At 36.2% G+C, this 72089-nt stretch overlaps 4 protein-coding genes and 1 long non-coding RNA gene across 6 annotated transcripts in view; 2 read left to right on the top strand and 3 right to left on the bottom strand.

Annotated features, from left to right (window-relative positions):
• Positions 1 to 33718: 33718 nt before the first annotated feature.
• LOC141605795 (methylthioribose-1-phosphate isomerase) lies at positions 33719 to 46394 on the top strand. 2 transcript variants are annotated; one of them, XM_074424691.1, is made up of 10 exons: positions 33719 to 33804; positions 42308 to 42467; positions 42555 to 42610; positions 43974 to 44132; positions 44240 to 44339; positions 44528 to 44670; positions 44842 to 44947; positions 45190 to 45328; positions 45688 to 45956; positions 46067 to 46394. In XM_074424691.1, the coding sequence occupies exons 2-10, from the start codon at positions 42384 to 42386 to the stop codon at positions 46136 to 46138; spliced, it is 1128 nt and encodes a 375-aa protein (XP_074280792.1). In that variant the 5' UTR covers positions 33719 to 33804; positions 42308 to 42383; the 3' UTR covers positions 46139 to 46394. The 2 variants fall into 2 exon arrangements, with proteins under 2 accessions (XP_074280792.1, XP_074280790.1); XM_074424689.1 differs by lacking the exon at positions 33719 to 33804 and having other exon boundaries at positions 42270 to 42467.
• A 1891-nt stretch (positions 46395 to 48285) lies between these two features.
• Positions 48286 to 52391, top strand: LOC141609112 (uncharacterized). The gene is made up of 3 exons (XR_012527217.1): positions 48286 to 48623; positions 48796 to 48882; positions 52312 to 52391. It is a non-coding gene; the product is annotated as an uncharacterized LOC141609112 (long non-coding RNA).
• A 197-nt stretch (positions 52392 to 52588) lies between these two features.
• Positions 52589 to 54891, bottom strand: LOC141608023 (uncharacterized). The gene is made up of 5 exons (XM_074427373.1): positions 54744 to 54891; positions 54452 to 54561; positions 54161 to 54305; positions 53695 to 54018; positions 52589 to 53586 (listed from the first exon to the last, which is right to left on the bottom strand). The coding sequence occupies exons 1-5, from the start codon at positions 54889 to 54891 to the stop codon at positions 52589 to 52591; spliced, it is 1725 nt and encodes a 574-aa protein (XP_074283474.1).
• A 14381-nt stretch (positions 54892 to 69272) lies between these two features.
• On the bottom strand, positions 69273 to 70354 carry LOC141608022 (replication protein A 70 kDa DNA-binding subunit A-like). The gene is made up of 5 exons (XM_074427372.1): positions 70344 to 70354; positions 70055 to 70247; positions 69692 to 69968; positions 69537 to 69606; positions 69273 to 69447 (listed from the first exon to the last, which is right to left on the bottom strand). The coding sequence occupies exons 1-5, from the start codon at positions 70352 to 70354 to the stop codon at positions 69273 to 69275; spliced, it is 726 nt and encodes a 241-aa protein (XP_074283473.1).
• An 887-nt stretch (positions 70355 to 71241) lies between these two features.
• LOC141605794 (small ribosomal subunit protein uS14z/uS14y/uS14x-like) overlaps positions 71242 to 72089 on the bottom strand; it is a 2724-nt gene continuing 1876 nt past the window's right edge. Inside the window, exons 2-3 of the mRNA XM_074424688.1 lie at positions 72045 to 72089; positions 71242 to 71481 (exon numbers count right to left, since the gene is read on the bottom strand). The exon at positions 72045 to 72089 is cut by the window's right edge and continues 55 nt beyond it. Coding sequence (XP_074280789.1) covers positions 71473 to 71481; positions 72045 to 72089 — 54 coding nt within the window. The 3' untranslated portion in view covers positions 71242 to 71472. The remainder of the gene's footprint in view (positions 71482 to 72044) is intronic.

The raw sequence follows: 72089 nt of genomic DNA, 5'->3' as shown, positions 1-72089 counted from the left end.
CACCTTTTCCTTTTAGAATCATATTCCTTTAGGATCATCACTTCCTTAGAGTTCCTACACTCAAACCTTGATTACCCCTTAAGTCGAACTTATATTTGGCCTCCTTCCCGTCGATGCTTTCCTTTAGGGTCCTACATCCTAGCACAATCCTTATATAACTTTTAGGTCTTACCCTTATCTCCTACGCTTACCCTTAGCTCTTACGCTTAACCTTAGCTCCTATGCACCTCCGAAAACGTCGCGAGGAAGGAATTTCAGGTATGGTCTCTTCTTATGGCTGGCGAGCTTCCTTACGTAGTCTAATGGACTTTAAACGACCCTCCCCGATAGTCGAAAGACTCTAAAATGTTCCCGACGACAGGTCCTTGGTTCAGACCCCTTGAACCGCCTCGCGTCGCCATAGTCGTCAGGTTGTAATCTTCGATTGACCCGAGGGCTATACTTTGACTTTCGCTTTGTCCAAGCCTCAGTCAAAGTGGGGGCTCTGTAGACACCTCGTTTCTGCACCTCCCGCCAAACACCCAGTGATGATTGGGCCGCATGTTTAGCATATGTCGCGATTTTATGACATTTCGTAAATCGGTTAATAAAAGGTAACTCAAACACTTGTGTCTACCTCATGGTCGTCATCTGGGTGTCATTACGGTCGTTTTGGCAGTAATTAGAGTTCATTTGGAGTCTGGGTCAAAAACCGTCTTCATTTCCTAAAACCGTCAAATCCCGAGTCAAAGCAATGTGCTTGTCTACCTAAGTTTAGGATGTCATAAATGTTGAGATTATATCTCATTTTGAGTCTCATGTCACTTCATTAGGCTAAACTAAAAGTTTACATTACAAAATGAGCATTTCATTTAGCTAAAATGATAACCCGACCTTTAGGCCCGTTTTACGAGGTGATAACGACTTTTTTGGGTCAGGCCTATTTCACAGTAAGTTCTATATCTTTGTCTTAGCTTTCCAACGCCACCAAAATCACCTTATTCCGAGTCTTGTAGAAAAAGTTATGCCTAAAATACGACAGGCTGTCAAACGCGCTTTCTTGCGCAGGAGGAACCCGCTGAGGAAAGGACGCAGCAAGTGCTGCGCCTCTTCCAAGGGACGCAGCACCTGCTGCGCCTCTTCCTCAAGGTTTTCTTTTTGTCCAAGTTTCCGTGTTTAACCTAAGTCGGTTGTTTCCGGATCTTTCTCTCCTTTCCTAATTCCCTCCGTGTGATTAGTATAAATAGAGACCTTCGGTCTCACATATTTCTCACGCGAGTGTCCGCCCTTCTCTTCTCCCTTTGCATTCTAAAACCACGCTCTTGCTTTTTGGCGTCTACGTGCTTGAACTTTCGACCACGTAAGCGCGGATCCTTCTGAGTACCAGCCTCGTTTTGCATGACCGACCAATTTGACCAACTCCACTACACCATAATCAATTAATCAATTCAATTTGCTTTTAAATCCTTTTTCAAGAGCACTTTCATATTTGCATTATAGATCGAGTCGAGTTACCACTAAAAACCGATTTAGTTAAATCTCGCGACGCTAACATGTAAGTCTGAGGGTTTAAAATCCCAATTTTATTTAATGTATTTTATTTGATGTATTTATTTTCTGTATTATAATTAATGTAAGAATTTATGTCATAAGCATGCTCGAAACCATCTTTTAAAATCACCTTTTTTAAAACCCTTTTAACAGAAGTAACACAGATCAGGGGTGGGGAAGAATCGCATCAACTGATGCGCCTTCTGGAAAGGGCGCAGCATCTGTTGCGCCTCTTCCAGGGGCTGCTTTCAGTTGATGCACTTCTTCTTCCTCGGGTTTTTTGTTCCTTTCGTCTTTTATTTTTCTTTCTTCGTTTTTTCCCTTATTTCACCTAATAATTTTCAAATTAGTTTTTATGAATCCTTTTCAATAATTTTCGACTTAAATCCCTTATAATTAATATTTGTGGGTTTTCGTCACAAATTCAAACTCGGATTTTAGAGACTCGATTCGTTCATATCAAGTCCCTTGATTTCGTCTTTGATACATGTTTTAAATCTGTTTTCTTCATCAATTCGTAATCTTTTGTTTCCACCATTAACTTCAAGTTTGTAAATAAATCAATTCCAACATCGTAAATGATATCTAACTTATACTAATTCGTTTTAAATTCTTTTCTTTCACTTATGACGATCCCAGATGCATGTAAATCAATTAATCACTTCTACTCGAGTTACCAATCAATAAATCAATGTAAATTAACCAACGAACATTAAAAAACCGCGAGTCTGACTTTCACAGTCAGAACCCAACTCAAGAACAGACGCAAGAAGTGCTGCGCCTCTTCCAGAGGACGCAACAGATGCTGCGCCTGTTCTGAGGTGGTTTCTGCCTCTGAACTCTTCTCGTTTTGACGTAGGGTTTCTAATTAGGATTTTAATTAACCATTATTCTCATTATCACCATAATTTCCATATTTTCCATATTTTCCAAAATTCCATATTTTCCATATTTTCCTTTTCTTCATATTTTCCTTATTTTCCAAATTTTCCTTTTCTTCAAATTTCCATATTTCCTAATTTAAATCAATTTCCAATTTCCTTATTTTTTTCCAATTTTCTAATTTTCATTTATTCTTTTATTTTATTTCTAAAACTCTTTTGGGCATGTTTATGACGTAAATTCAAGTTTATCAATTGTAATTTATTTCTTTATTTCGTATTCGTATTTATTATGTATGTTTTATTTACTTGGCATTCGCATGTAATTAATCTAACATTCACTTCGACCCCAATTTATGTGCTAATTACTTGTTTACCGACTTAGTCAAATTCTTCACATGCTAGGATTAATTTATTGGATGTTGCATTGCATGCATATAAATCGACAACATATCGAGTATAGACAATTTCCCTAATCATTAGTAGAGGCCGCTATCGAGGCGGGCGGGATTAGGTGTTCGATCAAAAGAGCTTCCTAATACGTACTCTCACCCCTTACTCCAGATCTCTGTGAACATCCGTGTTCATTGGCATCCACGAGAGTCATTCTAGACATAGAATGCTAAGGGTAACGAGTTCTTGGTGTTCATGTCACTACTTTGTGTCTTGACATGACACGAGGTATTCGAACGGTTTCCAATTTTCCACAATAAATTGGTGGCGACTCCACAAATGCAAACGCTTGTTCCCAAGCGCCCCCGTGGCCCATGTCCACACAGGGAAGGCGTAGGGTGGCGGTGGCAGAAGGGTTTTCGAGGGGTGGTTGTGTTGCGGGTTTTGTGTCGTTTTGAACCCATTCTTAAGCGTGACTGACCTGGGTTGTTTATGGGAGATGCCTAGCACATTAGGACCATCTCACATTGTAAAACTGTCTCACACAATAAGAACTATTTCTTTAATTACTGACGTCTATATAGAACACAATCTAAAATACCGCTTATTAGCACGAGATCTGCAATACTATTAATATTATATACTATATATAAAAGATCATCGATTGCAATGCTCCACAATAAATAATTAATTTTGTAAGAAATACTCCCTCCATTCAACTCAACACTACCATTATCCTTTATGTACCAAGTTTTAAGAAGGAATTAAAATAGTATTAAAAGGACAAATGCTTTATACAAAAGTTCTTTATTAATGGTGAATGTGAGTTTTGATGGGGAATTATAGTTGGTCATGAGTGACATTTAGTGTAAATATGGTGTTTCAATTAGGATAAAATAAGGTATTATTTTGCCAATTATAGAAGTGGTAGTGTGGAGTTGAATGGACCAAAATAGAATAGTGGTAGTGTGAAGTTGAATGAAGGGAGTACTTTGTTAGTCACATTAATACTAATTCAAGTGTTTTAACATTGATCTGTAACCCGATACAAATGATCCATACCTGAACTAACCCAAATACAAAATAACCCGACAACTTCACATTCAAAATTAACCCAAAATTCGAAATAACCCGACCCAAATAGACCGACCTTATTAATCCACTGGCCACATATAGACATAAGTACCATTAACCTAATTTAAAATGAGGAAACAATAAAATGTCTATAATTGATGGAGGTTTAGTGAAGGCACCAACCTAAGGTGTTATTTGGCCCGGCTTTTAGAAGCATTATTTCACTGAATAAGTACAAGCTAGGTCAAACAATCAATTTTGAAGAAGTTAAAACAACTTCTTTTAAGCCCAAAAGTCAATTTTGAGAGCCAAAAGTTACAAAAAAATTCATTTTTCATCCGCTAACGTAAAAAGTCTTGTTAAGAAATCATTTTTTTGTAAAATGTTAGGCCAAACACAACAGTTTTACCAAGAAGTAGTTTATTAAAAAAACTCATTTCTAAAAGCAAAAACAGTTTTTCTAAAGCGAGGCCAAACATGCCCTAAATTAGATGGGTGTAAAACTACTTTTGAAAAGTTAAAACTTAAAAAAAAGTCACTAAAAGCTGAAGTAGCAAATACCTACTACTACTTCTACTTCTCGCAATCTCTATTAGATGGGCAATTGTTTTGGTGTTTTATTGTTTGTACTCTATAATTATACTATTTTTTCACTCTATTATTGCCTATTTTTTTGTTAATAGGCTGCTTCTAGTTGTAAGTTCTTTAAGTCATGTGGCCATTGATTGTTGTTGTTGGAATATTTGTCCTCCGACAATAATGCGATCACAACTGTTGATCATAATGATCACATGTTTAAATCTCATTTTAAGAATATGTGTGGGATGTAATGTTTTACAGTCAACTAGTCCACACATATCGGTAATGATTGGCTGACTAGAGTTTGACATTACTGTCGTGCGACGGTGGTGATCAGTTGATCCCCTTAGGTCATACCTAAAGGGTGATACTCTTAATTGATTATTTAATTGATCGTATGTCGACACGGGTTAATTAAATTGTTTAAAATTGACGGACGATTTTGTGAGTATAATTGACGTGTCTTATTGTAATTCGATTAAATAAGATACGGTCTAAGTAATCAAATTGTTTTATTACTGAGATTAAATTATTGTTTACGAAACAATTGAAATTGAATGAATAATTTATTATAAATACAAGACGTTGTGATTTATAATTTAATAAACCATTCTGGTACAAGTAATTAAGAATTACTAGTCGATTTTGTATATGACATATTTTTATTAATATGTTGATTTTTAATGTGTTAAAAATACATAAATGTGAGACATAAACATGTAACATGTTACATGTGACATTGTGACAAAATTGACAAATTGACAAAGATAAAATGGAACCCATTTTATCTTACATTGTACCGAAATTATAGAGGTGTTTAGGGTTTTTGTTGTGTTTTAAATTTAAATAAGAAATGCACATATGATTACACTACTTCTAGCTATGCATGCCTAATTGCTTTTGAGAAGAGCATCTTGGCCATGCATTGGCTCCTTTTCTTTCCCCCACTCGGTTTCCCCCTGGAGGAAACAAGAGTTTTTTCTTCTATAATTATTCTACTTTTACACTACATAATTTATACTAGTGTAATTTTATTCTACTCTCTATTATTACTAGAACTTAGAGATAGAAAATACTCCATTTTTCCCCTTCTCTTGGCCGAAAAACAAGAGAGCAAAAATAATATTTTGGGTCAATTTTTAAGCAAGATTAATAATATTACTAGTTCGTAGTATTGTTAATTATTAAGAGTTACACCTTGGGTATTCACTTTTGGGAGGGATTCTTCCTTGGATCCTTTGTTCATCCATATAAGGAAGCTCAAGAACAAGTGAGAAGGAGAACTTATTTGTGCCTAAAATCCGAAATCATATAGTAAAAAGTGACGATTTCTTCTCTATTCTTATTCAAGTTTGCATGCATAAGATTTTTAATTTTATGACTAAATTAAAATGTCACATATATGAATATGTTAATTAATGAGATTAAGTGAATCTTAACAAGCGGTATCATGAGCCTTAGGTTGTTTGCATGCAAATCGGTTTATAATTTTCCAAGTTATATGATTAACATACAAAACTAATTAATTTGGATTTAAGAAGATAAACCTAAAAATAACCTTGCATGTTAATAGTTTCTGGTCCTAAGTGATTTTTAGGACATTTTGGTTTATTTATGGATTTTATTGTTCATTTTATATAATATTGGCATTAAAATGTGCTTTTTATGATAAAAATGTCATTTTTGGACGAAAAATAGCTAAATTTCAATTTTTTTAGTGGTTTTTGGATATGTTTTCACATATATTATCTACTGATGGCCTGTAAATTTTCATAATAAAATGAGTTGTTTTGCTCGAAATATGGATTTTTCAAGTTAAAATCGTATTTAAATGGGTAAATAGGTTAATATGAGTTATATTTCGAATCTGGTCATGGAAATTTAGAATGTTGTCACATGCAATTTTACAAGATGTGTGTAAATTATTTGGCTATAATGAAGTCTTTGTGCATGATTTATGAATTTTTGATGAAAAATCACATAAATAGTGACTAAAATTAGTAATAATGTTAAAACATACTTCATGACTAAAGGAAAAACATCACATGTTACATTTTATCATATATTTCAGATCTAAAAGTGAAAAGTTGGTGAATATAATTTTTCTCATATTTTAGGGTCAAAATTGTTAAAACCGATAAAACGCAACATTGTTTTTCTCGATAAATTTTCAAAATTTTTAACCTAAGTTTTGAACATTATGAGTGTCATGGTAATTTTTTCCAGAATATTCATGAGTTTAAATTTTAAATTTTTAAATTATTTGAAATTTTTATGATTTAATTTGAAGTTTATAGCAATTTTGTAATTTTTTTAGGTCCATTTATGAACAATATTAAGAAATCTAGGTTAATTATTGTCAAAATATTAGTGGAGACTAATTTTGAGTCCTAAGATGTTTAGGGTAATTAATTTGTACATAAATTTGAATTTATGTAATTATTGTGATTTTAAAAAGTTAAATCACGCAAATCCGTAAAAACCGATTAATATACGATATTGGCTCTTAAAGGCGATTTAGCATAAAATTTGGCATGCTCATGCATATTATAATGCTGCATTTTATTTATGATTGTCGTATTTTAATTTTATGTAATTTTTGAATTATGTAATTTTACTTAGTATGGCCTTAGATTTAATTGATATTACCCGAAAAGTATGGAAATATCGATTCGGTTGTAATTATTGTGATCTCGTATCACCGTTTTGTAATTTAATAGATTTATTTTTATTTTTAATTACAAATGTATAATAGGAAATTATGTAATTTATTATGTAATTTAATTATTCCGGAGTTCCTTGAAGACAGTGCCACTCAAGAGGGTGATCCATTAAAGAAAATGTTGCCTTGAAATGCGTGCCAAGACCGAAGTTCAAGGGACCAAAGGAGTTGGTTTCCGAAGTTGTAATAGTTTATTAGATTTACTATTTTAGGAAGGCCATACTAGGATTTTATTTATGCTTTGCATTTTATTTATATGTTGCATGCATCGCTAAATCGCCAAAACTAAAACATGCATTATCATTAAATCGATTAAATCGACCGTGTCAATTACAATTATCGTAGTTCACCGCTTTAGTTCAGTTAAAACGTGATAGATAATAAATTGACATGACCTCTCGCTAAAAAAATAAACAATTGAGACTTAGCCTTGCCAAAAAGTAGAAACCATGAAAACCTATTTCGTGAGGGAGTGCACTCGGCCTTAACGGGGTACAAACCTTGCTACGTAGGGGAAGTGGGTGATAAATGTCTACCCACCGAATTTATAAAGATAATGGTTGTATTCGGCTTTACCGATGCCCAAGTTGATGTAAATTTGGATCATGGACACATTTATTCGAAATTTGGGTTGAACTCAACGAAAGTATTCTCGACGGTTGCCGGATATGTTTCGGGCTAAAGATAAATATTAATGTAATTTTATCGACCAAGAATTCTAAAACTAGAATCGATTAAAGAGTTAATCCACCGAGTTATATTGATAAAGGTTGTATTCGGCTTTACCGATGCCTAAGTTAATATGAATTTGGGTCTTGGAATCATTTATAATAGTTGGGTAGAGGTCACTATATAAATGCTCATATCTTATTAAAATTATTTACAAGTATGATTAAAAAGACAAATGTTAATATTTCCTTTTCCTCCATACTTGTAGTTCATTACAATGAATCCATCAAACGCTATTACACCGATAACTATTGAGTCTTGCCACAACGTTTTTGACGACGTTTGCTTCAACAATGATTTCGACACTACTAGAGAACTTCATTTTGGGATAGGTTCGGATGGAAACATAAACTTCATCACTTCTTCTAAACCTCCTACTACTACTACAAGATCTCTTGTGAGCCGGTCTCAGGAAGACCGCCTCATAAAATCTATAGGATCTTTATCTTTGGAAAAGAAAGATGCCAAAACTAGTGGGAGCTCAAGCAATCAAGCTCTTGCTTCTAAGGGCAAAAAGTTCAAGAAGAAGGGAAAGAAAGGGAAAAACTTCAAGCAAGTTGAAGATGAGTGCCATTATTGCTATGGCATGGGACATTGGCTTAGGAATTGTCCCGTATATTTGCGAAATATAAGGGAAAGAATCATCGTTCCAAAAGGTAAAATTCCTAAGGAAATTTATGTTATTGATGTAAATTATACTTCCACTACGACATGGGTACTAGATACCGGTTGTGGTTCTCACCTTTGTAATCATTTACAGGGGTTAAGAGACGTGAAGAGGCTTAGCAAAGGAGATGTGGATCTACGCCTTGGAAATGGAGCTCGAGTAGCGGCCGAATCCAAGGGAACTTATGTATTAGCTTTGCCTAATGGATTTGAGTTATATTTACATAATTGTTTTTATGTGCCTACACTTTCTAAAAACATTATTTCAATCGCTATGTTGGACATGGACGGTTTTTGTTTTGTCATTAAAAACAATCGTTGTACTATTTCAAGGAACGACTTGGTTATAAGCCAAGCTCCTTCCATTAATGGCATTTACATTTTAGAAACCTCGAATCCGACTAATGACATCTACAACATTCAATCAAAGAAACTCAAATCAAGTGATCCAAATGAATCGTTCATTTGGCATTGTCGATTAGGTCACATAAACGAGAACCGCATCAAAAGATTAATTTCGACTAATGTGATTACACCATTTGATTATCAATAATATGGAACATGCGAATATTGCCTTCTTGGCAAAATGACTCGTAATCCTTTTAGCGGTAAAGGAACTCGAGCAAGTGAACTATTGGGACTCATACATACCGATGTGTGTGGACCAATGAGTATCACCGCTCGAGGAAATTATGACTACTTCATAACCTTCACCGATGACTTGAGTAGATATGGGTATATCTATTTAATGAAGCATAAGAGTGAAGATTTTGAGAAATTCAAAGAATTTCAAAATGTAGAGAACCAATTGAACAAAAAGATAAAAGCACTACGATCCGATCGTGGTGGAGAATATCTTAGCCTTGAATTCGATTCACACTTGAAAGGTTGTGGTATTATATCACAACTTTCTCCACCCGGAACACCACAACTCAATGGTGTTGCCGAAAGGAGAAATCGAACCCTACTTGATATGGTTCGATCCATGATGAGTCAAACCGAGTTACCGAACTCGTTTTGGGGATTTGCGATTCAAACCGCAATAAGATCTTTGAACAATTGTCCCACAAAAGCCACCAAGAAAACTCCATTTGAGATATGGAAAAGAAGAGTTCCTAATCTATCCTACATGAAAATTTGGGGATGTAATGCTTATGTCAAAACCAAAAATGACAATAAGCTAGCCCCACGATCTGAAAAATGCACCTTTGTAGGCTATTCTAACACCCGAGGTTATTACTTCTATAAACCTCAAGAAAACAAAGTGTTTGTATCTTGTGAGGCTGTCTTCTTAGAAAGAGAATTTATTTCTAAGAGACAGAGTGGAAGAAATTTTGAACTTGATGAAGTTCAAGAGCCACAAACCCAGTTAGAGACGCCTGAAGATGTTCCTTCGTCGTCTAGCGTGGTTGTCCCTCCTCCACTTAGAAGAACGGGCCGAGTTATTCGCCATCCCGATCGATATGTGGGACTTATCGAAGAAGATGGAACACTCGATGTGTTGCTTTTAGAAAGTGACGAGCCCGCCACCTACAAAGCCGCAATCTCTAGTCCAAATTCCTCCTTATGGCTTGAAGCCATGAAGTTCGAGATGGATTCTATGCATGAAAACCAAGTTTGGAACTTGGTGGATTTGCCTAAAGGGGCAAGACCTCTTCAATGCAAATGGATTTTCAAGGTCAAGAATGGCATAGAAGGACATGATGATGTCTACAAAGCTAGGCTACTGGCAAAAGGATTTACCCAAGTCCAACGTCTTCATTATGATGAAACCTTCGCCCCCGTAGCCATGCTAAGATCCATACGGATTTTGTTAGTGATTGCCGCATTTCATGATTATGAAATATGGGAAATGGATGTCAAAACCGCCTTTCTAAATGGGCATTTAGAAGAGGAGGTGTACATGATACAACCCGAAGGTTTTGTCGATTCTAAAAATCCTAACAAAGTGTGTAAACTTAAGAGATCCATTTATGGTCTTAAGCAAGCATCTAGAAGTTTGAATCATCGATTCGATCATGTGATAAAAGAGAATGGTTTCACTCGAAGTGTTGAGGAACCATGTTTATACATGAAATTCAGTGGGAGCAATGTTGTGTTCCTAATCTTGTATGTCGATGACATACTACTCATTGGAAATGACATTCCAATGTTGTCTTCTGTTAAGAAGTGGTTAGGTAACCATTTCCAAATGAAGGATTTAGGAGAGGCACAACGCATATTAGGTATCCGGATCCATGGAGATAGATCCAAGAGGATATTGGCACTAAGTCAAGAGTCTTATGTTAACAAGATTCTTCGACGTTTCAGCATGGACGAATCAAAAAGGGGATTGGTACCTATGGTAACTGGGACAATATTGAGCAAGTCTCAATCGCCCTCCGAACCCCATGATGTTGAACGCATGAAATTGATCCCTTATGCTTCCGCTGTTGGATCAATCATGTACGCCATGATATGCACACGTCCTGATGTCTCGTATGCCTTGAGCATGACGAGTAGATATCAAGGAAATCCAGGTGAGACTCACTGGATAGCCGTCAAGAATATCCTTAAGTACTTTAGAAGAACTAAGGATTCTATCTTAGTGTTTGGAGGAGACACTGAACTCCGTGTTAATGGTTACACGGACTCAATTTTCCAAACGGATAGAGATGACATGAAATCACAAGCTGGTTTCGTTTTCATGCTTAATGGTGGTGCTGTTAGCTGGAGAAGCTTCAAGGAAGTGTGATCATGCGGATTCAACAACGGAGGTGAGTACATTGCGGCATCGAAGTCGCCAAGGAAGCTGTATGGATCAGGCAATTCACGGAAGGTCTAAGAGTAGTACCTACCACCAATGATCCCATCACTCTCTATTGTGATAATAGTGGGACGATCTTCCAAGCTAAAGAGCCAAAGTCTAGTAATAGATCTAGACATGTACTTAGAAAATATCATGTAATTAGATATTTCATTGAAAGAAAGGAAATTGCGATATGTAAGGTTGAGACGGATGACAACATAGCTGATCCGCTCACCAAGCCTTTATCGCAGGCTAAACACAATGGACATATGGTGTCCATGGGTCTTAAACGTGTACCAAGTTTGTGTTTGATTTTGAAATGAAATAAAAGTGTTATTTTTGTTCATGTTCGTAATCGCATTTGTCTTTAATCTTTTCTTTATACATTGTTACATCCAAACGGGTTGTAAAGACAATTGAACCCCGTTAAAGTGAACACGGATTAGCATTGTATTCGCCTATAGTCACCTATATGAGGTGACGTCTCGAAGTGACTAGAGTGTGATGCGATTGATGGCAAGTTAAAATGCCATGGAGTCATGTGAGATTACTAGTCGATCCCATAGGCAGACTGTTAAGAACACTTTGTCGGGCTAATGACCGCTTATAGAGTTCTGGCAAATTTATATAGCCTGGTCGTGGCGAGAGCTACTATAGTATTCTAATGAGTCGATTCTTTTGACTAAAGACTGTTCGCCTAAGGTGGCACGGTTTCAGATTAACTTTGATTTATGTTACTACGACCTTCGTAAATGGGGTCAAATGGGCATATTTTGGGTTATGATGACTATGGCTAGTCGAAGGGAATAAGTGCGATAGGAATTGTCCACCCCTTGTCAGGGTTATAACAGTATCTCAGGGCCACTCGAGGAGTAATAAACTGGAAATGTGTGGCCACGCTCGGAAGGTATCTATGGTAGATAATTCCGGTCAATCAGTTATTCTCCAGATCGAGGAAACCACTCTCGATATGATCACTTGCAAGTACGACCCGAAAGACACCTTGCATTGAGTGGGAGATAGTAATAGGACAAGAGAATTGGTGACGCACACTTGTCGAGGACAAGTGGGAGATTGTTGGAATATGTGTCCTCCGACAATAATGCGATCACAACTGTTGATCATGATGATCACATGTTTAAATCTCATTTTAAGAATACATGTGGGATGTAATGTTTTACAGTCAACTGGTCCACACATATCGGTAATGATTGGCTGAGTAGAGTTTGACATTACTGTCGTGCAACGGTGTTGATCAGTTGATCCTCTTAGGTCATACCTAAAGGGTGACACTCTTAATTGATTATTTAATTGATCGTATGTCGATACGGGTTAATTAAATTGCTTAAAATTGACGGACGATTTTGTGAGTATATTTGACGTGTCTTATTGTAATTCGATTAAATAAGATACGGTCTAAGTAATCAAATTGTTTTATTACTGAGATTAAATTATTGTTTACGAAACAATTGAAATTGAATGAATAATTTATTATAAATACAAGACTTTGTGATTTATAATTCAATAAACCATTCTGGTACAAGTAATTATGAATTACTAGTCGATTTTGTATATGACATATTTTTATTAATATGTTGATTTTTAATGTGTTAAAAATACATAAATGTGAGACATAAACATGTAGCATGTTACATGTGACATTGTGACAAAATTGACAAATTGACAAAGATAAAATGGAACCCATTTTATCTTACATTGTACCGAAATTATAGGGGTGTTTAGGGTTTTTGTTGTGTTTTAAATTTAAATAAGAAAAGCACATATGATTACACTACTTCTAGCTATGCATGCCTAATTGCTTTTGAGAAGAGCATTTTGGCCATGCATTGGCTCCTTTTCTTTCCCCCACTCGGTTTCCACCTAGAAGAAACAAGAGTTTTTTCTTCTATAATTATTCTACTTTTACACTACATAATTTATACTAGTGTAATTTTATTCTACTCTCTATTATTACTAGAACTTAGAGATAGAAAATACTCCATTTTTTCCCCTTCTCTTGGCCGAAAAACAAGAGAGCAAAAATAATATTTTGAGTCAATTTTTAAGCAAGATTAATAATATTACTAGTTCATAGTATTGTTAATTATTAAGAGTTACACCTTGGGTATTCACTTTTGGGAGGGATTCTTCCTTGGATCCTTTGTTCATCCATATAAGGAAGCTCAAGAACAAGTGAGAAGGAGAACTCATTTGTGCCCAAAATCCGAAATCATATAGTAAAAAGTGACGATTTCTTCTCTATTCTTATTCAAGTTTGCATGCATAAGATTTAGTTTAATTTTATGACTAAATTAAAATGTCACATATATGAATATGTTAATTAATGAGATTAAGTGAATCCTAACAGTTGCTATGTTCTCCGTATATTGCTTATGATTTGTCTTATGGTATTTTTTAAATATAAGCTCAATATTAATTATATAAAAAGGAAAAATAATTTACGGTTTGAGATGAAAAGAGTATGAGATGATCCTTTCAATAATGTATAAGACCATGTTTCAGTGTGAGACGATCCTTTATATATAAAAATTGAATGTTTGACTTATAAAAGTAATATCTCATAGTATAAGACTATAAGAGAGTCTTATTTTATAATTAATTTTTCTTTGGCTAAGTACGTAGTAATTGTTTTGTAGTTCAAGTATCCACCAATATAAATACTTAATGCTTTTGTTTATAGTTTGACTAATTGATTATATTTGTAGGTGAGTTTCATCATCTTGCAACATAATAAGTTTTTTTTGGTGAAAGGTTAGCTTCTCATTAAAACCAAATAGACAAACTATTACAAACTACCAACAATTCGGTACATTTTGAAGCAATGTTTCACGACAATTAGGAGCTAATTGAAGTGAGCCACGCTTTCTCTTTACTCGTTTGAATATACTGATTTCAGAAAGTTGAACGAGTTTTCATAATACATTTAATTTCATGGACTACTCTATCAGGATGAGTGAGCAATCCATCAATTCTAACTTGATTCCGCTGTCTTCACACATAGTAATACAAGGCCTGAATCCAGGCATTAGTAACTTTTTTCTTCAACCTTGCCCAGGGCTTAGCTTGAATCCACATCAGAGTATCTTGTATAGGTAATCTGTGGTGAAGAATGGCACTAAGTTGACCCAGGATCTTCAATGTGTAGCTGCAATACTGAAAGAGATGGCCATGGGTTTCAGCAGCTCTAGTACACAATAAACACTAATCATCTTGACTGATACCCAATAGGAAGAGTTTAAATTTCAGTTGGAGGGCTTCCCTGGCAATTAACCAGTTAATGAAGGTATGTTTAGGAACACTCTATGTATTCCAGATAGCTTTGTGCCAGGTGATAATAGGCTGATGTTGTCTGACCCAATGGTAACCACTAGATACAGAATATCCAGCAGGAGAAGGGGTCCATTGGCCAGCAGAATAACCCAAGCAGAAGGTGTCTTTGATCTTGCAAATAGTTTTCCAACTCCAAGAGACGTCTGATTTAGGTGTATATGTAGACCATTCATGCCCTTCCAGATATATATGGCTCACCCTTTTCACCCATAGACTGTTAGGTTTGGTATATACCCACCAGGCTAGCTTGCCAATGGCAGCTGCATTCCAGTACAAGCTATTTCTAATTCCAAGTCCTCCTTCACATTTTGGAGAGCAAATGTTTTCCCAGCTAATCAAAGGGGATCTGAGGTAATCAGCAGAACCATCCCATAGATAGTTTCTGCATATTGCAACAATCCTTCTGATAACACCTCTGGGTATGACAAAAATAGTGGCCCAGTAGCTATGCAAGGTGGACAGGACAGAATTTACCAGAGTGAGTCTGCCATGATAAGATAATTTCCTTGCACCAAAGCTTTTAATTCTAGCAGTGAGATTATCAATGAGTACAGCACAGTCCTTCATAGAGAGCCTACCAGCAACAATGGGAAGTGTTGGGATTCATTAATCTCATATGTTTACATATTGAATATGTGAATAATTAATTTGGTCATAAAATTAATTCAAGATCTTATGCATGCAAAACAAATACAAGAGTAAGGAGTAAATCGGTTCCTTACATAGGATATTTCGGATATTTGGGCACTTGTAAGGTCACCTACCTTACTTAGTTGTTGAGCTTTCCAAATGGATGAACAAGATTCAAGAGTAAAATCTCTCCTCAAGGATTTGTACCAAGGAAATCCTTCTTAATACAAATATTAATTTAGTTACTAGAAATTAATATTTGTACCCTTAAAATTACTAATATTATTTGTATACTACTTCTAGTATTGATTAAATAATATTAGAGATTTGTGTGAGTTTATCAATTTTGTTCGAAAACAAAAACTAGAGAGGTTTTTGGTCTTTCTCTGATTAGAACTCATAAGAATGAACTAGTAAGTGAAAATATACTACTTGAGTGTATAAAGGGGGGAGGCCACGGTTTTGCCAAGGGTAGAGTGCCCAATACTTCCACACATTTGTTCTTCTTAAGACACATAGTGTAGGGTTAGGTTTAGGTCTATAAAGGACATAATCATTATGCCTAATTCTCAATTAGAGAACCAATTAAATCCTAAACTTACCCAACTCCCTCCACTCACACGGTACACCTATATAAAATGGGTCCATTTTAAGTTTTGTCAATTTTTTAATTTGTATTGTGTGACAATTGGACATGTTACTAGACATGTCATTTAAATAATGCATTTTTAACAAATTAAAAATCATTATATAAACAAAATAAATCACATATAAAAATTAACCAGTAATTCACAATTACCATTACTTAAAATGGGTCATATAATTATAAATCACAACTACTTGTATTTATAATAACCACTTCATTCTTATTTTAATTGTTTCATAAACAATAAATAAACTTTAAGTAATAAAACAATTTAATTACTTAACAGGAATCTTATTTAATCAAATTACAATAAGATACGTATTATCACTCACAAAATCATTTGTTCAATTTTAAGGAATTAATTAACTTGTATCATCATACAATTAATTAATTAATCAATTAAGAATGTTTCCCTAGAGGTATGACCTTAAGGGATCAACTGATCACCACCGTCACACAACAGTAATGTCAAACTCTTGTCAGCCAATCATTACCAATTAATGTGGATCAGTTGACAATAAAATGTTACAATCCCTTGTGTATTCTTAATATGAGTTTTAAACATGTGATCGCATTATTGTCGAGGACACATACTCCAACAATCTCCCACTTGTCCGCGACAAGTGTGCGTCACCAATTCTCTTGTCCTATTACTATCTCTCACTCAATGCAAGGTGTCTTGCAGGTCATACTTGCATTTGATCATATTGTTAGTGGTTTTCTCGATCTGGAGAATAACTGTCTGACCGAAATTTATCTACCATAGATACCTTCCGAGCGTGGCCACGCATTTCCAGTTCATTGCTCCTCGAGTGGCCCTGAGATATTGTTTTAACCCTGACAAGGGGTGGACAATTCCTATCGCACTGTTCCATTCGACTAGCCACAACCCATCATAACCCAAAATAAGCCCTTTAACCCCATTTACGAAGGTCGTAGGATCATAAATCAAAGTTACTCTGAAACTGTGCCACCTTGGGCGAACAGTCTTTAGTCAAAAGAATCAACTCATTAGATAGCTCTTGCCACGACCAGGCTATATAAATTTGCCAGAACTCTATAAGCGGTCATTATGCCCGACAGAGTGTTCCCAACCGTCTGCCTATGTGATCGAATAGTCATCTCATATGACTCTATGGCACTTGAACTTGCCATCAATCGCATCACACTCTAGTCACTTCGAGACGTCACCTTATACAAGTGACTATGGGCAAATACCATGTTAATCCGGGTTCACTTTAACGGGGTTCAATATTTTCTCTACAACCCGTTTGGATGTAACAAAGTATAAAAGAGTTTTTAAGTAAAACTCGAACGACAAATGTGATTATCACATATGAATAGTCAATACCTGATTACTACTTCATATTCTTATAATCCAATTTGATCATGTATGTAGTTGTTCATCTCAATCCAACTGAAATGACATGACTCATCATGTTAAGCCTATGAGAAGGCTTTGGTTAGTAGGTTTTATCAACTTCTTGTACCTTACTTAACCTTACTACATACTCGTTTTCCTTTGTAATGTACACATTTGCATTACAAAACTTTCTGAGTACGTGTCTAGATCCAATCTAGACGTAAGCTCTCTAGTCATAGAATAGCTCCCACTATTTTCACAGTGTGCGGGACCCATCCCTCTCGCACATTTCATGATTGCAAGTGTACTCAATTTCCGTTGTAAGCATCTCTCATTGTTCTTTATTGCCTAGAACGATTCTAACAAATCCATTTCTTAAATAACATAGCCACAATGGTTCCTTAACCATCTTTAGGTGTTTTGAATATGGTTTTTGACCGAAACCTTATACAATCTCAATAGTCATTAGTGTAAGCCCTTACACAAATTAGTGAATTACATCAAAAACACTTAACTTTACATCCTTAATGCTTCTACAAGCACTTAAGGATAATCTATATGGCTACTAGGTAACTATTACTTAAATTCTATTTGAAACAATTCATCATACTCAAAGTATATGAAGTGTTATATATCATTACTCATTTAATTGATCCGGCAGCGGAAGCAAATGGAATCAATCAAATATGTTCAACTCGATTGAACTAATCATGAATCTTATCAACATAAGACTTCTTATTTGGCGCTAATATCATGTGGATTTATCTCCATAAATCCGGATATTAAAGATGTATTATATTACTCCAAAAGTCTTAAATCATTCCCAATGATCAATATGTCATCCACATATAAGATTAATCAAAATTTCCGTAACTCCCACTAAACTTCATGTATAAACACAACTTCTCGACCCATCGAGAAAAGTTTTACAACATGATCAAAACATTGACTCAAACTCATTGATGTCCTACTTAAGACTATCTCTTAAGTTGCACATTGTCTTAGGATTGTAAGAATCTATAAAACTCATGACATGTATCGAATACATTCCTTCTTTTCGAATCTAATTCAAGAAGCGGGTTTTAGATTCACTCGATATATATATCATCATAATGAAATACAATCCCTAAGAAGATCCGAATAGACTTAGGCATTTCAACTAGTGCAAAAACCCTTTGCCACCAATCAAGCTTTGATATCTAACAAATTTGGATTTTCATGGCTCTAAGCCTTGTTTTGAGTTGTGACTTGAACACTCTCATGTATGTCATATGTTCATTAATTTCCAGAAGTAATTTGAATCAAACAATTTCTTTGTAAGTTGCAAGCTCTTTACTTTCTAAAAGTAACACGAATTCATCATCTTCAACAAGTGATGAGTTCAACCTCCTAGGTTTTGAAGAAACAATGTCATGTAGCCAAGAAAGACCAGTTTCTTGTTGAAGAAACAACGTCATGTAGCCAAGAAAGACCAGTTTCTTGCGACATATAATTTTTGACACAATTCTTTTGTGGCTTTTGACATACAATTTTTGACACAATTCCTTTGTGGCTCTTGAATAATTTCTCCTACTCTGTCTTCTAGAATTAAACTTGTATTCTAGAAAGACAGCATCACGAGCCATAAACCCTTGCACTCGTGATCACTGCAAAGAAAATGAGCACTTGTTTCTTGTGAAAAATTACAAGCATGGTACTCTACCATTTCATATCTCATATGAATCGTTTAGAATTAGTGGAAAAATCAACTGACAAAATGATAAATTCCCCAAAATAAAATCAATTAACTTAAAGTAACTTGATTAATGTCCAAACCATATCGAATAAGGTTTGATATCTTCATTTAACCACACCTTATCCCATAATGCGTGCTAAGAGAGATTAACTTGTGATACTATATCACATTTCCTTTGGCTTATATCAAAGTCTTCACTTAGATAATCTCATCACGACTAAATCGTGATTCCTGGAACTCTTTCAACTTCTTCAAAGATTTCTCTTTTTACCTTATTAAGTGAACACATTAGTGTCAACTTAAATCGTTGGTAAAAGAAAATGATCAACCTATTCTGGATCAGTGATTTACATCCTCGATCTCCTTTTCAACCAAAAGGCACGAGACATCTTGCTTTGAATACAAGATACGCATATACCATAAGATTAACAATCTAATGGTTCCAAGAGTACTCGCTAACTCTTTGCGTTCATCATTCCAGAATTTAAAGTTTAATCTTGGGTTACCAATTTGAGTCTTGCATCATCTACATGATATATCAATCTATTTTGGTTTAGAATATAATCACCTTGATAATGGGCTAGCCATACATCAAATCGTGGTGTATAGGGTCACAAAAGTGAAACCTCTTTTGTATCTTAACAAGATTATATTCTTATTCAGAGTTTATGCACTTAATAGTCATAATTAAGTACAACTTTAAACTCAAAAACTAGATTGAGTACACAATGACTATATCTCTCGACATTATTTGATGCTAGTCGTCATATTATAATCATCTTATGTATCGAATACAATCATGAAAACCACCACCGGTTTCTAATATTGACGAAGTAGTACTAGCAAAATTTATGTCAATCAAATAAACATTTAAAGAAGAAAGTCCCATTTAGATGTCCCACAACTAACTTGTTGATTCTTCAATAATTTGGGGTAGTTTCCTTTCAGTGTCCAACACTTCCAAAATGGAAACTTTATCGGTTGGGATTGATAGGTTTAGTATCGTTATTCTCAATAACTTTACTTTTATCATAACCTTGTATCAATTCCATTCTAATTTTACTTCTTTGAACCTTTTTCTTAACGGTTAAGAGAATGCTCCTACTCATTTCAATGAGTCTTTGCTTATAGAAGCAAAATTTAATTTCATGAAGACTACTCTTCAATTCATTCGTTTAGTCTTAAAACTTTCATTTAAATGGTTGCGGTATTTTGGTCAATTTCGATTTCTAACAAATCTAGTCACCAAAATGATTTAATATTTCAAAGTACTTAACTCAATTAAGCTCATGAGAAACAATCCATTGTAAGTAGATATGTTAGTCAAGAATCAAAAACCCTTTTGATCACGAATAACTTTTATCTATACTCTTCACAAGAGATCCTTGCAATGGTTAATACGGTCACGAATACTTCCGTTGAGCTCAATCCAAATTTCGATGTAATAACATTTTATTACCCCACTTCGCCAACGTAACAAGGTTTGTATTACGGTGAAGCCGGCTCAACTCCCTTATGAAATTGGTACTTCATGGGTTCTACTATTTGGTAAGGCTATTTCTAAATTATAAATTTAGTGAGAGGTCATGTCAATTTATTATCTATCACGTTTTAAGTGAACTAAAGCGGTGAACTACGATAATTATAATTGACACGGTCGATGACTCGATTAAATAAAATGCATGTTTAGTTATGGCGATTTAGCGATGCATGCAAACATATAAAGAAAATGCTAAGCATAAATATAAAGTCCTAGTATGGCCTTCCTAAAATAGTAAATCTAATAAACTATTACAAATTAGGAAACCAACTCCTTTGGTCCCTTGAACTTCGGTCTTGGCACGCATCTCGAGGTAACACCGTCTTCATGGAAACTTCGGGAAATACAAGTAATAATTAAAATTACATAATTTCCTAATATACATTTGTAATAAAATTTAAATCTATTAAATTACAAAACGGTGATACGAGATCACAATAATTACAACCGAATCGATATTCCCATGCATTTCGTGTAATATCAATTAAAAACTAAGGCCATACTAAGTAAAATTACATAATTCCAAAATTATATAAAACAAAATATGACAATCATAAATAAAATGCAGCATTAAAATATGTATGAACATGCTCAATTTTATGCTAAATCGCCTTATAAGAGCCAATATCGTATATTACATCGGTTTTTATGGATTTGCGTGATTTAACTTATTAAAATCACAATATGTTACATAAATTCATATTTATGTTCAAGTTAATTACCCTAACCATCTTAGGACTCAAAACTTAGTCTTCACTAACATTTTGACAATAACTCAACTTGATTTCTTAATATTGTTCATTATGGACCAAATATTACAATATTATACTATAAACTCCAAATTAAATTATAAAAATTCCAAATAATTTCAAAATTTGAAATTAAAACTCATGAACATTCTGGAAAAATACCATGACACTCATAATGTTCAAAACTTAGGTTAAAAATTTCGAAAAATTTTCGAGAAAAACATTGTTGCGGTTTATCGGTTTCATTAATTATGACCATTAAAATATGAGCAAATTAACTTTATCCAACTTTTCACTTTTAGATCTGAAATGTGGGATAAAATTCAACATATGACGTTTTACTTTAGTCATGAAATATGTTTTAGCATTATATACTAAATTAAGTCACTATTTATAGAATTTTTACTCAAAAATTCATAAATCATGCAAAAGAAGTTCAATCCGTCTAAGATTTTTACACACACTGAGTAAAAATGCATGTGACAACATATTAAATTTCTATGACCAGATTCGAAATATAACTCATATTAACCTAATAAACCCTTTAAATTCGATTTAAGCTTATAAAATTCATATTTCATGAAAAATAACTTAGTGTTTCACGAGATTTAACATGCCACCAGTAGATAATATATGTGAAAACATATCCAAAAACCACTGAAAAATTCGAAGTTTAGCTATTTTTCGTCCAAAAATGACATTTTTCTCATAAAAATCACATTTTAATGCCAATAATATATAAAATGAACAATAAAAATCCATAAATCGTCCCATATGACCCAAAATCCATTTAGGACCAGAAACTTTTAACATGCAAAATTATTTCGTGATTTATCTTCATAAATCCTAAATAACAAGTTTTATTTGTTAACTAATTAACTCGGAAAAACAAACCCGATTTTGCATGCAACAACCATGTTGCTCTGATACCACTTGTTGGGATTCATTAATCTCATATGTTTATATATTGAATATGTGAATAATTAATTTGGTCATAAAATTAATTCAAGATCTTATGCATGCAAAACAAATACAAGAGTAAGGAGTAAATCGGTTCCTTACATAGGATATTTCGGATATTTGGGCACTTGTAAGGTCACCTACCTTACTTAGTTCTTGAGCTTTCGAAATAGATGAACAAGATTCAAGAGTAGAATCTCTCCTCAAGGATTTGTACCAAGGAAATCCTTCTTAATACAAATATTAATTTAGTTACTAGAAATTAATATTTGTTCCCTTAAAATTACTAATATTATATGTATACTACTTTTAATATTGATTAAATAATATTAGAGATTTGTGTGAGTTTATCAATTTTGTTCAACAGCAAAAACTAGAGAGGTTTTTGGTCTTTCTCTGATTAGAACTCATAAGAATGAACTAGGAAGTGAAAATACACTACTTGAGTGTATAAAGGGAGGAGGCCACGGTTTTGCCAAGGGTAGAGTGCCCAATACTTGCACACATTTGTTCTTCTCAAGACACATAGTATAGGGTTAGGTTTAGGTCAATAAAGGACATAATCATTATGCCTAATTCTCAATTAGAGAACCAATTAAATCCTAAACTTATCCAACTCCCTCCACTCACACTGCACACTTATATAAAATGGGTCCATTTTAAGTTTTGTCAATTTGTTAATTTGTATTGTGTGACAATTGGACATGTTACTAGACATGTCATTTAAATAATGCATTTTTAACAAATTAAAAATCATTATATAAACAAAATAAATCACATACAAAAATTGACCAGTAATTCACAATTACCATTACTTAAAATGGGTCATATAATTATAAATCACAACTACTTGTATTTATAATAACCACTTCATTCTTATTTTAATTATTTCATAAACAATAAATAAACTTTAAGTAATAAAACAATGTAATTACTTAAGAGGAATCTTATTTAATCAAATTACAATAAGATACGTATTATCACTCACAAAATCATTTGTTCAATTTTAAGGAATTAATTAACTTGTATCATCATACAATTAATTAATTAATCAATTAAGAATGTTTCCCTAGAGGTATGACCTTAAGGGATCAACTGATTACCACCGTCACACGACAGTAATGTCAAACTCTAGTCAGCCAATCATTACCGATTAATGTGGATCAGTTGACAATAAAATGTTACAATCCCTTGTGTATTCTTAATATGAGTTTTAAACATGTGATCGCATTATTGTCGAGGACACATACTCCAACAGGAACACCCAGATATTTAAAAGGGGTATGCCCTTCAATAAATCCTGAAACTTGAATGATGTCATCTTTAACAGATGAAGGAACTCCATTAAAGTAAATATTTGATCTCAGAGCATTCATTTGGAGTCCAGTGGCTATAGAGAAAGTGGCAAAGGCTCTCAAGAGAATCATAATAGACTGAGTATCACCTTTGGAGAAGAGCAAGAGGTCATCAGCAAATAAAAGGTGAGATAGTCGGAGATGTCCACATAAAGGATGAAACCTGAACTTCATAGTGGCAGTGACATGGTTAAGAATCCTGCTTAAGTATTCCATTATAACTGTGAAAAGGAGAGGGGAGATAGGGTCTCCTTGCCTTAATCCTTTGGCACCATGGAAATAACCAAAGTTCACTCCATTTAGTACTAAAGAATAAGAGGCTGTCTTAACACAGGTCATCACTAAGGCTGTAAGGGAAGCAGGAAAATTTAAGGCATGTAGCATTTGTTCTAGGAAATCCCAATTGACTGAATCATAAGCCTTTTTCAGATCAATTTTCATAAGGCATCTGGGAGAAACCGATTTCCTATTATAGAGCCTAACAATGTCTTCGCAAATGAGTATGTTCTCAATGATTGTCCTACCCTTAATATAGCCCCCTTGATTAGGACTGATGAGGTCAGGCAATACAGCAGATAGTCTAGAACATAGAATCTTAGAAATGGCCTTATATAAAATATTACAACAAGCTATAGGCCTATACTGAGTAACATTTTGAGGTATATCACATTTTGGGAGAAGGGTGATAAAATTATGGTTCACCTATTGAAGGAGTTTACTAGTGGCAAAAAAATCAAGCACAGCTGAACATACTTCATCACCAACAATGGACCAGCTATCTTTAAAAAATGCACTTGAGAAACCATCTGGCCTAGGGGCCTTATGGTTAGGAATAGAGAAAATAGCATCTTTTACCTCTTTCTTTGTTACTAGAGTTAAAAGAATATCCCAATGCTCTGGAGTGAAAACTTTTCCAAGCTGTATAACAGAAGCACTAACAGGAGTAGTAGCACCAGTAGATCCAAGTAAATGCTCATAATACCTCAGGAAAGCAGCTTGGATTTGATCACCTTCAGTGTAAGTGTTACCATGAATATCAGTGATTCTAAACACTTTGGATTTAACACTTCTACTCTTCAAAATACTGTGAAAATATTTTGTATTATTATCCCCTTGATTAATCTATGTAGCTTTAGATTTCTGGAGAAGAAAGCTGTCACAGGCCAATTGCAAATCTCTATAAATTGTTGCAGCTTCTCTTTCTTGTAGGATAAGCTGTGAATCAGTAGGGTTCAGCTTAAGCTCATTTTGTATGTCATTAAGAATTTTCCAGGCATGCACTGTGCTATTTTCTACATCAGCAAAGAGCAGCTTGTTAAGATCTTTGAGAGGCTTCTTCAAACTTTTCAGTTTCATAACAACTTTGAACATTTTTGTTCCTTGCTAACTAGCAGACTAGTAGTGTTGTATACAAGGAAGGAAATCCTCTACTTAGCTCCACATAGTAAAATATTTAAAACTCTTCCTACCAGTAAAGGTAGTCAGAGAGTCTTGTGCAGAGGGAATGATCAAAAAGGCCTTCATTATAAAAATTTGCATAGGCATCATTCCTACACTGAAGCCACTCCTGATTCACTAAAACTCTATCCAGCTTAGTATACACTCTAGTGGAGGGGTCCTACTTGTTGTTCAAGTATAAAAGGAGCCAACGGCAGGACTATCCATAAGGGTACAATAATCAATGCAGGCTTGGAAGTCTTCCATTTCTTCTATGCTAGTTTGGCCACCCAGTCTCCCAGTAGGGCTTAACACACAGTTAAAATCCCCACAGATAAGCCAAGGTGCAGAAATAGTATCAGGAAAAGAATTAAGTTCTATCCATAAGGCTTTCCTATCAACAATGTCATTGAAGGCATAGACCATTGTGCAAAAGAAATGAAATTGGGTACTGATTTCAATTATCTCCATATGGATAGCTTGAGTCCTATAGTGGAGGAAATTGACATAAAAGATATTTGCTTCCATAAAACCCAGACTCTTCCCCCAGGATGGTAAGAGGTATTAGTTGAAACTATCCATCCATCACACATATTATTTTTGACTGTATTTAGAGATAAAGGTTTGACCTTTGTCTCAAGGAGACCAAACAAACTTATCTAGTGAGTATGTAAGAACCATTTGACTTGCTTTTGTTTAGATACGCTGTTAAGTCCCCTAATGTTCCAGAATCCTATGCTATGCATTACTCCCTAAGGGGAGTACTGCACTACCATTTGTACCAATCCCAACTTTAGGAGTTGCATAATTCAAAGTATCCATAAAAGTATACTCATTAAAGTTGGAGGAATTCTTTCATGCAGTGATAATTTCTTTGCTGCTAAGCGTAATAACTGGTCTAGCTGGAGTTTTGGCTTGCTGGTATGTCCCATCTTTGTTCTAAGTCACCTGCAATTTATGCTGGACTTCCTCTGAGGTTTTCTCAGCAGGAGCACCACTAATTACAGGAGACACAGTTTTTAGAGCAGGGGTAGGCTGACTGATAATAGGAGTGATGAGAAGTTTGGGAGCAGTCTGAGCAACAGGTTTCTTTGATATCCATTATTTCTGTGTGGGTACAGTAGGTTTCTGAGATTTTTGCTTGGGTTTCCTACATTGTTCACTTGCATGACCAGTACCACCACACACCCCACAGAGAATTGGCTTCCATTCACATTCAAGCGTAAGCTTAACAATGTGTCCATCCTCATCCAAGAATTTTACAAAATCAGGGAGCTTCCTACCAAAGGGTACTTCAAGTAAGACTCTAGCAAACCCTAATCTCGTTTTGTCCTCAGTGGAGGCATCACATCGTAAGAATTTGCCAATTAATCCAACAATTTTGGGCAAACATTTACCCCAATATTTCAATGGTAAATCTAAAATTCTAACCCATACCGGAACATTCTTAACATTATCCTTGGTAAGCTGAACACTTTCATCCCAACTACGAACAATAAGTGGCTTATTATCAAACAAGTAGTGACCTTGTTTAAGAATAGCCAACTTACCAGCCTCATTCATAAACCTTACCAGAAATATGCCATTAGGAAGGAAGGATACCTTATCAATTAGGTAATTCGCCCAAATTCGTCGCACAAATCCTTCGACAACATCCCATGGTGGGTTAGCACCCAGAATGAAACAATACACAGAAGATTTCCAGTAGTTAAGTTCCTCCTGAACATCTGCTGTAGTAAATTGCATCAAATCCTCAGGCTCTTCCTCAATAGGTTCAAGAACGGTCTTCTTCTTCCCCTGAATACACCAACCTTTGCCAGTCTCATCAATTTCAACTCCATCCAAATCAAAGGGAGCAACACCCGTAATTTCATTAACATTACGTGTCTTACCAACCACGGATTCAGACGGACCAGGGTTATTTGGGGGCTTAGTAGAGGTAGATGCTTGATTAACAGTGGATTTTTTGTTATTTTGTGGTGATTTGGTGCTAGGACGGATTGTAGACGATGAAGTTCGTGCTGCAATAATCATGGCTACGCACACAAATCTAGGGTTTACTTATTTTCCTTTTTTTTCCTTTGCTTTGTTTTTAGAGCTTTTCTCTCTCTAGTTTCTCTCTCATTGTTTTTGTCAAGAATGCTTTAAAAAAAAATATTATGAGTAGATAACATCGGTTATGAATATCATGATTATGAGTATAACACAATATAAAATTCTAGTTGTAACTATGACATTACATAATTTTTATTAGAAAACATGCGCTTAAAGGTGAAAAGTTTGACAAGTGTGACGCAGACCCAAATTATATATGTTTGGCCAAGATTAAAAATGTGTTTTTGTTTCCCAAAACTAGAAGTTGTGCCAAACACCCAGTTTTTAAAAAAAATAGAAGCAGTTTTTCTAAAGTTCAAATCCACTTTTTCACCCCCAAAAACAGAAGCATCAAATTGATGCTTCTGTTTCTATTTCTTCCAAAACCAACAACTATAAACTTCCAACTTTGTTAGTTAAATTATTATTCAAGGCATGACGTAACGTTACCGTAAATCATTTTTTTATTTTGTCAAATTATGTTAATAAACAAAATCTGTGATCTTTTATGTTATTTGTAACATTATAAAACCATACAATAAAATACATATTTATAGTCTAGTATTTTAAAAATGGGTACTAATTAAAAAATTTCATAAGTATCATGAAAAGATTAAGAAAAAATATAAAAAAAAAGTCACATTCTTTTATGCATAAATTGGATTCACAATAAATTATACTGTACTAAATACAGCAATTATTGTGCTCCACCATCGTATGGAGCGAGACTGCGAGAGACATAAAGTGAGCATTTTATGATAAATAGTGATCATTTCTTTATGTTAAAAACTGCCCACTAATAAAAATTAGTAGAGGTGGCAAATGGGTCATTCGGGACGGGTATGGGTCGGGTCAGTTCAGATCGGGTCGGGTCATTTCGGGTTTCGAGTCATTTTCGGGTGACCTTTTGTCGGGTCGCTTCGGGTCGGGTCACTTTCGGGTATGGGTCATTTTGGGTCGGGTCGCTTTCGGGTTAATGGCTAAAACACTTTAGTTAGTACTATTTTGATTACGAAATACTATTTTGCAAATCTATAAAATATAATTAAAAGGCTACCCTAAAATGACTAATAAACGCCACGTAGACAAAGCCACGTAGAATCCAAAAATGCCACGTAAATGCCACGTAAATGTGAGCATCAAAACTCATTGCCACGTAATTGTCTTATTTTATAGATTTAATTCACTTTTTCTATAAATTAATTTAGTTAATGTAACCCTTACAAATTTACATTAAAACTTCATAATTTATAATCAATATTGACATTTTAATTGAATTTTTGTAATAAAAACATGTTAATAAATGTCATAATTTATAATTAAAATTGACACTTTAATTGAAATTTTGGTAATAAAACATGTTAATAAATTAAAACTTTTCATATTACTTAACATGCACCCACCATTTTTATTAACACTTTTTCCTATTTAATTCATTTTTTTAATTAAACATTATAATAAATTGATTAAAACTCTTCATCATACTTAACACCCACCAAATTAATTAAAATTTCTTCCTATCTAATTAATTTTTGTAATATAATATGTTAATAAATTGATTATATTTCTTTATACTACTTAATACTCATAATTTTCATTAATATTTTTCCCTATTTAATTCACCTCTTGAGTTGCTCCGCAATCAATTATCTAATTTAATAATACCAAAAATAAATTAAAAATAAAATTAAAATATGGGACTCTATGGTTGTGTGATGGCTATAAAACCTATAATACCTATGATAGTTTCTATTCACAATATTTATTTAAAATCTATTGCTCATTTGCCCATGAGTTTCTAAGTTGTAGATTGTATTTTATGGTTTAATTTATTTATTTGATTATAGATAGTATATTGAGTATTATTATTGAGTATTGTTGTTGTTATGTCCAATAAAGTATATTTTAATTTGTTGTGTTATTAGTTTTATAAATCCTTTGATTTATATTTAAATTCATGTTTTTCATTTGGTTTAATTTCAATGATTTACATGTGACAATGCTGATTCGTTTGTGAAATTTTTGCCATGTTGATGTTTTACCTTTTTGTCAATATATTTTTTTATATGAATTTTAAAGCATCGTGAAATGTATGTGAATGCAGATAAGACAAAGCATCACATGGGTAATCTAAAGAGAGAAGAAATACAAAAGGCACGAAAGTGAGGTAAAATCTATTTATACAATATAATTAAAAGGCTACTTAAAATATTTAATTTTAATTCACATGGCATTTTTATAGAGGTTAATACTAATTCATCTATATTAATTACTTAATTATTAATTTTTTTAAAATATTATAAAAAGGTGAAACTATGTATTAAAAAGTTAATTATCTCCAAAATTGTCACATGCTTATAAGTACCAAAAAAATTTAAAAAAAAGTAGTTGCAATCACTAAAAAACTAATATAAGTTCTTTATTTTCCTCTCATAAATTTGGTTATTAATCTACCTATTTATTTAACTTTAATTCCATAAGATAATTAAAAAGCAAGCAATACTATCTACCATTATTATTCTGCATGTCATATTTTAATTTCGGAAGATATTTTTTAAACCATTCTCATGCAAAGTAGATTGTGTAAAATAATAATAATAATAATAATAATAATAATAATAATAATAATAATAATATTAATAATAATAATAATAATAATAATAATAATAATAATAATAATAATAATAATAATAATAATAATAATAATAATAATAATAATAATAATAATAATAATAATAATAATAATAATAATAATAATAACAATAACAATAACAACAATAACAATAACAACAATAACAATAACAATAACAATAACAATAACAATAACAATAACAACAATAACAATAACAATAATAACAATAATAATAATAATAATAATAATAATAATAATAATAATAATAATAATAATAATAATAATAATAATAATAATAATAATAATAATAATAATAATAATAATAATAATAATAATAATAATAATACTTTTTTGCTAAGGGTGTGGGTGCCCAGGTTGTCTCTCGGCTCCCCACCAATTTTATGTAAACTTTTATTTTTCTTTTAATGAAAGCTGGATAATTAAATAAATAATAATAATAATAATAATAATTAAGTTAAATTAATTTAAGTTAATTTAAATTCGGATCGTGTAAATAATAATAATAATAATAATAATAATAATAATAATAATAATAATAATAATAATAATAATAATAATAATAATAATAATAATAATAATAATAATAATAATAATAATAATAATAATAATAATAATAAAGCAAACCTTTCACATTCCATTTCTCCTCACACCATATTTATTTCTATATTAGACTTTATAATACTGAGAAAAATCTATAACTCTATAATCTATAAATCTAATTAAAAGGCAAACCAAACTATCTACCATAATCTATATGTCATATTTAATTATAAACGATAATATCTTAAACCACTCTTATATAAAGTAGATTTTGTAAAAAAAAAAAAATATAATTATTAGTAATCAAGCAAACCTTATACATTCCATTTCTCCTTACTCCTTATTTATGTTTATATTAAATTTCATAATAATGAAAAAAATGATGCTCAAAACTCAGAAGGCATGAAGCTTGATTCATATTTATACTTATATTAAATTTGATAATAATGAAAAAAATCTATAAATCTAATTAAAAGGCAAGCCAAACTATCTATCATAATCTATATGTCATATTTAATTATAAACGATAATATCTTAAACCACTCTTGTATAAAGTAGATTTTGTAAAAAAAAAAATATTATAATTATTAGTAATAATGCAAACCTTATATATTCCATTTCTCCTTACTCCTTATTTATGCTTATATTAAATTTCATAATAATGAAAAAAATAATGCTCAAAACTCAAAAGTCATGAACCTTGATTCATATTTATACTTATATTAAATTTGATAATAATGAAAAATGATGCTCAAAAGTCATAAACGCATCCTCAATTGTTTATATATTTTTGTTGGAAAGCAAAATTTATTAACCAAAAATTTTCTCATCCCTATTGTTAGTAGAACTAAATATGTCACTAATCGTCCTATGATTCTATTCCAATTAAGGTAAATGTATTAAGGTTTCAGATTATTAACTAATTTATTTCTTTTTTAGTGCAAGTTCCATTGGTATGAAGTTTTGATCACATTTTTTAACTTCATCGTATGTATTTGTTTTGTTCTCATTTAGGGTCTACCAAGATTTGTGGTGTTGACCTATTCAAAGGTTAACATACTTTTCTTTCTCTATTTAAGAGGAAGTTTAAGTTAATAACGATAATATTGTATAAAACATATTCCCTTTGTTTTGTTGGTTGCACTAATTCTTGAGTTACTTTTTTATAGGGACCGGGGGCGCCCGATGAATTCGGGAGGCCCTGTTCGATTCTTAGGTTGAGGCCTCAAAACAATTAATTGTCATTTACTTGAGATCCTAAACGAAAACTATTAAAAATAAAAATTTGAAAAAAAAATGAAAGGTTAAGATATATGAAAAAAAAATGCTATGATTTATTTTAGGCATATACTTAAAACACAAATTATATAAATAAGACCGTTTCATAATTCATATCATGAGACGATTCACTTTTATAAAATATACAGTACTTCGTATTTGTTTATTTGTAATAAATATCTTGTCTTTTATAGAATAAAAATGTCTCACACAATAATTAATAATTTAATATAAAGAGTAATATAAATAAAAGAAATTAAAAGATGGAGATATAACAAAAGAACCGAGAACTGAGAAAGGTAAAAAATTATACTTTTCTGTGACCTACTTAAATAAATAAATTTTAAAAAAAATTGCCTATTGATGGGTAATGGGGATGCGCGTGTGTTTTGGGTAAACAAAGATGTTGTGAAGTGTAGAGTAGTGACTTTACAGGAGTAGTACACAAGGAGGAAAAAAGCCAAAATCATTTTCATTTAATGTTATGAATTGGGCTTATATTTTGGGGCCCTATTTCCCCTTGAGCCCCTGTGCTGTGAACCTAATCGCACAGCCTTTGGGCCGCCCCTGATAGGACGATTCATTGAAGAAAGAAGACTATATGGAGAAGTAAAATATTAGGATTTCTTAAAGAACTATATATTAAAAACTAAGTGTAAGATTGACGACATCAACGTGAATGAGTAATAGTTTTTTAGTTTTTTTTTTCATCTGTATTTTTTATTTTGGTATTTGTCGATTTTTTTCATCATTTTACCTTTGAAAAAAATATCAATCTTTAATTTCTCGACTTTGATCTTTATGTTAACATGTCAATGCCCGTATTTTTTGTACACGATTTATCATGAATTATTCATGAGGTAATCTTACTATGTGATTTGATATTTTATAAAGTCTCAATTACTAGAAACACTATAAACATCACACTAAAAACAAAATATTCCGTGAAATTCACGGGTCACAAAACTAGTTTAACTATTTATAAGGAATGATTATAACAAATGAAACTCTATTTGGTGTAAATAACATTAATTTGATTTAGTACTTGTCGTTTCAGGTCATTTTGGGTCACTTTAAGTCATTTTGGATCGGGTCAATTATGGGTCGGGACATTTCGGTCGGGTCATCTTGAGTCGGGTCAACATTGGGTCAATCAAGTTTCGGGTCGGGTCGGGTCAATTAGGGTTTCGGGTCTTATCGGGTCCGGCAAGTTCGGGTCATTTTCGGGTCTCGGGTCGGGTCAGTTTTACCAGGTCTAAAAATTAGTCACTTTATAAAAAATAAAACATTGTCATTTTTTAACATAAAATGGTGACTTTTTAAGCAGTCGTATTATACAACGATCTTATAGTATAATTTAGAACATAGTATAATCCGTACCTATTTCATTTATCTATGATTCTATATTTTGATGGAAAATATATTTATACAACAATAATGAATTCAAAATAAACTAAAACAAGTAAATTAGGCCAAATACTAGATATTATAAAAAGCACTTATTATGAGTATAACCAAACATATCCTAATTTTTAGAAAAAAACAGTTTTTTGAAAATTACTTTTGAAAAACAGAAACTATATTTTAAAAATAGGGCCAAACATGTAGTAAACTAAAAAATCAAATAAAATCAAATAAAAATAATTAGGCCAAACACATTAAATTTGGAAAAACTATTTTTTAAAAAGTTAGACAAAATAATCAAAACTTTTTCAAAAATAGTTTGTAGAAAAACTCATTTAAAAAAGGTAAAAACTCTTTTATGTAAATTTGGTCAAACACACCTAAAGAACATAAAGAGCATGTTTGGCCTAGTTTGGTTAAAATGAGTTTCTATTTTTTAAGCTTAGTTTTTCAAAAATAGTTTTCAAGAAAAAGTAACATCAAATTGATGCTTCTATTTTTATGGGCAAAAACATGATATTTGAGCTTTTGAGAATCTACTATTAGTTTTTAAATTTATGATATGTTTGGCCAAAAAGTATTTTTAAGTCCAAAAACACTTTGAAAAGCAAGGCCAAACACACACAAAGAATCCCTTTTTGGGTATGAAAGGCACGAAAGATTCGGTTTAAGTGGGTTTGCTGGCTACCCATTTTATAGTCTCATTAGTCCACATAACATATCTAAGGGGCCCTTTGGTTCAAAATATCAGAATGAATTGGAATGGAATGAGATACCATGAGGGGATGGATTTAGAACCCCATACCTAATATTTATTATTTGGTTCACTCTAAAATTGCATGAAGGGAGAATGGAGTTAGAAAACTGAGGGGGCGTTTGGTTCGGGGGCTTTAGGAAAGGGAAAGATAATCAAATGGGACGATTCCATTTGTTGTTGTTTGTTTGACACAATCAAAGGGTAACCCATACCCTCCCTTACCCCCAAAACCATACTCACCCATACCCCTCTATCCCCGTGGTAACCCCATAACCCCCTTTCCCTTCTACTCCCTTCCACCACTACCACCAACACCAACCGTCAACCACTTCCACCAACACCCGCCGTCAACCACTTCCACCAACACAACTGTAACACCCCCATACTCCAAGTGCCTTACCAGGACCACTCAGGTATAAGGATGCTACCATCTCGGTTGCCCGAGGCATGATAATCATAAGACAATGAAGAAACATACTTTATTAAATAAGTTTAAGTGATTACATTACAAAACCAACTGTAAGCAAAATACAACTGTTCTCAAACTATAAACCAACTGAAAGAAACTGTTCTAATAAACACAGCGGAAGACTAAAGACTCTGATATGTGATGACTCCATCCCCAGCTAGATCCCACGCGTATCCAAGATATACCGCAAGCAATCGCTCACCACCCCGAATGGATCACCACAGTTTTTAAAACATTTAAACGGGGTCAGTACTAATCACACAATTAATATACATGTCACAATAAGATAAGCAGACAGCTTAACTGTCATACATACACAACCAACCAACTCCATTCATCTCAACCATCGATCGTCCTTTGGACTGACCCCGCCCCGCGGGGACCGCGGCCGTACCCACCAAATCCCCGCTCCACATAGTGAGCGATAACCCTGTCCATTAATGTGCACATCCCCTTCCGTGGCGGGTTCCACGAAGGGCGAAACTAGGGCGTGAAGCCACTCCCGCAAGTGACTCCACTCAGCCGAGAACGCATCTCGAGAACCATAGACAAACAATCACAATCACAATATCAACAATAAATCTCGAATCTATCACGAGTGTACAATCACAATCACGTCGTCACAATACAATTACTATATCAAACAATCAATCTTAACACATCAACAATCATCCCATTATGGGACTAATACTGAGTAGGAAATCCTACCTGGAAAGCAACACAATCATCAGACGATCTAGCAGCTGTCTCAAAACCTCTCCTTTACAAATCCTTCTCCTATCACATAATCGCATAATCACAATCTAACCTTAACAAATCATAAAAACCCCCAATCCCAAAATTAGGGTTTAACCAAATCAAAGGAAAGACAATAAAAAGGGTACATAGATCTTACCCTCGACGCAAGGAACTCAACGGTATAAACAACGACAAGAACGACCGTCGAACTCGGGAATTGCTAAGAATGCGATTAAGAAGATGAACTTGTTTGCTTTCTCTCTTAAACAGAAATTTAGGTTTTGGAAAAGTGATTTAGAAACAATGACGGAAGTGTTTTATACTTTAATCGCATTATTAACAAAACCCGACAAAACAGCCCCCGTAAACCGGCTACTCGATCGAGTAGCTAAGGTACTCGATCGAGTACCCTAGTTACTCGATCGAGTACCCTAGTTACTCGATCGAGTACCCAACAGGTCAGAAACTATTTTATTTCGCAAAACTCCCTTACTCGACAGAGTAAGGCCTACTCGATAGAGTACCCCAAGACTCATAAATACGGAGTATTACAGTCTTCCCTCCTTAAAAAGAACTTCGTCCCCGAAGTTCAACCCATACATGAAAACAAACATACTAACTCGATCAAGACACAACAACGTGACTAAGAACTCAAAACAAAACTCCAACCCAAACATGAACTCGTAACACCAACTCCACTAACTATTCCTACCTCCACAACATGGCTCACGATATCGTATCCACTCCATTATATCTCTCTCAACACTAACTCCATACACTACCAAAATACTCATAACATCAAACGGAATGTTACATTCTACCACCCTTAAAAGGAACTTCGTCCTCGAAGTTTACTCACACTCATAATCTCATCATCCAACTGTCAACACTATCGAAGTATTCTCGCATTCCTAACATCAAACTACTACAAGCACGTCCGTGACCTTTTAACACTATCAACCACAACATATACAAATCCATATCTTATGCTACACCAACACTCTACTTCCAAATAAACTACCATATGAACAACCATCAAAATCTCTTTTATCGCATCCTCCTCCTCTTAAGATAAATGTTACGTCCTCGTAACCTACTAATACTATATCCTTAGTTATATCTTCTCGTTATTCTCATCATCATCACATGTCAAAGATAACCACTTATAATCTAAACACTCGCCATGCATATATCCAAGGCTCTCTTACTTAAACATTCCTCATACCTCAACTCATTCGTCACACCATCTAACCTATACCTCAAAATCTTTATCTTAACCCAAAACTTCAACTTTTCCACATTACCGCAACATGACATACCTCTCTATATAAAGCACCTATCTCCCAAACGCATAACTCACGATCCACACTCGTTACGTACACTCACACTAGATCCTCCAGTTCTTTCCTTCATTACCGCAAGACTCATACATAACCTAATATGACACTAACTCCCCCAACACCCTACACTCACTATCCCAACAAAAGATTATGAACCACCTGCAGCTTTCAGATCATTACCACACATGTTCTACGGACCACTTGTCATTACCATGTCTACTAAAGCCTTATCTAGAACAAGATCAAAATTACTGTAACAACCTCTCACAACCGTGTCCCATCAATAGAACATCACTATACCATGACAACAACGAAAACATATACGACTCTATTTCATATCATACTATACCCTCATTCCCAACTTAATCTGGTAAAGAAAACATCAATAAACAAGACAATTGTCTATCTGCAGAAACTGAAACTCGCAGGGAGCAACATCAAACAAAACAACAAACTATGAATAACTGGTATGCACTTTCGAAACTCGAATCATAATTATCCCGCCTACTCCACCACAACCGGTGACGACATCACAACACCGCCACCAACAGCCACACCGTAGTGCGAAAATACCCGCATCACAACATTATGTACCGTGCCCGGATCACCACCCGAGGCACCACAACCACACCGATAGACATCACAACTGCATACGATTCCCATAAACACTGACTGAGCATAACTTCTCAGACAAGAAAACTTACTCAAATCCACTTTATTAAATCACCACGCAACATATTATATGGATAAACAGATAAGCATCTCATGAACATCATCTCTACCATTTCACGGAATACACATGTGTTATTAATACACATAAAATTATAACTAGCCATGTCAAATTAATCAAGTTATTACCTTTTTGGATATTATTCAATTAAATTACCGTGTCCAACCTATATATTACAGAACATTCATAAAACAACTTTATAATTATCACACCATACCACTTCTTGTGAGGTCAGAACCTCACACAAACATTTACACATATCATAGACCCGTAATCACAACCAACTAGTCAATCCTGATCACGTAAGTTACCACTCAACATAGGTTACCTGTCGCCCGAGCTTAACTCGTATACACCTCATAACATATTCTCCCTTTCGCATATCCATCACCCTCTGCCAAATGTAGCCACACCATTAATACTCAACTACTAACCACCGCCTCATATAACCACATCTTATACTCTTTCATAACTGTACTTACCAATCTGGTCTCTGCAAAATCAACCTCTTTAGAATTGTTACCTTTCTAATATACCATTACCCTTAACCACTAATCACAAACCATAACACTACCGCTGTCCGGGCATCAAACCTCTTACACTCATCTCTAAACATCACGATTTGTTTCCTATCTTTGGTTGACATCCCAAATATCGAACATCCAATCCATTAACAAAATTACCTCAACATTCTTCCCAATACTATCCTTAATTGTATCATCATCTAACTCTCCACCAAAAATCTCGTATCGTGCAAATACCCCACCAACTTCATACTCCCTTAATTCCTCGAAACTCATGATTAATCATGTTGTCCTGAAATTTTTGTATAACTATTAACTTACTTACCCTTGATAGTATCATACATCTCGACGATTCTTTACTTTATGTCACATAACTCCGGTGAACTTTTTCTCAACTTACTTTTATCCTTCTTTTCTCGTTATGCTCAAAAATACCATTAATAGCTCAGCTCCTTATTACTTCTATCTAACTCTTTAGTGCTCCGATTATCTTTTCATTGCTCCAAAACTCAAATCCCATTATTTCATATCGATATCATCTCACTCTTTCTTACCATAAATATTATCTTATTATGCCATTAATCACCCTTGCCTCTAGTTTATCCATAAAATCAACGTTCACTGTTCTAACAATTGCATCTCCTTTGTACCTCTCTAGAAATTAGAATTCCTTTTGTACCATTAATTGCCCAAGGAAATCACACAGTAGTTTCGTCTCTTAATAAACCAAATCTCCCAAATCCACCTCGCGACATGTCTCCACAAAGTTCACTATATACTACTCTTCTCAACCCCTTTAAAACGCACTTTCACTACATATATCCTTACTCAACTCTATTTCTAACCATCTCCCTCCATAATTCTTTACACATCTCAAGCTGCCACTATCCGCATCCTTACTTTCAATCTTTTTATTCTCACGTTCATTATACTCACATCATCCCTTGCCCATATTCTCTTACTTTTACATTACTCAACACACAATCATATCACTCATCCCGTCTCGCAAAACGTGCTCTATGCCTCAATAAACTATACCAATCTTCCTTTTCTTTTTCCACCATCTATCATAATCACATATAACTCATGTCCTCCCCACCGAACTCGTATTCATCATAAGATTGGGTAACTTACGCTTCAGGACCAACACATACGTAAAACAATGCATAAAGAAGTAATACAACACCTTTGGATTAAACGTAATATGCAACGAATGTCAAAAGATAAACATATGACCCGAAACACGCATATGACTGCAGACAGACCCACTCGATCGAGTACTGAACCTACTCGATCGAGTTGAGGCTACTCGATCGAGTGCCCAACATACTCGATCGAGTGCCCCGACTCTTAACCCAAACGGACCTTCGATCTCGACTTACTCGACCGAGTAGCCAGGCTACTCGATCGAAGCGACCCCATACTCGATCGAGTGCCCGAGGTACTCGATCGAGTGCCCAAAAACACGATTCTGGTCAAAATAACGACAAATACCCACTCGATCGAATCATGCAGACTCGAGAATACTACTCGCATGTTATCTCACATACCCCCAACGTACTATGCATTCATTATTATTTCAACATTATGATTACAACTATGCATTCAAATCTGCGCGACTCCTCATACAATCAACAAAATAATCTACTTCGTGTTATCAAGTGCCACGTTATAAACAACCATCATGCTTTTCATCCAATTTGTTATACAAAACACATATCATTGAACCTCTATTCTTCATGTTACTACTTACCAAAAGCCAAACATTACCATCTATCATGCTCATATAACATTCAACTTTCAATCATGTATTACCCGCATGTTTTTAATTTTCATAACTTTTCATGACACAAACCACACCCTTACACTACAAATCCTATTTCCATGTTGCTAATACAACAACATTACAAATCCACTTCATCACATAAACACTTCCATAATCAAGAAATTCATATCCTTACGAAATTGCCACTTCATCTTTTCTAATCAATTCATCTAGTTCAATCGCATACTTCATCTAACAAGCTCATATGATACGATAGTAGACAATTATACGAACTTAATATATAGCTTTACGCAAACAAAACTATGAAAACAAATCTTATCACACCCCCTAACCACATGTTATTAGGATTGCCTCATTATAAATCATTCATCCTACACATCATTATTCATCACATATAAACTATTTCCTTTTTCCACCACATCATTCGTCATTCTCACATACTTTTCCAACTATTCCAATCAACATGGTAAACCAAGTATCATCCAACATGCTTTCAACCAACAGCATACAAAATCACCCTTATACATGCCACACATCACCATATTGTTACACAATTCACAAAATAAACACATAGCGATCCCGACTCATATCCCATGGTGACCGGTTCAAAATCGTAGGGCGAGTTCGCGACTTTAGGACGTCTCCCAAGCCTTTGCATTAGCTCCTACAACCTTTACCCCGGGTTCATTTTAATTGACTCCCTATGTTCATTAAGTTCATTGGTTACAGGTTTCAGGATCGTCGCTCTGATACCATTTGTAACACCCCCATACTCCAAGTGCCTTACCAGGACCACTCAGGTATAAGGATGCTACCATCTCGGTTACCCAGGCATGATAATCATAAGACAATGAAGAAACATACTTTATTAAATAAGTTTAAGTGATTACATTACAAAACCAATTGTAAGCAAAATACAACTGTTCTCAAACTATAAACCAACTGAAAGGAACTGTTCTAATAAACACAACGGAAGACTAAAGACTACGATATGTGATGACTCCATCCCTGACTAGATCCCACGCGTATCCAAGATATACCGCTAAGCAATCGCTCACCACCCCGAATGGATCACCACAGTTTTTAAAACATTTAAACGGGGTCAATACTAATCACACAATTAACATACATGTCACAATAAGATAAGCGCAGGCTTAACTTAATGTCACACATACACAACCAACCAACTCCATTCATCTCAACCACCGACCGTCCTTTGGACCGGATTACCCGCCGATGGGGGACCGCGACCGTACCCACCAAATCCCCGCTCCACATAGTGAGCGATAACCCCGTCCATTAATGTGCACATCCCCTTCCGTGGCGGGTTCCACGAAGGGCGAAACTAGGGCGTGAAGCCACTCCCGCAAGTGACTCCACTCACCCGAGAACGCATCTCGAGAACCATAGGCAACCAATCACAATCACAATATCAACAATCGTCGAATCTATCAACGAGTGTACAATCACAATCACAGTAGTCACAATACAATTACTATATCAAACAATCAATCTTAACACATCAACAATCATCCCATTATGGGACTAATGCGAGTAGGAAATCCTACCGGAAAGCAACACAATCATCGACGATCTAGCAATTGCCTCAAAACCTCTCCTTTACAAATCCTTCTCCTATCACATAATCGCATAATCACAATCTAACCTTAACAAATCATAAAAACCCCCAATCCCAAAATTAGGGTTTAACCAAATCAAAGGAAAGACAATAAAAAGGGTACATAGATCTTACCCTCGACGCAAGGAACTCAACGGTATAAACAACGACAAGAACTCGACCGTCGAACTCCGGAATTGCTAAGAATGCGATTAAGAAGATGAACTTGTTTGCTTTCTCTCTTAAACAGAAATTTAGGTTTTGGAAAAGTGATTTGGAAACAATGACGAAAGTGTTTTATACTTTAATCGCATTATTAACAAAACCCGACAAAACACCCCAGAAACCTAGGCTACTCGATCGAGTAGCTAAGGTACTCGATCGAGTGCCCCCTTACTCGATCGAGTACCCTAGTTACTCGATCGAGTACCCTAGTTACTCGATCGAGTACCCAACAGGTCAGAAACTATTTTATTTCGCAAAACTCCCTTACTCGACAGAGTAAGGCCTACTCGATAGAGTACCCCAAGACTCATAAATACGGAGTATTACAACAACCACCATCGGCGACGGCGGCGATCCCTCATTCCGGCCCACTCACCGGCGCTCCACGCCACCCTTGCTTTCCATTCGGACCCACATCCCCAACCACTAAACACCACACTAACGCCTTCAATAACATTCCCACCCCACCGAAACTCCCTCCCTCTCCGGTAACCTCTCTTCCCCAACACCAGATCTTGTGTTTATTAGGGTGAGGGAGGAGTTTCGTGGGTGGTGGCTTATTTTTAATTGTTTGTGAGGCTTTGGGTTTTGGTGTCCGACAAGGGATAAGGGAACAGCGAGGTGGTTGTCGGTGAGAAAACGACGGTGGGCCATCGACGATGCTACTGTTGGTGGTCTCGGTGTGGGTAGTGGTGTCAGGTTGTGCGTGATGGCGGTGTCAGGTGGTGGAGTTACTTTTAATGGTGACGATTCCCTTTCTCTTTAATATCCAACCAAACAATAAAGGATATTAGCGGTGATCCCATACTTTTCCCCTTCTTACCCTTTCTTGATTTCATTCTCTTACCCTTTCCCGTACCAAACGCCCCAGTGAAAAGGTGGGGTATGAAATTCCAAGGAATTGGGGTAACTCCATTCCAAAATGCCCCAACCAAACACTAAAATCACTCAAATCCATTCCATTCCAACCCCCCAACCAAACACCCCCTAAATTCATCACTCCACGTACCCCTTCAGTCCTTAACTTGATCAGTCGTATCATCTGCAGAAACTTGAATTTCCCCCAGAAAGAAAACATACCTAAATTCATACCACCAAAATGGGTATTGATTCTACTGCAACTTCTTCAAATGCCCTCCAATCCATCTGCTACAAACGTGGTTCCCTTCAGCTTCTTGATCAGGTTTATTTTACTATATTTTCTGGGTTTTCGAATTACTCGTTGAATCTGGTGCTTATTACTGTGTCTTCTATTGTTGTTCATCTGTAGAGAAAGCTTCCTTTGGAGACTGTCTATTTGGATATCCACTCTGCTTCTGGTGGATGGTAGTAATCTTTTCTTTTCTTTTCCTATTCTTTTTTTTTTTACTTGTATCAAAAATTTATTCTACTTTTCTACTGATTTGGTGTGCTGTGAAATTGGAATAATTGGTCGAAAAGCATCGATTTTTGTTACGAACCTTATGTTATCCTTGCTGCACAAACTTGTATGAGACTGTCTTATGGATATATCACTCATTTTAGGGGTAATAGATTTTCAAACTAGTTCGGAACTAAGGATTCAAGTAGACTAAGTGATCATCAACTAGCTTAACACATGAGAGAAAAAAGTAGGGATCTTATGTACAAAAGCGACAACAAATCCCGAGTAGTTAGTACTGTATTGCACTGGATGCTTTTGCATAAATGAAATATTAAACAACTCTCGTGATGGAAAGTGGATTCTTTATACAGTTTGGATGTATTTCCCTTTATGATTTGGACAACTGTTGTAACGAATGTCGATAATACAGCTTAATGGCTGTTTGATACCAGCTTATATTACTTATAAGCGCTCACTTTTTTGTCCAATGTCCTCTGAAGCTCTGAATCCTAAATAAGACTACAATTTTTTAGTTCCGAGCTAAAAGTTGAAGATGAAGCCAGTATCTTTGTCAATGTATTAGCTATAAAGAAAGGAGTGACCTTTTCTATAATGGAAGGGGAATCAATGTCAAAAGAGTGATTTAATAGGTTGAAGAAAATTGAATTTTATGTGGGAACTGGGAATAGTATTGGTTTTCATGTCTTCGGCAGCCTTATGCAATCTCTGCAGACCCATCATGTTTTAGCTTGTCATTCGCCATACAAATATCTTCAAGAGGCTGGAATGTTTTACTTAGGTTGTTTAAGATTTCTACGCTTTGAACTTTGGCCAAAAACAAAAATGTTAGAGTGCGTCTGATTTTGTTAAGTTCAGTTATTTTGCTTAAGAAAGACCTTTTGGCAATTGGTTTCTGTCAACCAGTTCCTGTTCTTGGATGGTAAATTATTATTAGTTTTGGCGCGGTACCTTTTGAGAAAACTGAACTTTGGCGTCCTTAAGACTGCAAAAGAAAATAATTCATACAACAGTAATATCAACTTAGGGGCCTCACAAGTGCTCTCGCAAACGGTCTGATGTACGCACCTTTCTTTTTTTCGTACAGTACAAAAAAAGATACTGTTTCTATATAAACATAATGAAAATAACGTTGGGGATCTTATCAAATGACTACTACTTCACAATTAAAAAAAAAACAGGCAGTTAGTGAAGATTCTGTTTTATTTGATCATACTTTACAACCAAAGAATAACAAGTCCATGGATTCATTGGAAATGGTAACAAAAGGAAATGTTTCATCTGAAGATACATTCCCCCATGTATCAGGTTTGCAATAAGAGATATGGTGGTTCGTGGAGCACCTGCGATTGCAATCGCAGCTGCCCTCTCTCTGGCTGTCGAAACATTTAACTTAGAGGCGTTTCAAGGATCACCTGCTGATTCGGCTTCTTTTCTTGTTGAGAAATTGGAATATCTAGTCTCAAGGTATGCTTGAGTATCATGAACTTATGATCACATTATTTTCATACCCTTAAATCGTTATTGATATCTTTCTGCTGCTTGTCGACAAATTAACATGTATTTACTTGCAGTCGCCCAACTGCTGTAAACCTTTCAGATGCTGCCACAAAACTTAAAGAGGTGGTTCTGAAAGCATCTTCCACCTTTTCAGAAGCGAAGGATGTATTTCAGGTAATGGTTGTCCTTTTTTCATTACTATTCTTCTTCATCAAAATTGGCATTGTATATCACAGCTTTCTGTTTTTTTCATATTTGGTTGTCTCACATGAGTTATTGAGTTATGTGGCTATTCTCCGAGTTAGTTTAATGAGTACGCTGCGCTGCAGTTACATTTATTATCTATACTTTTCTGCATCTAGGCTTATATAGAAGCTGCTGAGATAATGCTCGAGGATGATGTTGCTTCAAACAAAGCTATTGGCTTTTATGGAGCTAGTTCTATTCAGAGCCAGCTGAAAGATGTTAACAATCTGTCCATCTTGACTCATTGCAACACGGGAAGGTAATTATATCCTTAAGAGCGGATCCTTATCTCCACTGAGCTGTGTGCATGCTTCTGCTATAATATTATTACTCCCTAACCTGACCTGCCAGCAACATGAGTTAAGAGTTCTTAAGACTTCAAGATAGAATTTGCTTTAATTGTGTTGCCCTACTGATGTTTCCCTGATAGTCTTGCGACTGCTGGATACGGTACTGCACTGGGGGTAATTCGTGCCCTTCACGAACAAGGAATTCTTGAGCATGCTTATTGTACTGAAACTCGGCCGTTCAACCAAGTAAGCATATACTTCCTTTATTCCAGCGAATAGTTTACACTAATTGCTCTTGGATCTGCTTTTATATAAGCACATATAAGTGGGACAGGGAGTTTCAGACAGAACCATTATGGTAGCTTGCTTTCTGAAATAGTTTCAGGTCTCTGATATATCAGACTTGAACAATATGCTAAATCTTACTTTATACATACCTCCTTGGAGCAATCTAATTCTATGTTATTCATGTTTTCTCTTTATTTCAGGGATCTCGGCTAACGGCTTTTGAATTGGTGCACGAGAAAATACCAGCCACTCTGATAGCTGATTCTGCAGCGGCAGCATTGATGAAGGCAGGACGTGTGCATGGAGTTATAGTAGGAGCAGATCGAGTCGCCGCAAATGGTATGTGATAATAATACTTGGGAATTTTTTTTATGTATAGTAGAAGGGAAAGGGAAGGAAGGGGAGGGAGAATGGAACATGGTGTTTTCCTTTGAATTATTTCTACTATGTTGGAAGGATTTCAATTCGGCATGTGGGAGGAAACTGGATGGCTTCCAAACAGAGAGTTAGTAAATGTATCTGCTACTTTTTCTGGCTGAACTAGCTTATTTGCTAGTGGTGACTCGTAACATCGTAATGGAAATGACCTCGGGGCAAAAAAGCATCAGAATATACGGCGAAGTGGCAAACTGTAAATGGAGTATGGGGGTATTGGTGTGTACTCAATTGATTAATGTCATGTAACATGCTTTCTGCAGGTGATACGGCTAACAAAATTGGGACATACAGCCTTGCTTTGTGTGCAAAACATCACAATATTCCATTTTATGTTGCTGCTCCCCTTACCTCCATAGATTTGTCATTGTCCTCTGGAGATGACATTGTCATAGAGGAAAGGTCTCCCAAGGAACTGTTGAATTCTCGTGGAGGACTAGGGGAACAAGTTGCTGCATCCGGGATCTCAGTCTGGAATCCTGCTTTTGATGTTACTCCTGCTGATTTAATTGCCGGTATCATCACAGAGAAGGTTGGATCTGTCTTAATACTCCTCTCAGTCCTTTGTCTTTCCCCGTAACTCTATAAGCATTGTGATGCAATGTTTTTTATTTTATCTGATTATTTGTATAATTTCAATAGGGTGTGATTACTAAAGCTGGGAAGGAAGCTTTTGACATCAAGGGTTTTGCGCAACGAGCAGCATCTGTATGATTAAGAGACTTTTCCCCCCTTTCCTAGAAGGCAATTGAGAGGATGGGTTTTATCGAGACTTCATAATATTCATCTATGCAGCCTGATAATAATAAACATCAATATGGCAGTGATGACAAATATGTGCCATGAAGGGGTTCGAAGCCCTAATCATATATAGCTACTTGAGCAGGAATGATTTTGGAAGTAAACTTTGAATCATGGATTTATATGCATCTTTCCCATGATTTTTTTATGATTACATCCAATTAGTCTATGTGCTTTCTTTCTTCCTGCGATTGGTTTTGGTATTGATCACGAATATTCCTAATAACCGGTTAGGCACTCTCCAAAATACGTTAAGCAAATTAACGAAAAGATCACTCCAAACTTAACATCAATAGAAATCTATCAAAACTTTACGATCTCTAAAATTCTCTCTCAAAAAACTCTCTAAAAAACCCTAGCCTCCATCAAATTATACAAGGGGCTCCATCGATTATCAATCAATCGATGGTAAGCCCCAAATTTGTCTCAAATTTTAGTATGCATACCTATTTTCTATTCAATAAAAGTGCCCTTTTGGTGAGAATCGTTTTTCCGTCCCTTATTTCGGAGGTTTTCCATTTATTCGTGGTTTTAGTTTCATCAGTAATTTAGTCAGGAGTAGTTCGTTGATGGTTTGCAGCGTGTTCTTTCAAAGGATAAAAGTGATTTGTCAACGATCTTTGGAACCAGTCAGAGGTAAATTTTATCTCATAAATCAAACGAAGGATCCCCTCAAAAGCTACATGAAGATAGCGATAATAAGATGGTAAGAATTGTCGAGATCTTTGTTTTGAGATCCCTAGTTTATAAGAAAATTATTTTTCTTTGGTTTCCATTAGATTTGTTTTCGATTATAATTATTCTTTGTAAGTGCCGTATGACGTTCTATTAATGAATTGTTCTTTTCTCAAAAAAAATAAAAAAAAAATAAAAAAAAATAAAAAAAAAAGATCACTCCAAACTCTTTGATTCTATACGTGGCAGTGTTGTTGATGCTCAACTCTTCATACGCGTCTTTTTTATTTTGAATTCTAGATTGTTCATCCAGTCCGTCACCTTAATATGGTAACATTAACTTGCGGGGATGACTCAAATCAAATAAAGTTGGGGATCAAATTGTGCTCTTTTGTCAGATATTGATGATGCAAAGACCTTACAAAATAACATGGCCAACATCTTGGAAGATAAGAAAGTTCAGTCACTTAAAAGCTTATAGAGTAGGCTTCAAATTAGTTATCACAAATTCTCACTTTGTCTAAAATTGTAGATGTGTCAAATATCATACCACTTTCATAATAAGATAAACAAGTGGCATATCACCACTTTGTCTTATTATGTAAGTGGTGACATATTTGACCCGTCTACACTTTACCGTCTAAAGTGAGACTAATTGATTAGTTTATTCAATGTCAGTTCACAATTAGACATCATGATGTAATAGATATATCACCGGGGAACAACTCGCAAGATTACCCTCCCAGTCAGGGATCAGGATCACTACCTCAGTGACCATAGGTCACAACCTTCAAGTAATATCAAACTAGTTTTTTTGCCCGTGCGATGCACGGTTTTAATTCTGTTATTTTTAAAATTTATTTGTCACTTTTGGTAATTATAATCCTGCACAATCGAGTCGGGTATATAGAACTGGACATTTTTCCTTTTGTAAATATAAATGACGGGCCAATTAGTCTTGCTGAAGACGGGTCGGGGTAAGTGACGGGTAATGTCACTCAAAAAACGAATAGGGGGGACAAAGTGGGGGCACCCCCATGTGCTTCCCTCTCTCCTCTATTTGGGTCATTTGTGAGAGAAAATGGTATCCGTCACTCGAAAGTGACGGACACGTGCCGTCACAAATGAGATTTTGTGTTAGTCCATCCACAAATTCTTCTTAAAGTGAATGGTCGGATTGACTATACATTGTGATAAATTTTGTAGACTCAAGTGAATTAAAAACTAAAGGTTGTTTTAGAAACATTACATCACAACATCCACTTTTTTAGTCCATTCCCAAATCTCTCTCAAAGTGTAGGGTCGGGATGACTATACATTTTCTGTTGACCCACCTTTTGTTCATTTTTCATTTTTATTTGTCAGTCTTCACAACTCCTTTTACCCAAATGAAAGCCCCTAACCGCCATCCTGTTATCAAAATCTTTATCAGCATCATCATCTTGTACACCAGATTTATATGTCCACCCATTTATGGAATAACCCAAATCAAAATCAATATCAATCAGATTATCTCGCCGCATCGCTTTGTTTGGCTTCATCAGCAGGAAAAAAGATTGATTGTGTTGGGAGATCAACGAAATCAATCTGATTTATTTGTCCTTGGTATGGCCTCGCCATATTTTTATTTATTTCAATCTGCTATGTATTTCTTCATCAGCAGCACCATGTGGCACCATCATAGTCGTATCTCCATCATCACTGGTCACCCCTTATTTATCAGGTATAGTCTGATTTATTTCTATGTTTTGATAGATCTTTTATTTTGATTTTGATGCATGTGTAAATGACATACCGGTCGATCTTGCTGCGAGTCTGATCTTCCAACGGAAGATTTTCAATCTTGTTTCCATCTATTTCTCCTTTGTTAATTTCCTTATTTATGTTTGAACCAGCTGCCGTTGATCGCCTGCATCAGAAGCTCCATTGCGCATCTCTATAATCGATTCTACATCATCATCGGTGCATCCTTAACTATTCAGGTATAGTCTGACTTATTTTAAAGTTGTGAGACGATTTTGATGTCGATTTTTATGCATGTCAAAACGATAATCTTCTTGTTTTCGCGGATAGTCGGATGTCCCAACTGATATTGTCACAAGCTTGTTAAATTTTGGTTTGTCTGTTTTTCCCACTTTATTTCTACTTTGGAAATTATTTTAATCATGTGTGAACCAGTTGTCTATTAAGTGGATTTCACGCGTCCCCATTTTTATCAAGTGGGCAAGATAAATCAATGTGAATACGTGTCTTCAATTTAAATCTTAGACTGGGTAGTATAAATAGAGATGATCAAAAAATATTGATTCCTTTGTAATTGCTGCGTTGGTATCTATCATCGAGGAGAAACTTTAAAAATGAAATTGTTTCTGTCCATAATCTGAGATCTTAATCAATTACTAAACAATCGTAACCTACTGTTCAGCTGGAGTTAACTTATACCGTAGGTAAATCTGAAAACACTTCGTTGAATACTATATTTCTTGTGTAACCCTTATACATCTGTCCTGAATCGTCGATGAAAAACTTTAGACCGTGCGGTGACGTCGTGCGTGATGCTGCCACATATAGCTGCCCATGACTGAAGACCGGCTTAGGTAAATATACACCCACATGGGTAAGAGATTGACCTTGACTCTTGTTTATAGTCATAGCATAGCAAGGCTTAAGTGGATATTGCCTTCTTTTCAAAATGAACGGAATCTTGGTATCTGAGGATGTCATCATAATCCTCGGTATGAGCACTTGCTTACCAACTTGAGACCCCGTAATGATTGTCGCCTCTACTATAAATTCGCCAGTACGTGTGATTATTAGTTTTGTGCCATTACATAATCCTCTGGAGGGGTTTATATTCCGTAGTAGCATAAGGCATTCCAACCTTTAGCTTGACTCATGGTTGGCAGCCTTGTAGCTTGAGGTCGTTCAAGTACTCGGTCGGATATCTTTGTGAATTGCTCCTCGTTGTCGATTGACGAAGCACAAACCTCATCACAACTCTTGTAGACCTTGTAGGTGCCTGGCATTAAGTCGACCATGTAGTCATTAATTGAGTCGGCGTTCTCATTTAACGGGGTGAGAATCGCTCTTTCTCTCAGGTAATTGTGGTCTTTTGTCCTATTTAAGAAATCAGGATAGATCTCTTGGACCATGCTTTTAATGTCTATCTTTCCAGTACTATAAACATAATCATCTGGTATCTTTATCCACGTAGCTTCGTCTTCGTGTGGCTCGCCTCGCTGGAGCCTTCCGTCACCCATTGCCAATAGCCACTCATTAAACTCTTGATTCTTCCTCCTAGTCTCCACATTTCCATCTGTTTCACTCACACGCATACTCCTTTTCAAGAGGAAAACTTTACATGTCTTCCAAATGTACGATCTGCTGATTGACGCTTGGACTACTTCTTATCTCCGTCCCTTAGGGATTATAGGCAGCACTTGCCTGAAGTCGCCCCCGAGTAACAGAACTTTACCTCCAAACAGTTTTGACGACGCCTCGGGCTCTTTGAAACTAACAACATCCCTTAACGTCCGGTCTAGTGCCTCGAAGGCGTGTCGATGGTCCATAGGTGCTTCATCCCATATTATTAGTGACGTTTGCCGTAGTAGTTCTGCAAGTTGGCTGTTCTGTCTCACATTGCACGTAGAATCGTCAAATAATTCAATCGGTATCTCGAATCAATTTGTGTGATGTCCTACCTCCGCAAAAGTAAAGCCGCGATACCGTAGTTTGTATATAATTGTTAATCGTGAATGTACTAATATGTATAGCATGCCTGTGTCTTTATATACTTACCTGATGAGGCAACATTTAGAACAATCCTGTTTGTAGCACGTAACTTAGCCGAGATTGTTCCATATAAGAATGTCTTTCCAGTCCCTCCATGACCGTAAACGAAGATCACATCATCTGTCTTGTTGTCCACAGCCTTGATAACCGCTTCGTATACATCTGTCGTTTCATAAACATAACAATACTTATCTTCAAAATTAAAATAAACATTAGGTAGATGTAATTTTGCCCGCCTTGATTACCTAATTGTTCTTGATTTAGCAGTTTCCTCCTTGCCTCACATTCCGTTTGCATTTGTATTTTGTCGTACATCTTCTCCTCCATTATGAGCTTATTTTCCATGCCTTCAACATCTGACTCATCCGGCTGTGGCATGCCCTTTATATCCTTTAGTCTTTTCCCGTACTTCATTAGGATCTTATCAAGTTCAATCAAGGTATATGTCTTTTTGGCAGAGTCTGAGAGGGTAAGGTCGGGGTACCCAAATAATCTCCTCTTCTTCCTCTCTATGTCTTCCGACATGATGGAGTAGTTTGTCTCCCATAGATTAGTTACATCTGTGATTTCACAAAACAGTAGCATTGTGACAAATAGTTCTCGTAGCTGTGACGGCATTGCCCATCGGTTTGCCTCATTCATAGCGTCATTCCATTCCCTGTCATTATTAAGTAGTCCATACGCATAGCATGCTTCTTTGAATGTTGGACACACGCGTTGATTCACTGTCCGTATTTCCTCGTAACTTTTTGGACCTTTCACTATGTTGAGAAGAAGACGGAGATAATATCTCTCTCCGGCAGTGGGATGGACGTAAGAAATTCTCCCAATGCACCTTCCTTGCTTTCTTCTCTTCCACCCGTCATCCCAAACATACTTAGTAGGAAACTCCGCATAGGAAAGCTCTCGTGCCTCTGGAGACTCCTCATTTACCCTCATCCATGCTGTTAACTTTGTCTCCGCGTTGCTCTGCCTCGCTAGTACCACCTTAAGTATGTCATCATCCCTTATTAGTACAGCCTGTTCCCCTTCCAGGTGTACTGGTAGTCGCATCACAGACGGGTTTCTTTCTTGGATGTCGAACTCAAATATTCGCCATGCTGCCTCGGATGCCGACAGGTACCTACAATCCAGGTAAGACTTTATCTCATCTGCTGCGTCGTCCTTTATGACTAAAGTAGCTTTGTCCGGCCCTTTTGCGATGTACTTGAACAAATACTTGATGGCTCTTGCAGTATTACACCATTCAACGTTGATGTGTGCGTCGAACATCAACAGCAAGCCGGGGTTATACGGCACGATTGAACGGTTGTCCATGTAATTGTCTCCCTTCTTTATTGTCCTGGTCAATTTAAACATATCAAACAACCTCTGTTAATCTTGCTTTGGATGTTAATCTTGCTTTGGATTATAAGTACTGGTGTGTTTTGGTAATTTGAGGTTGTTAGTATTCTCTGTTATAATACACAAGGTAATTTAACTATTTGATCTACAACTATGTAACATAACTACATGTGGTTCTCAAGTACCTTTTGTTTTCGCGTCGTCTGTATACAGGGTACCCATTTTGGTCTAATGTAGTTCCTTTGTTAAATGACTTCGGGTACTTCTTACTGCAGGTGTTGTTCACCATGCAAGGGCAACTGCGATTTGCTTCGCCGCACGGGCCATGTACCATGAAACGGGACACAGTTCATATAAAGCCGGTTCTCTGTCCTTATCAGGTATTTCCGCGTGAATAATGCTATCGATATAATCAGTAGACAGTTCAACCTCTTCCTTCTTTAACCATAATAAAATGTGTGCATGTGGCAGCCCTCTTTTTTGAAATTCGATGGTGTACACATCTGTGGAATTGTTAATTTCTTATTAATATATATGTATTATGAATCTAAGTTATTTATGGTCTTTTGCATTGAAAAAGGTACCTGCGATTGTCGTCCCAAAATAGCGCTCCGTCTTTAGGCAGTGTAGTAGTTGCTTAAGTTTCAACTTGAAGACCCTGGCCACAATATCAGGCCTGTCTTCAGGCCTCTGGTTTGGAATGTACTTTAACATAGCTTCGATCTCTGGCCACCTGGAATTTGCTGTGAAAGTTATAAACAAATGAGGATTTCCATACCACCTGCAAATTGCCATTGCATCTTGATAGCTTTGGTACATATATCTTGGGCTTCCTGTGAATGAGGGCGGCAGATAAAATCTTTTTCCGACTGCATGCCCAATTAAGTCACCTTTCTCAACAGCATCGCATATATTATTCAGTATATCACATCTGAATAAGTCTTGGTTGTTTTTAATATACCATAGCCTATCCGATTCAATCGCACAACAACAATCCACCAAGAACTGTTGGAATAATCGTCCACCACATAGCCAAATATGGCCTTCTGAGATTCTTTGTTGTATCCTGTAGGCGTAGTACTCTCGCATAGTTACATTTTTCCTTCTCGACGTCTCGGGCTTATCCTGGTCAGTATAATACGGTATATCTAAGTGGTAGTTGTCCTCTCCGTACGGAAATAAGAGCGGGTATTGTAAGGCCATGTAAGACGGGTGTAGTTCACTAATTGTTTGTAATCCAGTTGATTTGTGGTCAATCACTATATCCCTGCCTTTTGTAGTACTACCTTCAGGACTGACTATTAGTGCGGCTATCTCAGAGGCTGTGGGGTTATTATATACCTTGTCTTTCTTATTCCGTGAACCTAACAATCTAATGGATAATTGAACGTCATTGTCCTCCCTTATTCTCTCTTGCGCCATCCTAAATACTTGAGTTAGAGGATTTACCTCGTCAAGCATGTCCTTGAGCTGCAACATTATACCTTGGTCTAACTTTGGACTACCCTCCTCCTTTCCGATTGTTCTCTCACGCAACAGTAGTTCACTTGCTGTATCGTAAACATATAGTTGTGAGTATCTTTGGTGGCTCCCCTTCTACGGGCGTAGTGACCCTATACGGTGAAGAACTTGACCACTTATCCTGAAAACATACGGACCTGGTCTCTTATTTACAGTCTTGTCTATTTTTGCGCCCATGGAAGTGAAGGAGTAACAGGAGTTGTAGAGTCGAATGTTCTGCCTAAACATTATGGCCTCTGATTCGTTTGTTGTCATGAGTCTATATAGGAATTCAGGTGGGGGCTTCACCTTTATTAAACGAATTTTGCCATCCCTGCAACACATATTGAATCTTGTTAACTTTTTTGTACTCGTCTTCTTTATCCTCTCTTCAAACCACATAATCGCTTCACACTTAGGACATTTGTATTCCGGGTCACCTAGGTAGAGATATTCTCTCCCTGAACTTGCGATACCTGAGTCTATAAATAAATTATTGTTAGGTTATTATAAAAGTGTGAATGTCTGAGAAAAGAGACTGTGTAACAAACGGCGTAATTTGTCTGGTGAGTTTTCGTTTTATGATGAATGTGTGCGTTTCTTGAGAGTTAATATAGTGGAAACCTGTGTGGCGAACTTGGCTATCAACTTGCATAGGATCATCCTCCAGCTGTGTTCTTTTTTTTGTTCTCTGTTGCTGAGGTTCTGTCGTGCTAATCCCCACAACTCTTTTCCTCTTTCTTCCGGTATTTTCTGAATGTTGTGTACACTGATTACCGTTAGTATTATTTTATAAGCGTAAAGCTCTCAGAAGGAAAAAACTGTAACAAATATCGTTATAGGTCATGTAGTCAGAGTATTATTTTCGCGGTTAGAAAGAAGTGAACCTGTGCAGGGAAGTCGGCTATTAGCTACCAGGGGTTCTTCTTGCTGCTGCGTTCTTCGTTTTGTTTTACGTACTGCGTACTTTCCGTCTTTGTCCTCCATATCACTTTTCCTCTTTCCTCTCGATGCTTCTGATTTTTCTGTCGACATTGTATTTTTTTAAAAAAAGTCCAGTTCATGGGTGTATATATATTGGATGCTGTTGCTGGTTAATTGACGCCTAGATTATATTTTTACTAATCATAGTAGGGATATTGAGCGGGAGTATAATTGTCTTTTCATGAAGAATATGTGCAATTTTTGAGATTAAAGAGAATTGAACCTGTGCAGGGAAGTTGGCTGTGAGCTGCCAGGGGGTACTCCTGCGGCTGCATCCCTCTTTTTGTTGTACGTTGCTGCGTACTTTCCGAGCTGTCCGCCACATAAATCTTTGTCTTTCCTCTGGATGCTTCTGATGTTTCTGTGGACATTGTTTTTTTTTAAAGTGCGTGTTAATGGGGTGTAAGTTAGTTTGGTAATTATTAAGGAGATTACTATGTTTGTGTGTATATATATTGGTTTTTCGCTTGGTGGTCGACTCTAATAGAAGTAGTATTTCGAAACCGTTTATGTTTCTTATTGATCTTGTATCGTGGTTTGTTAGGTTTAATTATATATTATATATATTTACTAATCATAATAGGGATATTGACTGGGAGTTGATTTTTAATAAAATCAAACTGTACAACAGCATCCCTGATTGTCTGCACTATGAGAAATTTAATCTTTAATAATTATATTCTAGCTCTAATTTTCTCATTTGGTATATCTACATGTTCTAATTTTCTGTATTGTCCTTGTGTAGGTTTTATCTTCCTTGTGTTGGGTTAGAACACACCATGATTCCGAGTATTGTTTACAGGTATGTTGATTGATAACCTCTTTTATTTTTATTTTATCGTAAATTTTGATGGTCTACCTAATACGTGACTATTCTGTGCAATTGATTATGTAGCACATGAAATATAGGAAATTGAATGAGAGTAGGTTGTATAAATAATATCAATGAGAAAAAAATAATCGTAATAAAAATAATTATACTGAAAATGATAATGATAATGATAAAGTTAATAATACTAATAAGCTTAGTAATCTATTTATGCAAACACCAGAAAAAAAAGAAAATGAAAACCATAGTAATCTATCAGTACATTAATAAAAATATCGCCATAAGCTAAAGCTAAAGCTATACTATTCTATTATGATGTAGTGGGTAAAACAAATCTAGTTTAATTAACTAAGCTGTTCTTCTTTCCTTCGGAATTGTTAAGTAATCTTTACTCCTTCAGTAGCCACCTAATTCACCTTAGTTCACCTGTGAAACCCGCAAAGCACAATGATCATTAAGTATATAATTGGATATGAGTAGCAATTCTGATAGTGGTATAGTAATAATGAATGTTTACCTATTTGTTCTGTTTCGTTGCTGAGTTGCGTCTCTTAGTGGTTTTGACCTCTTTTTGTGTGTCTGAGGCTTCAAGATCAATTACTGAATGGGCACGTTTCCCAGCAATTGTTGATTTAGCTGTTAAATTAGCTTCCTGTTTACAAATTAGCGTTGCCGTAAGTCGAAGTAGGAACATAAATAAGGCCTCACAGTAATCAACAAAAGTGATAAATACCTCGACTGTAGTGTCATCTAAAATGTTGATGACGTTGAAACAGTTATCGCCTTGATTGCCGTGGTTTGTTTTGACAACTTTAATTTTGAATTGAAATTGTTTTCCAATAAATGTGTTTTTCATCAAAGTTGGCAATGGGATGTAATCTTCATCATCCTCCTCCTATAAAGTTGATACACAATTATAAGACAACAATTTGGCTATGCGGAAAGTAGGGACTGAAAGCAATAGATGAAGGAGCATTACTAATACCTCTAATTGTTGTGCGTCGCTAAGAGTAGCAGCATCCTGGCCAATTAACCTTTTGGCGTCCTTGTCAAATATGACAAAAGTTGCAGTAGAGTCTGAGTCTTGTACTTGTAACTCAATTCTATATCTGACAGTAGCGTGGACAATGTTTAAGTACACATATATATTATAGTAACCTAAAAATATAAGTATTGAAGGTAAGAAGATACCTAATAGTTTGAGTCTCCATTATTTTTTCACAGTTGTTGCAATAAAACTTGGAATTTTTAAACTGTGACCTGGTTGTACATTTAATACATGATGGGTAATGCCAAGGTTTTTCGGAAATAATATCTCTCACTTCTGCAATGCAGTAGCAAACCAGATCCTACATTCGCAGCGATATGATTAGAAGGCATACATAATTTCAAAGGTAGGCTAAGGTGAAAAGTTAATTGCTAATACCTCTTTGTAATCCGTACTACAATGCATAAGGATGCTACTGAGGTCCATTTTCATAATATCATTGGTGATACATACAATATCTGAATCTCCATTCTTTGAACTGAAATTTGGATTATTATAATCAAATAATAGGGGTATGAATAAAACATGCTTAAAAAGCAGTTTCCATAAAAGGCCGTTCACTTTTTAGAAATTCAAATATGTAAAGATTTACCTGCAGGTTTCCATAAAGGCGTTCACTTCTGGGACATCAAGATTAACATAAAGACTACTTGCATTTGATGTTGAGATACTGTTATTGTGGACAAGGCCCTCGGGAACTGCGTCCGCGGGATCCACACCAGGCATAATCGACTCGAGGTTCTTTCGAATCGAATTAAGACATATTAGAGTCGCCACCAAGTTTTTTGGGAACTTGGAACCGTTCAAGTCAACTTTACACCTTTCATCGAAAAGCATAAAGCCCATCGACTACGAGTGATTAAAGATAAAGACTTGTACCCTATATCACTCGATTTGAATGACTCTCGTAATCCAATGGTATTTAGACGGATCCACAAACCATAGATCTTGAGTAAGGGGTGAGGGTACGTGTTGGGAAGCCCATAAGGACACCCAACCCCGCCCGTCAATAACGGCCTCTACTAAGTCAAGTATAGATTTCAAACAAGGTCATAGCTACTACGATATATGAAATGCAAACATCGTTTTAACCCTAACATGTGAAGTTTCTATGTCGATTTAGATGCAACTAAACTAACTTTGTCAAAGTTGTAATTTAGCATGTGGGTTGATTGATCTAAGCAATATATGAACGAAAGCAAACAAGGCTTAGGGGGAATGGGGGAGCCATTGGGATCTACCTATTACAAACCAGGCATTTCATGCCGACACCACAATAAATTAAAGATACAACTCGATCTAAATACAATTGCTACATACAAAACCGTACACGATACATTACACGGCCATTCGGCCTAGGAAACCGTGCACAAGAGGGGTGGCCCACGGCTTACATGACTCACGGCCTTGGGTCACTCCTCGTGATGTGTGCTTTCACTTAATCTCATCGAATTAGACATAGGGCTACGCACCAAAGCATGCATTAGCATAAACCGGGCCATGTTGCTTTAAACAACATGCGATTTACTACGCTCTTACAAGCATTGGGGCACAACCATCTAACCAAACAAGACTAAGGTTTTTGAAAGAGGTTTTGACTCGATAAAAGAAAACTAACTCGAAAATTACAACTCGATAAACAAACTATAAATTACGAGCTACAAAACAACAAAGAACAAATGATAAACAAGAAAAGAAAAACGAAATGAGAAAGACGAGAGACACGGCCAACTCACGGCCCAAACCACGGCCACCCTCACGGCCAAGACAAGGCCATCCTAGTTCCTAGGTTAGGTTCATTAGTTAGACCGAATGATTGCGAAACGGATTAGAAAACGAGTTATAAAACGAGTTATAAGACAGGTTGATCGATTGAGAAGAAACGCGCGAGTGTGTATTCTACACGGCCTAAAGGGTCCAATTAGGTCACGATATCATAAGATTAATGCTTACTCGTCGAGTGTTAATAGGAAGGTGCTAATCACGCACTCCTATGCTAGCGAGAAATTAAGTGAAAAGAAAGATGTATTCAATTAGGTTATAGAATTGTTAATCGATTTTTAAAGCTATGTCGATGCCACCTATCGTGTCTAATTAGGTTATTAAATTGATCTAATGTCATCTAAATAAGTTATGTGTTAACAATCAGAAGTCATACTAACATGCAACGGGTCCTAAGGTGGATCGAATTGGCCGAGACAAACAAAGGGTCAAAAATGAGGAGCGAAGTTAGAAATTCGTTTTATTTATGCCCTACCGTGAACACGAGGATATGTAAATGAGACGGGGGTGTACGACCGACTGATGTAGCGGTTTCTTTTCCCATCTCAAGTCAACGCGGGTGTTCATGGTGGTACTTTAACTCATACTCGGACTAAACTAGTTTCATAGTTAATTTAAACGATAAATAAAAAGCGATAAACAAAACAAAACAAACTATAAGAAAAACAAACATAAAAACGAAATAAAAAAAAGGAGAAAGAGGAAGATTTGATGCACCCTCAACCTACATGTATCGTTGACACCGTCTTGGGTCATAATCGATGGTAGATTTTATCTCGAGAGGCCGTCGTCGACGAAGAAACAAAGCAAACACGCGTTTTTATCGAATCTGGACAGCAACTTTCAAACAGCGATTTCTCCCTCGTTTCACGATGAAAATTCGATTTAAAAGATGTTTTGAAAACTATAAAGAGAGGATAACAGAGATATTAAAGCAACCCCTGCTCGTTTTGAGATATTGGGCACGAAAAATGAGCACAAACAGAACTGGACAGACAGGAAAAAGCCGCGAAAACAGAGTGTATAACACTCTGTTTTTCGAGGGATTTTGTGTACTCTCAAGGGCAATTTGGCTCGTAAATCTTTGTCTAATGTGTAGATGGATGTTATGTGGTTAATTAGGAACAAGAAAATCGAGTTTTGATGGAGGTTTGAGGGAGGAACGAATTGTTTTTCGAGGAGGACACACAAACAGTTTCAGTTTGTATGTCGGTTTTGTGGAGGGTTTTTGAGAGGCAATTAGGGTTTGTTTCTGGAGTTTAAAGCTTGTAAGTGAAGGTAGGATGTATATAGAACTTAGAGGCCTGAATGTATGGTGAAGGGGTGGTATTTATAAGGAGTTAAAGTAGGGTAAAAGAGAGGGAGAGGCAGTCGGGCCTGCTCACGCATAGCTGCTGTCCAGCAGCTTTTGTGAGGGTTTGAGAGGGGTTTTCTTGGTTATTAAGCTAGGGTAATATGGGTAGGATACTAGGGTATGGGTTAGGGTTAATGGGTACGGGTTTTGGTGGTATTTGGAGCGGGTTTTGGGCTCGGGATTGAGCTGCCAAAACAGGGGGGCTGCTCGTGTATATGCGGGCTGTTGGGGGGTGTTTGGGATGGAATTTGGGCCGTGTTTATGGGGGTTCGAACAGGGGTGGATGGGTAGAGGCTTAGGTTGGTTAGTGTACTCGATATTCGTGCCAACTCGTAAAGAAAACGGGCCCAAAAACCGAGCTAAAATCGAGCTCAAAAACAAGCTTTTAAAACGAGTTTTCTTCGCTTTTAAAATCGATTTTTCAAATCAATTAACACATTAAAATAAATGATTTTTCAAATCAAATATATTCATAAAATGATTTTTCAAATCAAATATTTATTTTATTTTCAATAAAATAAACTTGGGAAAATAAATTCAAAATAAAATAAAATAAATTGAATTCACCTAAAAAAGCTATAATTTAAATATCATTTAAATTAATAAAATGAACTCACTTAAAAAAACATTAATTTAAATATCATTTAAATTAATAAAATACTTCATCGACGACGCCCATTCTACATCGTAAAACGAGCTCCAAATAATGACAATGACAACTAAAGAATACATGTGTCCTATCATCATCGGGTGTTTGTCGGGTTCTCTATAAATTCCAATATCGACGGATACGGGTATCTACAGAGCCCCCACTTTGACTGAGGCTTGGACAAGGCGAAAGTCAAAGTATACCCCAGTCCCTTTCGACCGAGGATTCTTGGTCGTTTATAGTCCCTTAGACTTGCGTATATAAGCTACTTGACCATAAGAAGAGATCATACCCGAAACTTCGTTGGGGATTGACCCTTGCTTCGTTGTGTCAAATTATCGTCATTGGTCGTCGACCCATAAATTGCATATATGGTGGATTGAGCCTTATCCTTAGGCGCCTACGTATCCGTTTCTGACGGAATCAAACCGCGTCGTAGTTTAAGAATCGGTGACACATGCCCAAAGTTTATCATCTGCGACGTTTGTCCAAAATTCATCATCTGTTGACATTTGCCCAAAGCTTATCATCTCTTTGGCAGGTGCCCAAATGGGACGGGACTTTCCAAGGAGGTTGCCGCTGCTTTCATCATTTGCTTTCGGCCTACGGAATTCTTCCATTTCATACTCTTGTATTGAATTGAATTCGAGTGGATGTCATCCTTTTCATCTTGATAATGGTCTCTGAAGCCAACGGCCAGAGCCCCCGGTTTGCAATGGCTCTAAAGTCGAAGACTTTAGAGCCCCCAGTTGAAGCATATCCTGCTACATTCGAAACACAAAAACGTACTAGCAATAATCATCACATAAGCACATTTGGATCATCGATCCTAAAATTAGATCATTTGAAAGATTGGGTCATCGACCCGAAAATTGAATTTGAAAATTTTGAATAATTGGGTCATCGACCCGAATTTTGAATTTGACATCACTTGGAATGTTGGGTCATCGACCCGAAATTTGATCATGTTGAAAATTTTGAGTAATTGGGCTATCGACCCAAATTTTGAATTTGAATTGAATCACTTGGATGTTGGGTCGTCGACCTAAAATTTGATTTTGAACTTTGAGATTTGAACCTTGACTTGGATCATCTATCCATAATGCGCAAAAAGTTTTTGAAATTTTGAAATTTTGAAATATCTGGCATTTTGAAATCGAACCTTGATGGGTGAGCATGAAATACGACTTAGACACTCTGTATGACTCGTAAATAACGTGGGCGTAGCCCGCTACCGTAAAACAAAAAAGGAAAATAAAACCGTAAGTGTGCACGGGTTTTAATTCAAATATTGACTTGCTGGGGGTAGAAAGGTAAATTGGCCATTCTGGCGCCAAAAGACGACAAATGGGAATCACAAGGTCGTCGAACTTGGGACGGAGATATCGTATGGCATGGGCGTGCTCCCGAGGGCACACGGGAATCAAGATCACTTGGCATTGACAAGGTGGATTAAACTCACGGAGCAACAACGTTGGCTTCGCCTAGACACTAAACACAGACTGATTTTATGAGAACACTTAGACATCACACATCACTCTTGTTGGGAACATTCTGTCACTCTTCTCCTCGCCTCCTTTCTTTTCAGCGAGTTTCATCATTTATTGCCACCGCCTTCTTTTTTTTCAGTGGGCTTTTACTATTTTTTCTTCCACGCCTTCTTTCTTTACAGCGGGTTTTTCATATTTTATGTTCCCAACACAAACCCACATCTATGTGACTCAGCATCTTTGCCTAAACCATTAGATAAAGCTCATTCTGAGACTCGATACTATTCATCCGAACCTATATCCTCATCCTAGCCTACATCGAGTGCTAAGACCGACTCAAACAAAGGTGGCTTCATTTGTACTTGGTTAAGACCCGTAAGAAACCGACAAGATGACAACTTGGATGATGAGTGGATTGAATCCCTTATTCTGAAGGACTGCCTACGTATTCGCGTGGAGCGAAATCAAATCCGACGTAGTTCGATCATGGTGCATAAACAAGGCATTTTGATTGTGTGTACACACTCGAAGGTTTCACCTAAGGTATCATGTCATATCCCATTCTAGCCTGTAAGGTATCGTTAAATCCCGTGTCTAGGGTTGGTACAAAAGTTTGTGGTTCTTTGGGATGTGGAGCTTGGCAACAAAAGGCTTGAATAGTGGACCGTCATTCTGAAGGTTCATTTTCTGGTGCTAAGGCCAATGGGTTATGGCTTACATCGTGGTTGGAAAAGGTGTCTCGGTTTGGACGAAATCCGAGTGCAAATGGGTTGGAAAACATTGTGGGTTCAAATCTCCATATCTGGACCCTAAAGGCTGGGTGTAACAGCACAAGCGGAATGATTCTCAAAATTCCCGACTATCCCTTGTAACTGTCTCAAGAAGGACTTAGAGGGTAAAGAGGTTACTACTTACGCTTTTGGGCTTCGCCCATTGAACTTCAACTATGGGTACTTGACTTGATTTCTGGCTTCCGTAAATTCGACATTCAACCAAAAGCATTCTGCAATGACGTCAACATCTTTTTTCTTTTTTTTCCTTTTTCTTTCATCTTTTTTCATTTTTCTTTTTTTTTTCTTTTTTTTTTTTTCATTTTTCCAATTTTTCTCTTTTTCTCATTTTTTCATTCTTTTTCATCTTTTTTCTCTCTTTGAAAATGATCTTCTATTCATTCTCTTAGTCACAAATGGATACACCTTGAAAACTGGGCTTCGCCAACTAATTTGGGTAGTAACTAACAATTCCTTGTTAGAACGGGTTGATATCTTCTCTCTTCGAGATGGGATGATTTTGTTGGGGAAAAGGCTTGCCTTCCATCATCGATAGGGGAAACAAGGACCTAGTCCGGGTTTGTCATAGAATCATCTAAAAGCTTGTCACAAACATTGGTTCAGATGGAGGTTTTCTACCACCAGACATGGAATAGGTAAAGGAATCAAACACGGGATCCTAGTGTACCTTACATTTTAAAACGGGACATATTTCTACCCCAGGGATGCCTTTGAGTGTGTTGTGCATTTTATCATGTTTCGGAATGATTGAGGATTTAAAACAAGACAAATTTGGAAACGAAACTGGAACTTTTTATTGGAAAGACAAATGCTTAACAGACTCGAAAGAACGATTCCTAGGACACACCCTAGGTCATCGCGCAACAAATGACTCAAATTCAAGAAAAGAAAATCCTAGACTCGACTCAACTAAGATAAGAAAACAGATCCCGACTCATAATTTCAAATCTGGTCATGAGCTTTCCCTTGTTCAGCTGTCAACTTAGATGCTCGGCTCTTGTCCTTGATCCCTTTGATGGTCTGCCTCCATCCTGAGGTAGTCCTCTGAGGATCTACGCCAGTGATGAAGGTTGGTGAATCGAATTGTCCTTTATTAACTTCGTTAACGAGAGGAGTACATTCTAGAGCAAGACTCCCGATTTGAATTTCATTCTTCGGGTTTGGCAAGAATTCAAAGCAATCCACAAATATCTTCCCGATAAACACCCCTTTCAAGTGACATGGGTGGATAAGATGGGAATAATCGATATTGTCTTCGACAGAAACAAAATTGGTGTGATCGCCAAATGGATTGGTGATGTTATTGGGTTTAACAGTTGGGATCGGGAGTGTTCCATTCTCGATCATGTCTTGAATTTCGTGCTTCAGTCGATAGCACCTTTCAGTATCGTGTCCCTTCCCTTGATGAAAGGCAAAGTAGGCATTCGGTTTGTACCATTTGCCTTGTTGTTCAGCAGGTGGATCCGGAGTTGGACCAATGGGCTTCAACTTTCCTTGGGCCATGAGCCTTTGGAGAGCGTAGGCGTAAGTGCACCCTATATCGGTGAATACCCTCGGAGCTTGGCGCGGAGGCCTTTTTGACTGTCCATCTAAGAGATTGACAGTTTCAACAAAGTGGGCGGGCCTTGGTGCTTTTGCTTTAGATGACGAGGCCCCTTGGTACCCTTTTGGCTTCTCAGCTTCAGCCATTCGGACATCGTCCTCTACCTTTATCCCGATTCTTATCAATTCTTTGAAAGAACCAAAATTCTGGTATTTCAGAGCATTACGGTAAACAGGTCGTAAATTCTTCACGAACTTATCTACCATTTCAACTTCATCAGGCTTCTTAGCTAGTTTCACGCTTTCAGCGCGCCATCTTGCGAGGAATTCAGTAAAGCCCTCTTTTTCCTTTTGTGTCATAACCTCCAAAGTTCTTATGTTGGTTTGAATCTCGACGTTGTCAGCATAGTGCTTACAGAACTCCACCGTAATATCTTCGAAAGTGGGGAAGTTCTTGAGGTCAAGATTATAGAACCACGCCTTCGGGTGTTCACCCAGAGATTGGGCAAAAATTTCAGAGAGCATATCAGCAGGTACTCCCTTTAGTGCTAAGTACCCCTTATAGGCCTTAACATGGTGGACTGGATCTTCTGTGCCCTTAAACTTTGGGATGTCAGTGAGTACCATGTTCGTGGGCAACTTATCCTGCACCGGGGCATAGGCCCTAGCATTCTCATAGTGAATGTTCTTCCCCTGGGAGAGTTTCAAACAGTCTTCGATGAACTTGAACCTTTTCTCCAGATCAGTCAGAGGTGGAGGGGAATCTTCACCCAGCTTAGATTCGATTGCATCCATTCGGGTCATCATGAGGTTCACGGCCTCAGTGAGCTTGTTAACAGCATCTTCCATTGCTTGACGTCGGGTTTTTGGCGGCCTTTCTACAAGAAAACCCCGTACTGAGTCAATATTTAAAGTAAGAGCCCCTGCACACTTAAGGACACGACCCCAACTTGACTCAAACAAAGACTCGACTTGAGATTGACTAACCAGAGGTTCGACTCACGGTTGGATCTAGACCTTGGTTCATTTTAGACTCGACAAAACGACATGACTCAAACTGTCATAAATCGGTTATAAACCGGACTCGGTGTGGCCAAACCCGTGATTGGACTAACATAGCCCATAGGTTCGGGTGAAACGCCCTAAATGGCCTAGCTTGGGCGTTTTTGTGGACTATCCTAGACCAAAAGGTCGACCAACATGACTCAAGGCCCAAGAGGTGAGCTTGGGTGACCCAACAAGGTCGTGTTCTAGACTCTTAGAACGAAACACACCCGGCCTAACACGGCCATGACCTGGACACGACTTGACGCATTTCATGCTTGGTTGAGGTTCGAGAGGCATTTTGGATTGATTTTGAAAAACGAATGATCGATTTGAAAAATGAGATTTGAAATGGGCAGCATGTCGGCTATAAAAGCTTTTTTTTTGGCCGAAAATTCTAGTCCTATTTGGGCAGCATTCCGCGTTTTTTAAAACCATGCTATTTTGAAAGTAAGTTGTTCAAAAGTTCGGTTTTTGAAAAGGACATGGGAAATTTCGAAAAGACTCGGGAAAACAATTTGCACATTGTCATTCTCATGTTACAAGGATGTATGCTCCTAGACATCTCTAAGTCTCGGCAAGTCTTCTACAAGAAGGTCTATGCCCTCCATCCTTTTGCGGTCTTATAGAGCAAGGTGTCTTAAGGTAGAGTACCTAGAAGATCGTCCCCACCATCAAGAACCACGCGAGGTGAAGTGGAAGCGAGCAATGTGCAGATTCCTAGCATAGTGGGACGTCGCCCCCCACGCATCACGAAGAAACGCTGGGACGGCCCGGGCAAGTCCTTAAGGGTTTATCCATGAATCGTAGCACTATGAGTAATGTTTTACTTTCCAACACTTTCTTTTCAAGTTTCACCTCGGAGGAAAAGACCCTAGAAACAAAGTGTAACTAGTCCTCTTTTCCCCAGTGAGTCGCCAAATCGTGGACAAGGCCCTCGGGAAGCTGCGTCCGCGGGATCCACACAGGCATAATCGACTCGAGGTTCTTTCGAATCGAATTAAGACATATTAGAGTCGCCACCAAGTTTTTTGGGAACTTGGAACCGTTCAAGTCAACTTTACACCTTTCATCGAAAAGCATAAAGCCCATCGACTACGAGTGATTAAAGATAAAGACTTGTACCCTATATCACTCGATTTGAATGACTCTCGTAATCCAATGGTATTTAGATGGATCCACAAACCATAGATCTTGAGTAAGGGGTGAGGGTACGTGTTGGGAAGCCCATAAGGACACCCAACCCCGCCCGTCAATAACGGCCTCTACTAAGTCAAGTATAGATTTCAAACAAGGTCATAGCTACTACGATATATGAAATGCAAACATCGTTTTAACCCTAACATGTGAAGTTTCTATGTCGATTTAGATGCAACTAAACTAACTTTGTCAAAGTTGTAATTTAGCATGTGGGTTGATTGATCTAAGCAATATATGAACGAAAGCAAACAAGGCTTAGGGGGAATGGGGGAGCCATTGGGATCTACCTATTACAAACCAGGCATTTCATGCCGACACCACAATAAATTAAAGATACAACTCGATCTAAATACAATTGCTACATACAAAACCGTACACGATACATTACACGGCCATTCGGCCTAGGAAACCGTGCACAAGAGGGGTGGCCCACGGCTTACATGACTCACGGCCTTGGGTCACTCCTCGTGATGTGTGCTTTCACTTAATCTCATCGAATTAGACATAGGGCTACGCACCAAAGCATGCATTAGCATAAACCGGGCCATGTTGCTTTAAACAACATGCGATTTACTACGCTCTTACAAGCATTGGGGCACAACCATCTAACCAAACAAGACTAAGGTTTTTTGAAAGAGGTTTTGACTCGATAAAAGAAAACTAACTCGAAAATTACAACTCGATAAACAAACTATAAATTACGAGCTACAAAACAACAAAGAACAAATGATAAACAAGAAAAGAAAAACGAAATGAGAAAGACGAGAGACACGGCCAACTCACGGCCCAAACCACGGCCACCCTCACGGCCAAGACAAGGCCATCCTAGTTCCTAGGTTAGGTTCATTAGTTAGACCGAATGATTGCGAAACGGATTAGAAAACGAGTTATAAAACGAGTTATAAGACAGGTTGATCGATTGAGAAGAAACGCGCGAGTGTGTATTCTACACGGCCTAAAGGGTCCAATTAGGTCACGATATCATAAGATTAATGCTTACTCGTCGAGTGTTAATAGGAAGGTGCTAATCACGCACTCCTATGCTAGCGAGAAATCAAGTGAAAAGAAAGATGTATTCAATTAGGTTATAGAATTGTTAATCGATTTTTAAAGCTATGTCGATGCCACCTATCGTGTCTAATTAGGTTATTAAATTGATCTAATGTCATCTAAATAAGTTATGTGTTAACAATCAGAAGTCATACTAACATGCAACGGGTCCTAAGGTGGGTCAAATTGGCCGAGACAAACAAAGGGTCAAAAATGAGGAGCGAAGTTAGAAATTCGTTTTATTTATGCCCTACCGTGAACACGAGGATATGTAAATGAGACGGGGGTGTACGACCGACTGATGTAGCGGTTTCTTTTCCCATCTCAAGTCAACGCGGGTGTTCATGGTGGTACTTTAACTCATACTCGGACTAAACTAGTTTCATAGTTAATTTAAACGATAAATAAAAAGCGATAAACAAAACAAAACAAACTATAAGAAAAACAAACATAAAAACGAAATAAAAAAAAGGAGAAAGAGGAGGATTTGATGCACCCTCAACCTACATGTATCGTTGACACCGTCTTGGGTCGTAATCGATGGTAGATTTTATCTCGAGAGGCCGTCGTCGACGAAGAAACAAAGCAAACACGCGTTTTTATCGAATCTGGACAGCAACTTTCAAACAGCGATTTCTCCCTCGTTTCACGATGAAAATTCGATTTAAAAGATGTTTTGAAAACTAGAAAGAGAGGATAACAGAGATATTAAAGCAACCCCTGCTCGTTTTGAGTTATTGGGCACGAAAAACGAGCACAAACAGAACTGGACAGACGGGAAAAAGTCGCGAAAAACAGAGTGTATAACACTGCTTTTTCGAGGGATTTCGTGTACTCTCAAGGGCAATTTGGCTCGTAAATCTTTGTCTAATGTGTAGATGGATGTTATGTGGTTAATTAGGAACAAGAAAATCGAGTTTTGATGGAGGTTTGAGGGAGGAACGAATTGTTTTTCGAGGAGGACACACAAACAGTTTCAGTTTGTATGTCGGTTTTGTGGAGGGTTTTTGAGAGGCAATTAGGGTTTGTTTCTGGAGTTTAAAGCTTGTAAGTGAAGGTAGGATGTATATAGAACTTAGAGGCCTGAATGTATGGTGAAGGGGTGGTATTTATAAGGAGTTAAAGTAGGGTAAAAGAGAGGGAGAGAGCGGGTCGGGCCTGCTCACGCATAGCTGCTGTCCAGCAGCTTTTGTGAGGGTTTGAGAGGGGTTTTCTTGGTGATTAAGCTAGGGTAATATGGGTAGGATACTAGGGTATGGGTTAGGGTTAATGGGTACGGGTTTTGGTGGTATTTGGAGCGGGTTTTGGGCTCGGGATTGAGCTGCCAAAACAGGGGGCTGCTCGTGTATATGCGGGTCTGTTGGGGGTGTTTGGGATGGAATTTGGGCCGTGGTTATGGGGGTTCGAACAGGGGTGGATGGGTAGAGGCTTAGGTTGGTTAGTGTACTCGATATTCGTGCCAACTCGTAAAGAAAACGGGCCCAAAAACCGAGCTAAAATCGAGCTCAAAAACAAGCTTTTAAAACGAGTTTTCTTCGCTTTTAAAATCGATTTTTCAAATCAATTAACACATTAAAATAAATGATTTTTCAAATCAAATATATTCATAAAATGATTTTTCAAATCAAATATTTATTTTATTTTCAATAAAATAAACTTGGGAAAATAAATTCAAAATAAAATAAAATAAATTGAATTCACCTAAAAAAGCTATAATTTAAATATCATTTAAATTAATAAAATGAACTCACTTAAAAAAACATTAATTTAAATATCATTTAAATTAATAAAATACTTCATCGACGACGCCCATTCTACATCGTAAAACGAGCTCCAAATAATGACAATGACAACTAAAGAATACATGTGTCCTATCATCATCGGGTGTTTGTCGGGTTCTCTATAAATTCCAATATCGACGGATACGGGTATCTACAGTTATAACCTGTTATTTAAGGAATAAGAATCAACTTCTAGTACTGAATAATAGTATTTGATTGTGCAGGATTATACTTACCATTGTAGTCCTTCACCAAAAGAGACGTGATAATAACAACTTTTGTTTGGGTGCCATCAGTAAGTTTTTCCTTTTGCTTTTGATAGTCAGAACGACATTGATCCCATAATGTAACTCTTACTCGTTCACCCCTTTAAAATTTTAAGAGTTAGTTATATTGACAGAGTTCAAAGAAAAAGGGTATAATAAGAATCTAGTAGAGAGTAGGAGTAACGTATACCCTTCATCTTCAATTTCAAGGGCGAAATAGTTAGGTTTTACATGTTCTTTCTTCACCACACCTATTAAATCTACAAATAATAAAAAAAAAGAAGGTTAACGAATACTATCTATATAACAATTCATGAGATGAATATATCTAAATTATACACTTACCTGTTAAAACTGAATGATTGCCTCGCCGATTACTTATATTGTGGAATTTTAGGAAATCAAACCTATGTTTTGGTATTATAGCTTCATCTGCTTCGAAGACCTTGATGTATGTGCTGTATAAGAATTTAATCATTAGTTTGTTGTCACCCACGATACGATAATCAGGTTTATTTGGGAGAACCTGAAATCTCTTGATTAAATGGATTTTCCCATCAAAAACCTTTGCGGAGAATCGTTCCCAATTGAAACTGGGAATAAATGCGTAGATATAATTCCCCTACACGAGATCAAAGACAATATATGTATTATATGGAGTTTTATAATATGTTATAATAAAAAGCAAAGATAAGAGGTAAATTTTACCTCTTCGTCAAGAAGAACCATTGATACGCATAATAAGTCCCCTTTTGTGGTCTGATCTGTCGCAACTTCTTTTTTCTTATCTGTAATTCGATTGTGTACCTTACATAGTCTAGATATACGGACTTTCAATCTTAAATCCTTGTTTGAATCTACTTGTTGTATTGGTTTAAGCTCATTGATGAGGGCGTAATTCCTGAAAACATATGAGGAGATATTAAAAGTATTTTTTGTATATGATTTAGGGAAAGGTAGAAAGACATAAAAGAGGAGAAAGCTACACCAGGATTACCTTTGTGCCATGGTGATGGTGATGAGTAGGGTGTCAACGTGTATTTGGATGTTGCTTTTATCGACTTTTAAGATGCCAAATTTTGATGTGATGAATGTTGTTTAAACGTTGAAAGTCTATATTTATAACATCAGATTTTGGCTTCATATTGATATAGGAGAAGATTTTATGTTGATATAGGATTGAAGAATTTGACTTGCTATTGAAATAGGAGAAGAGTTTATGTTGATATAGTATTCTTCCCAAACGTTATGAGAGTGGCTGGAGTTTGACTAACATAGCATGATGATTGTCCTTTTCTATTTCGGGACCAAGACTTTGAGCGTACGATGCAAAGTTCCGGAATAAAATATTGAAATAAATGATGTAAGAGGTGTACCACTATTCTATGTAAGGACGGTTGGTTTTGTAGTTGACTTGGATATTGTTTTTGATATTTGATTTTTTTAAGGTAATGGTTTGTTGTAAGGACGGTTTTGTAGTGGAGTTGGAATATTGTTTTTTGATATTTGAGTATTTAATTAGTTGATTTATTGGAGTATTGTTTTTTGATATTTGAGTATTTAATTAGTTGATTTATTAAAGTAATTAGTTGATTTATTAAAGTTGGATACTATTACATGTTTCAAAAAAAGCCTCCTTTAGTTATATATATTGATACGCCATCTATCAAAGATGCATAACTTCAAGTAAAGATTGTCTATGGTGGCCATGAAAGACATCAATCAATAACAAGTTACCAAGGATGCACACAAATGGAAAACAATAATATCATCATCAAAGGCTCTAACCAGGAAGTCGAAAACAATAAAGATCATCCTTAAATCAAAAGAACAATAAAGATGCACACAAATGGAAAACAATAATATCATCATCAAAGGCTCTAACCAGGAAGTCGAAAACAATAAAGATCATCCTTAAATCAAAAGAACAATAAAGATCCGTCACAACAAAGTGCTCGCAAAATTTAGCGATAGTGTCATAACATGGTGACAATATAGCACCAAGAAATGTGTAAAGCTAACAAAAAAACACTTCATAATACTACTAAGTCCTTTAAACAACATCAAGACAGAAGATCTTCTACTTCAGCTAGAGCTCGCAGTCCACATGAATAAGCTCCATCCAATTAACGGTACTGAAATTAATAGAAACAATGTCCAAATTAGGCTCACCAGCAGAAATGAGATAAATTTCATGCTCATGATGTTAGCAATGAAAAAACGAAAATGAAAACGCTTGTACTACATCAATGCATGTCAAAATCCACGGAAAGTAAAAGTCCAAAGTTTCAGACATCGGATACGAATGCAAACTTGTAGACTGAAAATATTATTGTGTGGGATATATCACAATGTAACTAGTACGTAATTAACTACCAATTTTGCCTGATAATGAGAGATGAGAGATGCAACCTAAAATTTGAATGTTTATTTAACAACTATTTTTACATCAGTATTTACAAAAAAAAAGTGGTGACTATTGTAACTTGAGATAAAAAGTTCATTAAAGGAACTTCATTTTGCCACCAACTTACATGGGGATCATATTTATAAGAAAGAGAGTAAGCAAAATAGAAGGATATGGGGGTGAAATAAGAATGATGAAAGAAAATTTGATCTTACACAAACAACATACCAAGAGGAAAAGAGATTTTGGCAACATAAACAGGTAAAGGAAAAAAAAAGGAAAAAAGCAAACCTTGATGAAACCGATTTCCTTGGCGTTGCTGCGGAAGCATTGCCT

This window comes from Silene latifolia, chromosome 10 (genome assembly GCF_048544455.1).
Source record: "Silene latifolia isolate original U9 population chromosome 10, ASM4854445v1, whole genome shotgun sequence".
NCBI classification, from domain to species: Eukaryota; Viridiplantae; Streptophyta; class Magnoliopsida; order Caryophyllales; family Caryophyllaceae; genus Silene; species Silene latifolia.
The sequence above is the reverse complement of the archived record's forward strand: the minus strand, read 5'-3'. Positions and strand labels throughout refer to the sequence as shown.

Bases quoted from the DNA above. Each gene is read 5' to 3' on its own strand.
- LOC141605795 (XM_074424691.1), top strand. From the start codon at position 42,384: ATGGGTATTGATTCTACTGCAACTTCTTCAAATGCCCTCCAATCCATC. The intron at 44,671-44,841 runs GTAATTATATCC...TTTCCCTGATAG, and splicing joins ACTCATTGCAACACGGGAAG to TCTTGCGACTGCTGGATACG. The intron at 45,329-45,687 runs GTATGTGATAAT...TGCTTTCTGCAG, and splicing joins AGATCGAGTCGCCGCAAATG to GTGATACGGCTAACAAAATT.
- LOC141608023 (XM_074427373.1), bottom strand. From the start codon at position 54,891: ATGTCCACAGAAACATCAGAAGCATCCAGAGGAAAGACAAAGATTTAT. The intron at 54,562-54,743 runs GTTCAATTCTCT...CAATGTCGACAG, and splicing joins CAGCCAACTTCCCTGCACAG to AAAAATCAGAAGCATCGAGA. The intron at 53,587-53,694 runs GTCCGTATGTTT...TTTACGATACAG, and splicing joins GACTGTAAATAAGAGACCAG to CAAGTGAACTACTGTTGCGT.
- LOC141608022 (XM_074427372.1), bottom strand. The intron at 69,969-70,054 runs GTAAAATTTACC...GATCTCGTGTAG, and splicing joins TGGTTCTTCTTGACGAAGAG to GGGAATTATATCTACGCATT. The intron at 69,448-69,536 runs GTATACGTTACT...AAAATTTTAAAG, and splicing joins CTTGAAATTGAAGATGAAGG to GGGTGAACGAGTAAGAGTTA.